This window comes from Toxorhynchites rutilus, chromosome 1 (assembly GCF_029784135.1).
Source record: "Toxorhynchites rutilus septentrionalis strain SRP chromosome 1, ASM2978413v1, whole genome shotgun sequence".
In the NCBI taxonomy this organism is placed as follows: Eukaryota; Metazoa; Arthropoda; class Insecta; order Diptera; family Culicidae; genus Toxorhynchites; species Toxorhynchites rutilus.
In genome coordinates, this window is record NC_073744.1 from 138886622 (window position 1) to 138958710 (window position 72089).

Here is a 72089-nt window from a genome sequence, read left to right on the forward strand (position 1 = left end):
GATCCCCGTTGACGTCGTATGGACTTTTTTTGGCACAATCCCAAATGAAATGAGAAAAGAAAACGGAAAGAGATGTCTGCTCGCATACATACAAACCATTTATAAACTTTCAAAACAACTCTTTATTTGCGCATTTGACACCAGCACACGAAATGGCATCATTTCTGCCAAAGATGAAATGTTTTCAGCCAACACTAGTTTGTGTGTAGCTGTTCTTCTGTCAAAATTGTAGATAAAAACATAAAATAGATCTGCAAAGAACAGTTCAATGTAAATTTCCGTGTTGAGAAAATAAGGTTCTTATTGTTTTTCTTTTTTTTGTATTTTTAGTTACGTGTGTGTTTTACCATCACTTTCCTGAGTACATCATCTTGAATTTCAAAATACATATTATTTTTCAGTGTGTGTCCATTTTCCCGACTTTCTCTCATTTTTTCCAAAGATGCCGGACACATTAATTTTCCAAATTTACTGCCCCCAAAACAATTTTTATTAAAAAAAAAAAAAGACTTAGACTAGCGATTCAGGGTGATATAGCAACATATTTTTTATGAAATTCAATAAAAAAATCAACTTTCCCTTACGGAGTCCATCCTTACCGTCCTTCCTCTACACCAAACTAGCGAATTGGGACAAACGTGATAAAATTCTACACTTTATTCTAGAGCGGAAACTATAATGACCGCTAAAATCGTATATGAGGGGCTCAGAAGGAAAGGGGTGTAAGTGACTTGATCGATTTCTCTTCATCAACTTTTTCTTTCGCGAATAACTCGGCACACAAAACCGTTCCAATTCGATTTTGCTATAGACACCGATAATTGAGGTTCTGACATATCGTCCACATTGTCAAATAAGCTAGGAATGTGTTTGCAGTTAAGTTATGATCAAAAGAGAAATCGATCAAGTCACTTACACCCCTTGCACTCTAAGCCCCTCATATAATGACTAACAAGCAAGCCGCAAGATTTATGTAATGCTTAGATAATCTAGTACAGACATAACAGCCAGGGTCTTCGGACGATGAGTAATAAACTATAAAGTTAGGAAGAACAAATGTGGAAAAAAAACTACTGAACAGTGCACATCACCCTTTTATTTTCTCGAGGAATAAATTCGCGTGGATAAAGAATCTACTTAGCAGGGATTAAACTTATGTTTTTGAAGGAGAATGATGAAATAAGCCAAAAACTCAACAACAACCGACATGCCAACAGGATGTTAACGACCATAGTACTGGAGGGATCACCGACATGCCACATTTTCTGAAAGTCTGTTTCCGTAGAACAGTGCGTTTATTAAATATCTGCTTTTTCATCTATCCAAGTTTCTGACAGTAATAAGTTCCTAACGCATTACTAATTTCGCTTGCGAAATTCCATCGTCAACTCGAATCGCTTGAAGCTATACAGAATACCGCTCGAATGAATCGAATGAACTTTCGGCTGCGGTTCTGAACTATACATTTAAAAAACCCTCGGAACTCACCGTCATAAGAAAAAATATCTATTTCCAGCAGCCTATAATTATAATCCATTTAGGCGAGGCACTAAAAACAAAGGCTATGTTTTGGCAAAAATGGCATTTTCAATTCATTATTTCTGTTTGATATCTCACAAACATATTCCCCACATTTCCAGGGTGCATTAATATATGCACCACGACTTTTGGTTAGGCTCATTTACACGCCCGGGAACGTACTCGATCGCCAGAATAAGCCAGAGCTGAATTTCCCTGGAAACGCATAAAATAAATCAGATCGAGATCCGGCGCAGGATAAGAAATCAGCGCAGAAATAAAAATGCACCGCGCGTTTGGGCAGTGAAACGAAGAAACCAAGACATCGGAAAGTGCAAGATAGGAATCGTCCGAATGGCCCACGGCTATTTAGATTGAATAGCCGCCACCACACAGACTCCCAGTGGCCGGAGCAGATTCGGAGCGCAGTTCAGCTCCTCCAATGCCGATCCCAAAGCTGGACCATATTTTACCGCGGACTGTTGCAAGTGAGCGGCGAACGCGCGCTCGAATCTGTGCGGTATAATTTTCACATTCGAAACAATTGACAACCGGTGATCAGCGGCCGCTCGAGAACAATAATTTTCAGCCTTCCGAGCCTCCGAGTTCCCTATGCTCCCATGAGGCCACAAATGGTCGATAACTTCTGGTTTTAAAATTTATTGAGTTATATTTGTGTGTTAGCTTGCGCGAGAAGAAAGAAACGCCGAACGGGACGAATCATCGATTTTAAATAGGTTATGTTCGGCTGCTTCCCCTCTGGTAGACGGCTCCCGGGATGCACACTTTGATTGACAGGTCGTTCGGAGCAGGCAACTTACCAACTAATCGAGCAACTGACTAACTAACCAACGGGATCCTCCGCTGAGACCCAATATGGGGACTGAAGCGTACCAAAATTACAGATCGAGAGTGAAATCACTGCTAATCACTATAATCTTGCAAGTGTTTAAGCAAAACATGGTGGAATTTATGCGAATTTTTACACGCGTTGCCCGCGAGAAGTGAAGCGTATGGATCCGAGCGTCGGCTCGATGATCTTTTTGGTTTTAGGTTATGTTTCATCAAGATGCAATGATTTATGCAGCCAGGTGTTTCAGCGACGGATTTTCTAACGATGGACAGGGTAGAACTCTGTTTCAGTAGCTCACAAACTTTGTCTCAACATGCACAAAAGCATACACACACACGCACACACGCACAAACGTTAATCGACGACATTGATGATGACTCCCCAACTGGGAACAAACGCTCAACGATGATTATCTAAATGCATCCCATGATTATGATATTTAGAAGAAGGAGTAATTATTAATTACAAAACAAACTGCGCCATGACTAAGTACCTATCAGTGGGCTCACTGACAGCCCCTATGCAACCAGCTGAGTTATTGTGGGTTGCATATTACATGTGCATCTGGATCGTTGGTTGGGCGGAGGAAAGGGGATGGGGGGAATCGAGGGTGGAATAGACAACCGTGTGCATCATGGGACATGACTTGCGGTTATTATAAACTTTAGCGAAGGGAGAGCAAACACAGAGAGAGAGAGAGATTACATACTTGTCCTGGCGGTAATTTATGACTCCAAATGGAAGAAAAACTACGTCTTACAAACTGACTTCGTCGGTGGTAAGAGGGAGATGGCATACTCTAGGTAATACAAACCATTGCAATTGAGTTTTTTTGCGGTTGAGTTGCACAATCCAAATACCTTAATCGAAAATAATAGGCGCAACAACGTGTCAACATAACTCAAAGTGTGATATTTAGTTTTTATGCCACTTTACAGAGCATGCATCCCACGATGAATTGCATCTGTACGATCTAGTAAGTTTGAGGATCAGAACATGTAAGCAGAAATTGATACTTTATCGCACTTTGATGCAAGACGAATTTCATGCCAACTCGTCTTAGAAGTTGGCAGCACCATCTCAGAAAATAGTGAAACGTTGTGGGTGTAAAGATATGGGTCATTTAAGCAAATTTGCATACTTGAAATATTTGAAAAACAATTAGACTACTTTTTGGAAAAAGTCAAATTTCAAAAAGGCAGACTTATCTCACTTCTTAACTAGGCGAACCTAGCCAGAATTTTCACCTGCCCCCGGGCTTCTGAATGCCAAAGGGGGACTAGGCTCTGCGGAATGCACGTATCTGCATGCTCGTGCTGTTTTAGTCCTGACCGAGGAATTGTCGGACAATCGCGCAGGTGCTAAGGATGACCGACTTTTGGATGCCGGCCGATTTCTTCTCGATGTTCCTTTAGCACCTTTACACCTTTAGCGCTTCCAGAAGTGTTTTCGGGATAATTCCAGTTCCAGAGAGAACGACTGGAACAATTCTTGGGACCTCCCTTAGCCCCCACCGTTCCTTGAGCTCCACGGCCAATGGTCGGTACTTGCAGATTTTGCGACCGTGGGTCTCCTCCAGATTCTGGTTCAGTGGAATAGCGGCATCGATGATGGTGACTTTGCGGTCGCTCTTGTCGTGAACCATTATATCTGGGCGGTTGTGGTGGATCGAGAGGTCGGTCAGAACAGTGCGATCCCAGTACAGCTTGAAACGGTCATTTTCCAGGACAGGTGCAGGCAGGTACCGGTAGTTTGGTACGTTGTCTTCCAGTAGAGCACATTGGAGCGCCAGTTGTCGATGAACAATACGGGCCACGTTGTTGTGGCGCTCGGTGTAGGCTGCGTTGGCCAAAACGGGACAGCCTCCCATAATGTGCTCTATGTTTTCACCTGGTTGATGGCACATCCGGCAAATGTCATCAACGTCTTGATGCCAGACGTACCGCCTGCTGTTTCTCGTCGGCATTATCCTGTCCTGGATGGCTATCATGTCGGCTTCTACTACTGAAGAGAGTTCACCACGCGTTAGCCACAGATTAGATGCGGCCTTGTCGACGTGTGGCCGGTCCAGTTGATGGGGGTGGGCACCATGTACTGCCTTCTGCTTCCAAGCTGCAATCTTCTCCTCCACTGTCTGCAGATTGCAGTTGAGTTGGTACTCCGCTTGCACCAAGTGCAGAGCGCTGTATCCTCTGTCGGCGGCGCAGACAGCCCGGTATAGCGCGTTTTGGTTGGCGCGTTCTGCGAAGTACTCGCGCAGTTGTCGTACCTGGGCAACACACAGTGCAGATATGTCGACTATTCCAAGTCCCCCTTCTTTGCGTGGCAGTGAAACTCTCTCCAGTGCCGATTGAGGATGGTGCATTCCGGCCTCTTTAAATGCTTTCCTCATCCTCCTCTCAAGGTCCTCTAGGTCAGTTTTGTTCCATTTGACTACACCAAAACTGAAGGTCAGCAGGGGAACCGCGAATGTGTTGATCGCGCGTACCTTGTTCCCCGCGTTGAGGAAAGTCCTCAGGACACAGTTCACTCGACTCAAGAACTTGTCTCGCAGCTCCGTCTTGATGTCGGAGTGGCGAATCCCGGTGAGCTGTCGGAATCCAAGATATTTATAGGATTCGCCACGAACCATGTCTCTTATAAACTCGCCGTCATAGACCTCGTAGCCTCCGGATTCGGTAAGTTGTCCTTTCAGCAGGTGGACTCAGCGACACTTGTCGAGGCCGAACTCCATACAGATGTCCCTGCTTATTTCTTCGACAACCCGGATAGCTACACCTAGACGCTGACGTGAATCAGCGTAGACCTTGAGATCGTCCATGTAAAAGGTATGGGTCACTTCTTCGTGGGCGCCGTCGCCATACCTTATTTTATAGCCATGACCGTTTCTATTGAGCGTCCTACTGAGGGGGTTCAGTGCCAGACAAAACCAAAGCGGGCTGAAAGAGTCGCCTTGGAATATCCCCCTCTTTATCTGCAGCGTTCTAGACTGCAACACATTTTCCCCATCACTGAGGTGCAGAGACGTGCTCCACTGCCTCATCGCATGCTGCAGGAACCTAACGACGACGGGATCAATTTTGTAGAGCTCCAATACCCGGTCGAGAAACGAGTGAGGTATGGAGTCATAAGCCTTCCTGTAATCGATATAGGCCATGCTTAGGTTCCGCTGGTTATAAACCGCCTGGCCGACTATGGCTGCGTCGATGATGGCCTGGTCTTTGCAGCCATGCGTATTTTTTCTGCATCCTTTCTGCTCTTCTGCGATGATATGGTGTTGTTCGCAGTGGGCAGAAACTTTGGCGGTTATGATGCTGCTTAATATCTTGTACAGACTCGATAGGCACGTTATCGGCCTGTACTTTGATGGGTTCAATGTGTTGCTGTCTTTCGGGAGGAGGAATGTGACGCCACGGGTGGCGAATTCAGGGAGGTTGTGTGGGTCACGTAGCACCTTGTTGAAGCACTCAGCTATCTTTTGATGTGCGACGGTCAGCTTCTTGTGCCAGAAGTTCTGAACACCATCGGGGCCCGGTGCTGCCCAGTTCCTCAGGTACCGCGAGGCTTCGCGGACATCGTTCTCTTCGACGATGATAGCTGGCATCTCTCCAATTTCACCACAACTCTCCTCTTCCCGTCTTAACCACATTTGCCCTTCGCGATGTTCTACTGGGGTTTCCCAAATACCAGCCCAGAAGTTCGTCACATCGCTAATATCTGGCAAACCTTCGCGGTAGTCGGGCTTCTCGTCGCTAATGTGGTCGTAGAACGCTTTTTCGTTATCTCTGAACATCCCATTTTGTTCCTGGCGCTTTGCAGAGTCAGAGTAACGTTTCAGCCGTTTAGTTAGGACGCTCAATTGCTGTACCAGTGTGTCGAGTTTTTCCGTCAGCTGGTGAGCTCCCAGCTGGCGAAGTTCAGTAGGCCGCACGATCACAGCAACTTGGCGACATAATTTCGCCGATCTGCTGCCTCTTTTGTACGCCATCAGTCTTCCAATTGCGGCACGCTTGTTTAGGATCGCCACAGTAGCACAGTAAACTTTCAGTTGCAGCTCCTCCATGTTCTCAGCATCAACCAAGTGCAGCGGAAGAACGTGCTCGTTCATGAGCTTTACTGCACTTGTCAGCCTGCGGGAATGCTGCAACTTCGGGATCCTGGGGCGCGACAATGGGTCTGTGTCGCGGAACTGTGAGATCGCCTCGTCGTAGTGGAAGACCAGATCGCGTAGTAGTTGTTGATCTGGCTGTGGGTCTTCCGGCTCAATTTACTCAGTACTCGAGTTTAGGAGGGTGACATATTTTTAGGAGAAGGATGGGACATAAGGAAATTGTAACAATGTTGATGAACACTCATTTCATAAATCTATTCGTATATCTATAGTGTATTTACATTTCAACTTATTCTACTATTTATAGCAAGGGGACGAAAAATTTTGTTTCTTAACTTTTTAACAAAAATTTATAACTTAAAAACTATGATACCTACAAAATTGTCAAAGGATGTTCGCGACCAACAGCACGAATGTTGAGCAAGTAACCCTATTTCCAAATTCAAATTTCCATCCCTTCCCTATTTCCCATCCAACCATCCCTCTCCTTACCGAAATGCAGTATGTGGTGCATAACTCAACCACGAAAATAGCATCTCCCGAAGCCGAACAGGAGCCGAACACATACGAACAAATATGTAAGAGCGTACAAATCGATCCATATTCCAAATTCAACCATCAAATGTAAAAGATCGTAAACAAATCCATTGTTAAGTGTTTGAATCCAAAGTGTATTTTTCCACTCTCCATACAAGTTTACATCCAAACGGTTTGGTCTTCCACAAGACCAAAGTGTCAAATTTCTGTAAATTTGAGCTATCATCATCCTGGCCTCCTTCAGCCGAAGGAATCGCCATTAACCTCAATGATGTGATCCACCAAAGGATGAAATGTACGAAATTGTTTGAATTTTCAAAGAACATTACCTAAAAAATTTTGGAAAAAAATTTCGCTGACAAAAAAATATTTTAAAAATTATTGGTTCTCAAATGGGGATCAACACTAGGGTAGGAGCCTACCTGTTGGTCTCAAATGTTCCTATCTCACGCCTCCACGAAGATCATATGACGACATTTTTAGATCGGGCGTGAACTGGAAACACACACCTGGTCTTGGCTCCGAGAACGGGTGTCGAAAGTGGCTAAGTGAGGGGGTGCGAGCGAGTCAGAGCGCTATATCTCTCCCGGGGAAGGCCTCCCGGGTCATGGAGGCCTTGCCAACCCGCTGTCTCCCGGGCAAAGGAGATACACCCAGACAATGGAGCTAAGGTCAAGACGAATACTACGAATGCGATCACCCGAGGAGGGTCCCCGAACTGGAGCTGGTCCTGGAACGGGCGTAAGAGCGAGCGGCCAGCGGCTGGAGGGCGATGTGCAAGAGCGGGCCACCAGCCGGGTTCAACCCGAAGAGCTACCGCCACACGGAAACAGCAGCCATCGACATCACCAACGAAACGCTGCGCCTACGAGGCGTGTTGCGACTGTCAGACGACAGTCGTCCACACTTGTGGGTACTACTAGGCGACGGATCATGTGGACACACGAAATGAACGAATTCGTGATCCGCGCCTATTACATCTGCACTGCTTTGGAGACGGACATGAGCGGTCGCCCTCGAATACTCGCAATGTTCGAGGAAGCGTATCCAGAGTTCGTCGGGAGGCTTGACCAAAACGCGATGAACGCGAGGCGTAGAGCGATTGTACGCAACAATATGCTCTCCCAAACGCAAGTCGACGAGATCAAGCAGCAGGTGCAGAGAGTACTAAGCTCCAGAACAAGCAGAGCAAGCGATGTGTCGAGACGAAGTTCAGTACGGCTGAGCAATTCATTCGCGAGTGGGGCACGCGAATCAGCACCAGTGGAGGCCACAGTACAACAACCCTCTGAGCCGGAAGATCCACAACCAGATCAACAACTACTACGCGATCTGGTCTTCCATTACGACGAGGCGATCTCACAGTTCCGCGACACGGACCCTTTGTCGCGCCCCAGGATCCCGAAGTTGCAGCATTCCCGCAGGCTGACAAGTGCAGTAAAGCTCATGAACGAGCACGTTCTTCCGCTGCACTTGGTTGATGCTGAGAACATGGAGGAGCTGCAACTGAAAGTTTACTGTGCTGCTGTGGCGACCGCCAAAAGTTTAGGATACCGTATTAGGCCAAGAGGCGGACTGCTCCAACATCTCCGTGAAAGGCGTGAGCCTCCATGGCGAAGGAGATTGGAGCAACGGATCCTAAACAAGCGCGCCGCAATTGGAAGACTGATGGCGTACAAAAGAGGCAGCAGATCGGTGAAATTATGTCGCCAAGTTGCTGTGATCGTGCGGCCTACTGAACTTCGCCAGCTGGGAGCTCACCAGCTGACGGAAAAACTCGACACACTGGTACAGCAATTGAGCGTCCTAACTAAACGGCTGAAACGTTACTCTGACTCTGCAAAGCGCCAGGAACAAAATGGGATGTTCAGAGATAACGAGAAAGCGTTCTACGACCACATTAGCGACGAGAAGCCCGACTACCGCGAAGGTTTGCCAGATATTAGCGATGTGACGAACTTCTGGGCTGGTATTTGGGAGACCCCAGTAGAACATCGCGACGGGCAAATGTGGTTAAGACGGGAGGAGGAGAGTTGTGGTGAAATTGGAGAGATGCCAGCTATCATCGTCGGAGAGAACGATGTCCGCGAAGCCTCGTGGTACCTGAGGAACTGGGCAGCACCGGGCCCCGATGGTGTCCAGAACTTTTGGCACAAGAAGCTGACCGTCGCACATCCAAAGATAGCTGAGTGCTTCAACAAGGTGCTACGTGACCCACACAACCTTCCTGAATTCGCCACCCGTGGCGTCACCTTCCTCCTCCCGAAAGACAGCAACACATTGAACCCATCAAAGTACAGACCGATAACGTGCCTATCGAGTCTGTACAAAATACTGAGCAGCATAATTACCGCCAAAGTTTCTGCTCACTGCGAACAGCATCACATCATCGCAGAAGAGCAGAAAGGATGCAGGAAAAATACGCATGGCTGCAAAGACCAGGCCATCATCGACGCAGCCATAGTCGGCCAGGCGGTATATAACCAGCGGAACCTAAGTATGGCCTACATCGATTACAGGAAGGCTTATGACTCCATACCTCACTCGTTTCTCGTCCGGGTATTGGAGCTCTACAAAATTGATCCCGTCGTCGTTAGGTTCCTGCAGCATGCGATGAGGCAGTGGAGTACGTCTCTGCACCTCAGTGATGGGGAAAATGTGTTGCAGTCTAGAACGCTGCAGATAAAGAGGGGGATATTCCAAGGCGACTCTTTCAGCCCGCTTTGGTTTTGTCTGGCACTGAACCCCCTCAGTAGGACGCTCAATAGAAACGGTCATGGCTATAAAATAAGGTATGGCGACGGCGCCCACGAAGAAGTAACCCATACCTTCTACATGGATGATCTCAAGGTCTACGCTGATTCACGTCAGCGTCTAGGTGTAGCTATCCGGGTTGCCGAAGACATAAGCAGGGACATCTGCATGGAGTTCGGCATTGACAAGTGCCGCTGTGTCCATATGCTGAAAGGGCAGCTTACCGAATCCGGAGGTTACGAGGTCTATGACGGCGAGTTCATAAGAGACATGGTTCGTGGCGAATCCTATAAATATCTTGGATTCCGACAGCTCACCGGGATTCGCCACTCCGACATCAAGACGGAGCTGCGAGACAAGTTCTTGAGTCGAGTGAACTGTGTCCTGAGGACTTTCCTCAACGCGGGGAACAAGGTACGCGCGATCAACACATTCGCGGTTCCCCTGCTGACCTTCAGTTTTGGTGTAGTCAAATGGAGCAAAACTGACCTAGAGGACCTTGAGAGGAGGATGAGGAAAGCATTCAAAGAGGCCGGAATGCACCATCCTCAATCGGCACTGGAGAGAGTTTCACTGCCACGCAAAGAAGGGGGACTTGGAATAGTCGACATATCTGCACTGTGTGTTGCCCAGGTACGACAACTGCGCGAGTACTTCGCAGAACGCGCCAACCAAAACGCGCTATACCGGGCTGTCTGCGCCGCCGACAGAGGATACAGCGCTCTGCACTTGGCGCAAGCGGAGTACCAACTCAACTGCAATCTGCAGACAGTGGAGGAGAAGATTGCAGCTTGGAAGCAGAAGGCAGTGCATGGTGCCCACCCCCATCAACTGGACCGGCCACACGTCGACAAGGCCGCATCTAATCTGTGGCTAACGCGTGGTGAACTCTCTTCAGTAGTAGAAGCCGACATGATAGCCATCCAGGACAGGATAATGCCGACGAGAAACAGCAGGCGGTACGTCTGGCATCAAGACGTTGATGACATTTGCCGGATGTGCCATCAACCAGGTGAAAACATAGAGCACATTATGGGAGGCTGTCCCGTTTTGGCCAACGCAGCCTACACCGAGCGCCACAACAACGTGGCCCGTATTGTTCATCGACAACTGGCGCTCCAATGTGCTCTACTGGAAGACAACGTACCAAACTACCGGTACCTGCCTGCACCTGTCCTGGAAAATGACCGTTTCAAGCTGTACTGGGATCGCACTGTTCTGACCGACCTCTCGATCCACCACAACCGGCCAGATATAATGGTTTACGACAAGAGCGACCGCAAAGTCACCATCATCGATGTCGCTATTCCACTGAACCAGAATCTGGAGGAGACCCACGGTCGCAAAATCTGCAAGTACCGACCATTGGCCGTGGAGCTCAAGGAACTGTGGGGGCTAAGGGAGGTCCCAAGAATTGTTCCAGTCGTTCTCTCTGGAACTGGAATTGTCCCGAAGACACTTCTGGAAGCGCTAAAGGTGTTGAATATGGAGAAGGAATTGGCCGGCATCCAAAAGTCGGTCATCCTTAGCACCTGCGCGATTGTCCGACAATTTCTCGGTCAGGACTGAAACAGCACGAGCATGCAGATACGTGCATTCCGCAGAGCCTAGTCCCCCTTTGGCATTCAGAAGCCCGGGGGCAGGTGAAAATTCTGGCTAGGTTCGCCTAGTTAAGAAGTGAGATAAGTCTGCCAAAAAAAAAAACTCATTTTTCTCAAAAACGTATTTTTTTTAAATTCCGTCGTCAACTTTCTAGTTGTAAAGTTTTTTGGAATATAAGTCATTTTTGTATGAAGACTCCAGAAAAAAAAAATGTTCGTAACATTCGTAACAGTTCGTAAAGTTCGTAACATTTTTATGTGTAAATTCTCACGTTTGATATGTTCTTGACATGTTTCTGAATAGAGAAAAGTTAGCAGAGCATGTAAATTGCGATAATTTATACATAAAAATATTACGAATTTCAACATTAACACTTTGACGTCCGCACGATTCGTAAAAAAATCTTCGCTTGGCGCCGGCAACGCTAATTGGGATTACTTGGTTTGTCGCCGCCCGTTCTTGACATTATTATCAAATTATAAATTGTTAAGTTGTACTACTTTCATGACAATTCGATGATTTTACTTATGTATATATTACAAACCTGTCGATATTCCCCCCACTATATGTCTATGCGGGTAATCATCGAAAAAAAGTTCTTCTTTTCGGTCTGTTTTTATTCTAGTGAAAACATTGAAAAACATTCGGCCGATTAATTCGAAAAACAGGATATTGAAATGCAAGAAACTGCATTTAAGTTTGGAGAAACATAAGTTTTCAAAGATATAATTGAAGCTCTTCCTTATACTTCCGTATTTCCCCACCTCCCCTATTTATAAAAATATAAAACTATAACACCTACAAAAAGATGGTCAGAGAATGAAATGTAGGAAATTACTTAGGTTTTCATTAAAAATAATCAAAGATTTTTTTGGAAGAAAATTTCATTGAAAAAAAAATATTTGGAATATAAAAATTAATTTTTCTCGAAAACATATGCTTTTAAAATTCTGAAAAAATTGATACAAATAGCCCTTAAAATTGCCATCAAGTTTTCCATACATCGGACGATGGTCACATTTACATAAAAAAAGTTTTTCGAGCAAAAACTTTTTCATTTTTTTCTTTGAAAAAAAAACTATTAATGTTTAATTCGCAACATTTTTATGTATGAATTATCGCAATTTACCTGCTCTGCTGATTTTTCTCTATTTAGAAACATGTCAAGAACATGTCAAACGTGAGAATTTACACACAAATGTGTTACGAACAAAACATTATTTTTTTCAGGAGTCTTCATACAAAAATGACTTATATTCCAAAAACTATACAACTAGGAAGTAGGCGACGGAATTTTAAAAAAATACGTTTTTGAGAAAAAAGAATTTTGATTTTCAAAATATCTTTTTTGCCAGCGAAATTTTTTTCCAAAAATAATCTCCTACATTTCATCCTTTGACATGAATTTTGTAGGTATCATAGTTTTTATGTTATAAATGTTTTATAAAAATTTAAGAAGAAAAAATGGGTATAAAAATAAAAGTTGTCTAATTATTTTTCGAATATTCCAAGTATGCAAAGTTAAATGGTTAAATGACCCATGTTTTTACAAGCACAACGTTTCACTGTTATCTGAGATGGTGCTGCCACCGGCCAGTGGAGTTGGCATGAAATTCGTCACAAGCAATACAAAATCTACTGTTTGATTGAAAATTTTTTTTCTGTGGGTAACCCAAGTTTTTTTTGACTTTTGAGTTGACTTGAAAATTTAAATCATTGTATTTTTTTTGTTACTGAACTTTGTTACTTTGTTGTTGGAGTTTCGATTTTCGTTGGATTTTGATGAGTTTTTATTTTATTTCTATTTTAATGTTTAATGTTCTTCTTACTTCCTTTTGTCTTCTTCTGCTTTTCTTCTTGGTGTGTTCTGTTGACGCTCTGTATTGAACGTTCATTCACCGGGAATATTTTAGTGATGATGGTTAAGGAGTGTATCGGAAAGTAGTCTTAAACATTTAACACGTTATTAGACACGAACGGGTGAACTCGTACAATCAGGGCACGCTTTGTTTACATGTCAAAAATCGAAATACGAGTCATTTAGTCGCTGTCATAAAGTTGTTTTCGAAATGTCGCGGATTGATTTGGAAACTAAAAAGAAAAGGGCGTTACATACCACAAAATAGCAAAAATATTCAAAGTTTGTCCAGAAAGTGTTAAACGAGTCGTCGCAAAGATCAGTAATGAGTGTTTCAAGGATCTCGGCAGAAGTGGACGAAAACCCGGACCAAGTAATCCCGAATTGGACCGAAAAGTTCTAAATTATATTCAGAAGAACAGGTTTGCATCTATTCGTGATATGGCCAAGAAGTTCAAAACCAGTTCAGCGGATTAAACAGAGACATGGTTCAAAGACCTATAGGAAGCGAAAAGTGACCAAAGAAACACCGGAGCAGCAGCGGATCGCTCTAAAACACGAGCTCAAAAGCTATATGAGCGTCAATGTCAAATAAGATTCCAGAACGCTGCCGGGACCTCATTTATACCGAATCGATTGGAGAGAGTGTACCCTTAGCGGATACGATTGTGGAAAAATTCGATGGAAAATTTCGGCCAAAAGGTGCTCGTTTGGCAAGCCATTTACACGTGTGGCATGCGATCGTCAACTTTTTTCATAAAACGCTCAAATTTATGTGGTTCGGTTTCTAAGGTTCGATCAATTTTTAGTAATCAACAATAAGCAATCCGATGCAATCCGACATGCGAAGAATCGACTCTCAAATCAGAAGAGAGAAACAGCAAACATAGTCCATAGCATAGTACCTTATTCTGTTCAACAAGCACATATGTATACCCCTCGAAACATCCCGAGAATGACCGTTTATGAAAAATCGTTTTCGACTCTCGGTCAAAACCGTCAACAAAGCTAGGAGCTTGTTGCAGAGCCGATGCGCACGAGAGCAAATATGAATGGCAACTGAAAGTATCGAAAGCGCGCTGTTCACAAGTACAGGAAATGAACAAGTTCTAAGTTTCGCGCAACGGAAACAAGCAACACACAAAGCCTAACACTGATGGTTAGAAGCAACCTGCAACCATTACCACCTTTTTTTTCGCCTGCTTTACCATGGTTCGGATGGTTGTGTTAATTGCAATGCCAGATGCACTTCAAGTGAAATATTTGCTAGCGTTCATTGCTAGCGGAGCTTACTTCGTAAATATTCTCTTTTCGCTACCCCCCTTCGTTGTTTATATTCTTGCGGCTGCATAAGTTGCTCGTTATTGACAGTTCTGTTCGGGAAAGCACACAAATGAACAGAACAAATGTATGGGGAAATGGGAATGCTTCCAATTTTCATCAATTTAAACCATATACAGACTATGGGATCGTAATGATCGGAAATTTTCTAAGATTTGTTTGATATGCTATAAGCAAATCTTAGAAAATTTCCGATTCGATTGGTATACAAATCGTTAAAATCCGTTCGCAGCAAAAATAGTTATTAACATTAACTTGATTCCATAGAAACGTGACCTGTTCTCTGATATGGCACCCTTAATGTAAGACGTAGTCCTAATTAAAAATGAAAAACAAATTTAAAAAATAAATTGCACGTATTTTACTGTCACAGTATCGTCACCATAAATACAATTCACAATTTCAGCGACATGGCTTGCATTTTCGCGTTTATAAAAGAAAAAAGTGTAAAATGTGCTGAATTTTGTCTTTGTTGACCTCCATTGTTAACACAATGTAACTCACAACTGAATAGAACAAACAAACAAAAAATGGGTGGGTTATATCTATGATATAACCGCAAGGTTGACGTGGGATCGTTGTCTTAGTAAGCATTTGTATTGTATTGATTAAATTATCGATCAAATGAAACAATTTTCGAATTCAATTGAATTCAACATATTTGCTTTGTAAGTAAAATGTTTGAACAGTTGCTAGGACTACCAAAATATGTGAATGGAAAAATTGTCGAACGACCGTTGTATTTTTCGTTTCCCTCTGATATTATTGCATATTTCATGTTTACGTAGTTCTCGAACCGCGAAAGTTCTTTCACCTCTAGCATCTGAAATGACAATTTTCCCATACTTCAGTTCAGGAGTAAGTTTCAGGGAAACATACCGACCCCAGGGAAACCGACGCCAATATAGCACTCGATTTTCTCAATCAACGGCTTATTGAACTGTATGATTCATATGTACCTTTCAAAGTGTTCAAACCAAAGAAAAATCCTTGGTTTAATAATGAGATTCAAATTGCCATGATTGAACGAAATGTTGCTTATGGATTATGGATTTCTACCAGAAATCCTTCAAATTACAATCAATATTAACGTTTGCGTAATAAAGTAACTCAGTTGATCAACACTGCTAAGGCGAATTACTTGTCTTCTCAAATAAACGCCTCGAACTCAAGTAAAGAGCTTTGGGATAAACTAAAACATTTGAATGTTGTAAAATCTGCTTCTAATAATGAACAGTTGGGATACTCAAGTGATGAAATCAATGATTACTTTGGATCATACTTCATTACAGATGATGATCGCATTCATGTGACTTCTGCTAATGAAAATGGATTAAAATTTTAATAGCTCAATTAAATCTAATTCGATTGATATAGATGGAATTGCTCTTCGTTACTTTAAACTTATTTTGCCGCTAGTTGCTTCGAAAATTAGTTTTGTTTTTAATTTATGCGTGAGATCTTCTAAGTTTCCACGTGCATGGAAAGCTGCTAAGGCATTTGATCGTGTATCACACTGTAAATTGTTACAAAAATTGTCAGTTTTTGTTCTCTAACTGTTGGAAATGAATGGAAATGAAATAGGATCTGGTTGTGGTAAATTAAAAGGTTTCACCTTACTCTACAACAATTACCATAAATAAATAAATAAATAAATAAATATTCCGGTCTGGACAAAGTACGCGCAGCATGTATATATTTGAAAAGCGGATTCTCTCAGGCATCAACATTTATTGCCCCCTAAAACCTCCATATACCGAATTTGGTTCCATTTGCTTGATAGTTCTTGAGTTGTCAGAAATTTCTGTTTCATTTGTATGACAGCCCAGTCTTAGAGAGGGGAAGGAGTGTCGGTTCACCATTGAAACCTTTCGTGCTCCCCAAAACCTCCACATGCCAAATTTGGCTCCAACTAACAATTCCTTATTAGTGTGACGTTTTTATGACAGTTTCGTTCAGCTCTACGCTTATTAATGACTGAGCTATTTATCATCAAAACCTCTATTCAATACTTGTTCACGCAAATTAGGAGAAATTAATGAGCTAGAGCCAATATTATTCGTTAAATGCTGTTTAAAGTCAAAGACTTACTATTCATATTTATTATTGCAATCGACCAGTGGCGAGGTACATTATCTCGAGGAAACAAGAGTAGGGGAAATCAGGGTAAAACCGATACCCTAAGGATTTTCACATATTTCCAAGATCTACCATGTGTCTTCGACTTCAAAACGTTACAGAACCTCTCTTTAACTGTTCATGAATCATTCTACAGTATCTGATGATCATTTTTTGATTATTACTCGGATTTTGATAGAATACAAAAAATGATGTTTCCAGGTGAAATAAATGGGAGTGCGGGTGAGATCGACACCCTGTCGGGTAAAACCGACACCTTTGAAAAAACGAATGTACACTTGTTACAATAATTTCAAAGTATTAAGTAATTGTCTATATACTATGTGTACACTTTAAGATCCCAGCTCAGGTGAGCATCCACGTGAAATGTGCCGATGGGCGTTGAACGAAGGGATACCATGAGCTCTGGCAGGTTTTTTTGTTGACATGCCCGATTTAACGTTGGTTTTGACTGTTTTATTAGTTCAGCTCTGCCGTTTTGTCTTTTTTATAAACACGAGGCATCTACAAAAAGTAAGAACGCATTTTTCCTGTCTATGAAAAACAAAACAGATGTCGGTTTTACCCTGGCTGAAGGTGTCGATGTTACCCCGAATGAACTCGAAATTTCAAAACAATGTTTTCGAGAATTGATAAGCAACAACACCACCTACCGTCTCACAAACTAAATTGAACAATGATCCACGATGAATTAAGCTCATAAAAGTACCGAATATTCCACAATTTTCCAGTCCAGTTCAGTCCACGAGCGAAATATTACATGGACTGTCTCATGTTTGCTGGCCGGTTCTGTTTTGTTGTTTGTTTGACAGCAAAGCGACTTCCGCAGATATGAGGTACCTCGGAACGTAAAAAATGACAAGTGTGTACAGGGGACATCGGAAATTTTTCAAAAAATTGCTTCTAATCAGAAAAATTAGAGGGTACCGGTTTCACCCACAGTGTAGGTTTTTCCCTGATTTCCCCTGTATCATTTTAAATTTTTACTATTCAATTTTCAATCGCACCAACAACACCATATTATTCCTGTTCTTATGCCTTGAGGCAATTAAGAAATGTAATACTCCAGAGTAGTGCGGGGCAATAGTGCGCACCTAACTGTTGTCGTTCAATAACTTCAAAAAAGGCAAATCAGTATGTGTGTATTGATTACGCAATCTAGTATATATATTGTATTCATATACAGCCATTCCATGCCAAATCGATTTAGTGGTTCTCAGATTTTCGTGGGAAGTGGAAATTTTGTTCTTTGTCGCAAACCATTTTTTTTTTTGTTAGGGTGATTTCCATTTTAGGGTTGTCCGAAAAATCAAATTTATCCACTTTTTTCAAAAAATTACTTTTTCATAACTTTTTACCCACTGAGCCGATTTGCATGATCGACATATCAAATTAAAACCAATTAGCTGGTCTTTTTTTGGAAAAATACTACAGTTGCACAATAGTTTGAATTATGTTTTCATTATTATTGATTTTATTTGTTTTCTATAGTTTTCATGGTCTCGGGACCAAAGGCGCTATATTTTTTATATTTTTTCTGGAAAGTTGAGAATTTTTCACATAACATATCCCGAAACCAGGGAGGCTTTTTTTCCTTTTTAAAGTTATGATTTTTCAAAATTACCCGATGGTCCAAAAAATCATTTTTCCCTTTTTTCCCAAAAATGACTTTTTTCAAAAATTTATTACTTTTGAACTATTGGACCGATGATCGACATATCAAATTAAAGCCTACTAGCTAGCCTTTTTTGAATCCTTTGCCAATTAATTGGATTATAGTCACATACATCCAGTCTAGTGGCATAGAAATATTGAACGAAAACTGAGAACATGCTAACTTTGAAAAATCATAACTTAAAAACGAAAAATAACACCTCTCTGGTATTCCGATATATTTTATGAAAAAACCTCAGCTTTTAGGAAAAAATATAAAAAAGTATGGCGCCTTTGTTCCCGAAACGATGTAAGCTATAAAATACAAATATAATCAATAATTATGAAAACAAATTAATTTTCATTCAGAGTGTAATATTTTTCTCAAACAAGACTAGCTCATTGGCTTTGATTTGATATGTCGATCATCTGAATCGGTTCAGTAGAGTTAGGATTTTTTGTAGTGGAAGTAAAACTGATGTTTCGGACCACCGGTTAACTTTGAAAAATCATAACTCAAAAACGAAAAAAACGACTCCCTGGTTTCGAGATATGTTATGTGAAAAATCCTCAGCTTTCCAGAAAAAATATAAAAATATATAGTGTATTTGGTCCCGAGACCATGAAAACTATAAAAAACAAATACAATCAATAATATTGAAAACATAATTCAAATTTTCTGCAACTGTAGTATTTTTCCAAAAAATACCAGCTAATTGGCTTTAATTTAATATGTCGAACATCTGAATTGGTCCAGTGGTTCGAAAGTTATGAAGTTTAAGAAATAGTCATTTTTGGCAAAAATGCGAAAAAAGGATTTTTCGGACCACCCTAAAAAGAAAATGGTCACCCTAACAAAAAATCGAAACGATTATCCGGGATTCGTAATCCGGAATTTTAGATTCGATTATCCGGAGTATTTTATTTTTGATTTTCGGAAACTCTGAATAATTTGTATAATAATTCTTTATTGAATAGCTAATATGGGTATCAAAAGAAAGGACTTGATTAGTGGAATGCAGTTATTTATGAAAAATGCAAATCCAAGATGGCGGCCACTACAAAATGGCGGATTACACATTTTTTCAGAACCCCATCAATATGAGTATCAAACGAAAGGGCTTGACTAGTAGAACACAGTTATTTATGAAAAATGCAAATCCAAGATGGCGGCCACTACAAAATGGCGGATTGCATATTTTCTCAGAACTCCATCAATATGGGCATCAAATGAAAGAGCTTGACTAGTAGAACACAGTTATTTATGAAAAATACAAATCCAAGATGGCGGCCACTACAAAATGGCGGATTTCATATTTTATCACAAACCCCATCAATATGGGTATGAAATGAAAGGGCTTGACTAGTAGAACACAGTTATTTATGAAAAATGCAAATCCAAATTGACCGCCACCGCAAGATGGCGCCATATATATTTTTTTCACAACCCCATCAATATGGGTATCAAATGAAAGGATTGACTAGTAGGATACAGTTATTTATAAAAAAATGCAAATCCAAGATGGCGGCCACTACAAAATGGCGGACTATATATTTTCTCAAAACCTTATGAATATGGGTATCAAATGAAAGGGCTTGCCTAGTAGAATACAGTTATTTATGAAAAATGCAAATCTAAGATGGCGGCCACTACAAAATGGCGGATTACCTATTTTCTCAGAACCCCATCAATATGGGTATCAAATGAAAAGGCTTGACTAGTAGAACACAGTTATTTATGAAAAATGCCCAAAAATGTATCAAAAGAAAGTTTTCAACTAGTAGAACATAGCAGATAATGAAAAATCCAATTTCAAGATGGCCGCAGTCCTCAAGCAACTAATTACTTTTTTAATGGTTTCATTCAGCTTGACCTGTTTCTATGTATGTTTGAATGTTTTTTTGGGTTGTCCCACAAATTGACCCCGTTCCTGTTGAATGATTGATCTGAAATTTGGAACATACATTTAATTCTACTGTCATTATAAAACTACGCATTCCATGATCTTGAAAAATTCAATTCGGCCGCCGCAAAAAAATGGCTGAATGGCTTGATTTGGAGAATACGCTACACTATGAACAACATAAATTCGAAAAGGTCGCCGCCACAAAATGGTCAAAGAACAAATTGTGGAGCGGTTAAAGAACTTCATTTTAATAGATAGAAACAATCTAGTTTCATATAAATTTTTTAGGATAAAATTAAAAATAACACATTGAAAATTGTTAACTTTTAAGTGTTTCACTTCTAAAATAATATTAAAATTCACTAATTTAGTTGTTCCACTACTATATCCTGTATTAAAATTTCTCACCTTTCAAATGAAAGCATCAGAATCATCTTCCGTAGCGTACTTTTTAATGTAGAGCCAGTTTGAAGCAACAGAGTCCGAAACAGAAAAAAAGTTCTGTAACACTGTCATTGTTGAAATTCGAACATATGAGTAGGAGGATTTTTTTTTTTTTTCATAAAATATGATCGTCTATCACCTCCTGAGAGAATCTGAATAAATTATGTTATTTCATGTGAGAAAGGTGTTTTATGACTTTAAGGGGATGAATCAAAAATCAAATTCCTCTTTTATTTTCAAAAAACCAAAAATACATGCAAAAAAAACAAATAAAGAAAAAAAATTGTTTTGACTCGATTATCCGGAAGATTCGATTATACGGAGTGGAAAAAAATCAATACTCCGGATAATCGAGTCCGACCTGTACTAGCAATTGTTGCAGTTCCTGATGTTTTTTGAATTGTGTTTTCTCTTCATAACATGCTACGGTAAAACGCGGTTCCTCTGTTCCACCTAAAGCAAATCATTCACCCAATTCGAACCACTTTCTCACCATCATCATCTTCGTCATGATCATCATCACCGCAAATCGGTCGGGTCAGCGTTACCGAATAAAGAGCAACCACTTGGCGCCACTTGTTCGGTTCATCTATTCTTCTCTCCCCTCGCTTCCCCTGCGTAAAGCCATCGCACCCCACCCTCTTTCACCCAACACTCGGCGCGAGACCCGAGAGCTAAGTCCCGAGAAATTATTGGATCAACAAACAGTATCGAAAAGTCATTATCACGCTTTTAAATACAACAGCAGATTCATCCCGAGGCCGCAGTCCGCGCAGGCCATTGCACACAAGGGAAGCAATCGGAAAGTCAGCACCCTTAATGGGCATTGGCCGCATTAGTTCAGGCCTGGATAAGGAGAGATGACCGAACCGCGATATTGGGACGCCATCGGTTCTTTTCCTTTCATTTCATTTGCCTCTCTACCTCCCTCCCCCCCGGTGCCCCATCTCACCTGCATCGAGATGGTTACAAAACAGGACCATTGGACAAGGTTCATTTCACCTCATAGAGCCGGTGATTGAAGGTTTTTGTCTCGGTTATTCTTCATCTCAAGTAGGTTTACGCTCGGTTTGTTATTAGTTTATTGATTTCAATCGCTTCGATCGGCTGCATGCAGACCGGACCTGATTATAGTGATGAGCAGAGATTGGGAATCAATTTGCCACTTGAGTTTTGTGGCGCTCCTTAGCCCCGCGTGTGAACGCTTTGACCTGGCCGGGGATGGCGATGGGCCGGCTCGGTTTCTGGCGAAGAAGTTGCTGCGAAGCTGCTAATCATAAATTGAGTAATTTTTGTTGCCTATAACTGGAGGTCTTTTTCCGCTAACGGGTTCGGGTATTAGCGGTGTGGTTTTTTTGCGCTTAACTTAAAATAGCGCAATTTTTGCGATGCATTCTATTCTATTCTTTGTTTTTGAGAGTCTTCAAACTTTGCAGTTCATTCGCTTCTAATGTGATGCAGGAATAGATTCAGGCGCACCTTACTTTATTGACCGCAACTGTTTTTTTTTCCAATACCTAGGCCTACGACTATTGTGGCTCGTGAGAAAATCTTGCAAATACACCCTCTGTCATTAGTGTTGTGTTGCAATTGCTGACGATTTCCTCCCTACCAAACTCCACTGTTTGTTGCTACAATTCGAAGAACGATCGACTGTTTGCATTCGAGCGCGAATGAAAGGATGATTGATGGTTCGATTTGCAAATGTTTGTCGAGTTAATTATTTAATTATTATTTCTTTTTTCTAAAATAAAATGACTGCTCAGTGGATTGAAATGAACGTGACATTGTGATATGAGTTTCAGACTATATATTGTCTGAAACTAAACAAACCCTTTTATACGCGGAATTGAATGTAAGATGAAAGGATCTGTAAGGGCGTGTACTCCGGTGGTCTGATTATGTGAAAGCTATGACCAAACGAGCCTATCACTCACTGACAAATTTCTGGAAGCCCTATAGATCTACTAAGATCTCTGCTGTATTTCGATTCAGTATTATTTCACATGAACAAATGGGAGTTCCACGACGGATCGATGTTTCAGATAGACATAAGTTTCAACGAGTACATTTCATTCGCGACATTCGAAGATGCTTTGAAGTACAATACTTTACTGGTGTTGAGAATCGAGGAAGTAATCGTGAGCAGGACACTGATTTCTGACAGCTTTATTTTTGATGAGCTTCAAAACTATAATTTAACATTGTATGATACTAATGTTCTTTAAAATTAAGTACTGCTAATAACTTACAATTCAGTGGATATAGTAGATATGCTCCGAATTACTCCTCTCTTATTAGCATCTATCGAATGCCGGTTGTGGTTCTAACAATTATCAAAAGTGTTTCGCATGTCTTTTCTCAGCATACCGTTTGAAAGATTGCTCTCGGAGTTGACGTGCTTTTGCGAAATTTGTGTCGGCCTCCTCTGATCGAAAAGGATCTTTCGTCAAGGTTATTGTTTTCTCGGCTGCTGTGGCAACATTCTCCCCCCGGTGGATTTGTATTCGGTTCCATCTACATCTGTCACATCTAGGAGCGCTAGCTTGGAGATAGGAGCATCTAACACATCGTTGGTGGTTTGAACAATCGCTTGGTCGATCGATCCTTTTGATCATTGGCTGTCAACAATTCTAATACGCGTTCATCCGTTACGTCTTGAGTCTTCAACAATTAGAACAACATCTCCATTTTCCAGGTTTTTACTGGTTGACTTGGTTGTCTTCGTTATAGTGAGTAAGTATTGTCAAACCCATCGTTTTCAAAATGCGGTAAGACGAGCCTGTATTCCTGATTCTGAGCCTGATAATCTTTAATTTTTCGTTAGATGTTCTCTCTCAATGTTAGGTCCTTCGCCAGACGTCTCTCCAAACATTGCAGCCGTTTATATGCCATCGGGTAACTTTCAGGAAACTTGAATTTGTCAAACTTCCACAATAGGCCCGATTCGTACCAATCCTTCACGCGTGCAGTTGTCTGTTTCATGATGCACAAAACCCGTTTATACACTTCTGACGCTAGGCTGGTAACTGATTTGACGCCAGTTTCTTTGTATGAAAAATATTTCTTGATTGCCTTGGTGAACTCCGACTCTCTTCCTTATTCGCAAACGTGGTAATTTCGTGGTTAATATTCTGTGCTTCCTTGACCGTCCTATATACACCAGCCTAGCCGTGTTTTTGTCGCAGTCGGACTTCCTTCTGCTCCTTCCTAAACCTTGAGTGGAACGATCAGCCGCAAGTTGTCTACTCCTATTAAAAGCTACCGAATAGCGTTCCGATAACTTCTAATCATCAGGCCCTTTAGATGCTTGTGACACTTGATCAGTTTTCTATCGATGCTTCCTGCATTGGCAAAATCAACGATTCAATGATACCAACTTTTCTCATCTTGAACAGTTTACTCTTTTCTGCGTCGAAGATTTCGAATTTAACACATTCGGAGCTCGGTTCTTCATGGGTGACATTACTAATCTACTTCAGACACAGGGGTTAAACACATCCTGTAATTCCCGATTCAGCCGTCAAACTTTTCGAAGCCTTCGTCTAATAAAAACTCAAAACTTCAACAGGCTTCCACAATGTAGGGTTACAGGAAAATGCGGAAAAATAGGAAAAGTATAATGGATTTGGGGATGTGGTGTTGCACGTTGTTAGGCTTTCCAAGCATTGTTGTCTCTCTAGTTCGTAAATGAATGGAGAAGACGATGATGGCGTGCTTGACACCCATCAACTTCGCACCATTGAATATTACGGCATGCTCGACGGCCATGTCGGGAAAGACATGTTCGGCACAATTTTAGATCTTGAAGCTTTTTCCATCGTTCGGCAACTGAAAGTGTTAGAAAAACTTTGCAATCTCTTACACGGTGACCTTCCCTTTGGCATATAGCACATTTGGTTGGTTTCGTCGTTTCGTCTTCTGAAGTAGCAGAACTGCACTCGTTTACCGGGTCATTTCCTGCAATCTCGGAATGCACTAGGTGCCTATCATGCATTTTCAAACGGTCTAACTTAGTGGCTGGCTCGTGAATTTGCACTGATGAGACACTACAAGCATCGTGTACAATCTCCTCCATGAAATCGCCAAACGTTCTCAAGTTCACAACATCCTGATGTCTGCGGTAACTCGCCCACAGCATTTTGTAATCAGTCGGAAGCTTAGTGACTAAGTCTTTTAACAATGTTGGATTCGCCAAATGTTCCGGAAGTTCTGCAGCTATGATATGATCGCAGAGAGCTTGGACCATCATTCCAAATTCGATTAACGTTTCCAGCCGGTCAGATCGTGGCGATGGTGCTGACTTGGTTTTATCGATAAGAGATTCGATTAGCAATTCCGCACGGCCATAACGCATTCTCAGTGCTTCGATTACTTGTGGAACTGACGCTGGTAAAATCAATCTGCTCCGCACTGACTCCCATGCAGCACCCTTTAGGCAACGCTGAAGGCGAATCATGTTTTCGCCGTCACTGTAACCACATGCTTCGATAGTGTACTTGTAGTTACTGATGAATACTGGCCAATCCGCTGGATTCCCGGAAAATGTAGGCAATTCACGTGGAAGAGCTTGTCTAGCTGCCAATTGTTGTGGTGTTGGTTCTCGAATCAATATACCTCCTGAAGCTGGCGGTTGTACTGGACTCGGAATTCTTCGAATTTTTTCGCCATCAGATTCATGGTGATGGACTTCGAGTGGTTGACGAGATGTCTTTCCATGCGTACCTTGCGAGGCTTCGATTGGAACTTCCACAGAGGGTGGAAATATTCGTTGAATTTCTCTTGCGTGACACTTCTGCGGGAATTCCGATTCAAGAGGGGACTCCCCCCACTTTCGAAGATGATCACGTTCACATACTGTAGTCAGAACGTTTAGTGGCTGAAGTGATACAATTTCCGGCGGGAGGTTCTGCTTCTGCCGAGTGGCGTAGTTTTCCAGCTGCTTAAATGCGCGATTGTTTCGTCGATTAAGTGTGGTATTCTTCTGCGGCCTCGGTGCGCTGTATTTCGCGTCAGTTCTGCATTGTTGTTGCAATAACGGATTGATGGAAAAGTTCCTCTCTAAGTTCAAAGGAATGTTCTTTAGAGACGGTGGGTTTCCTGTCCCATTCCGTATTGTTTCGGTTTTAGAATTAGCACCCTTGGAATGGTATGGATTACTTTCCGACTTAACACCTGGTGATGGTGACCCTAACTGCGTAGCGATTTGTAATCTGCATAATTCCACTAGATTTTGTAATTCAGATATTTGCTTGAAAATGGTCCGTGATCCCAGCTGGTTTTCTCGGAGCTGATTTAGAAGTTCCTCCATGTTCACCGATTCACAGAAACAATCCTTTTTCATATACTTCCTCGGATGAGTTTTGGGTGGCGAGTATACTCCTTGCACTCTTTTTCCCCATACTGCACCTCCATCACCTTGATCACTGACAACATCGGAAACAGCTTTGATTTCTGTTGTCGTCCCTTGCGGAGCTACCTCTTCCAATTGTGTATCGATTTGGGACCTATATGCTCCTTTCTGCACTCGTTCCACCGACTCGTTGCTGCTAGTTCGCGTTCGGATACTGCGAAGTTCATCTTCCTCTTCAAGAAAAGATTGCTCCAGTAACTGGTATTTGGCTGCCAAATATTGCTTTTCCAATTCCAGAGCCTTTCTATCTAGCTCGTGCTGCTCCGTAAGTAGCTGTAATTGGAGCTCGACTCTAGCCTTGCGGGTGGATGAGGTGGTTGACACTGAGACCGATTCCGTGGGAATGTGGAGGCATTTCGCGCACGCCCAATCGCGGTTCTCTACTAAACTGCTTACACCTGCACATGAGATGTGCCATATCCTGTTACACTTAGAGCAGCATACAAAATCATTGGCCGAAACCTGACGATCACAGCACACGCAGGAATGGGAGATTTTGTAGTTCATTCCTTTGGAGGACTGCGAACGCTTATCCATGTTGAATTTTTTGAAGAATGTTGAGAATCGAGGAAGTAATCGTGAGCAGGACACTGATTTCTGACAGCTTTATTTTTGATGAGCTTCAAAACTGTAATTTAACATTGTATGATACTAATGTTCTTTAAAGTTAAGTACTGCTAATAACTTACAATTCAGTGGATATAGTAGATATGCTCCGAGTTACTCCTCTCTTATTGGCATCTATCGAATGCCGGTTATGGTTCTAACAATTATCAAAAGTGTTTCGCAAGTCTTTTCTCAGCATACCGTTTGAAAGATTGCTCTCGGAGTTGACGTGCTTTTGCGAAATTTGTGTCGGCCTCCTCTGATCGAAAAGGATCTTTCGTCAAGGTTATTGTTTTCTCGGCTGCTGTGGCAACAACTGGTGAAAGCCTTTTCAAAGGGTTCGTCGTATTCAATTTGCTCGAACAGATCGTGGATTTTATTGCAATAATACACAGCAAAGAATATAGTAGGTTTTTAAACTGGTCATGGAATCAAAGGACTCAAAGCTGTAGAGACACTATCCGATTTTTACATGTAAAAGGTTATCAAGTTTCGTCGTTCGGAAAGAAAAGTTATAAAATACATAGATATTTTAGATTTAGATGTTTTTTTGTTCTTCTATTGTTTAAATGATACCATCATTCAAATATTCATAACGTAACAAATTGCTTGTTGACATTTAGCTGCTTGACGATTGATCACGTAAACCCAATCTGTCACATGTTCAGTGGCCAATGAATATTCAGTGAATTGAATAATTTCCTAGAATGGCTCTAATTCCTAATATAACTCAATCTCACACAATAGCACGAAACAATCCTGTATATTTTGCAAAAATCGATTTCTAAGTTCTTTCTTAGGATGTCTATTGAGGTCGAATTTGCACCACGAAGACGTCGCCCTGAAATTATTGTTGTCCCCCAAGGAATTTCAAGTCGCGGGATGTCCATAGAAAGTGAATGAAAATTCAGACGCCACCATGATATCTATAGTTTGTATTGAGGGAACTCTATATTCTATGAGAAACTTATCATTATGAAGAAGGTAAGTACATCAAAAAAATTTGAACAGAGGCGTTCAAAACAAGACCGAATTATTAACATTTGGCTACGGAATTATTTTCCTCAATTCGCCTTTTTATCACTTCGGATATTATTTTAGAAAAACACGAAATTTATTACAAAGCAGCTGAATAGAATTTTTTTCGTGTCCCTGAAAAGATCCGATGGTTTGCCTGATCTTTTCGCTCCAAAAAATATAAATTTAAAAATAAGCAATAACAATTGATGTTGGCTGCTCGTTGCAGCTGCGATTCAGGAATAGAAACAAACACATTCAGGGTACACCGGAGGGCCCTTTTTTGGATCTCAAAGGGCTTGCCAAATCAATGTAGAAATGAGCCGAACAGTTCAGTGCCTTGCATTCAATTTAACATACCGGGTCATTTAAACGATTCAATAGCTCTTTTTAAGAGCCATCATCCTGGGCCAATCGATCACCGAGGCGAGTTGATCAAACGTACTAAAGGGTGTGTCACATCAAATTGCATCACGGAAAAAACGCTGTAGAAATTTAATTTTTAGGAATTATATCTTCAGCTTTCGCTTATAATCAGATAAGAGTGTATAGATCACGTTGGCCATGCTTCACTGTCAATTTTTCGTAAATTTGGAAAAATGTCGTCGAACGAAAAAGAGCGTCGTGAATTAATCCTGTACACTCATTTCGAGAATCCGGAGTTGTCACATCGGGACATCGGTAAGATGCTGGGAATCGTCCAATCCACGGTCAGCAGAGTACTAAAACGATACTTCGAGAACCTAACCATCGACCGGAAGGTGAAGAACGGCAAAAATGGATGCTCCGTCAGTGAAAAAGATCACAAGCGCGTAGTTAAGCAGTTTAGACGTGATCCGAGAAGTTCGGTCCGGGATTTCACCAATAAGCTGAATTTGTCAAGTTCATTCGTCCAGCGGACCAAGCAGCGGGAGGGCCTGCGTACATACAAGGTTCAGAAGGCTCCTAACCGCGACGAAAGGCAAAACATGGTGGGGAAGACGCGAGCCCGGAAGCTGTACACCGAAATGCTGACGAAGCCGCATTGCCTGGTAATGGACGACGAAACCTACGTCGAAGCGGACTTTCGTCAGCTGCCGGGCCTGTTGTTCTTCTCCGCAGTGGACAAAGTCAGCGTTCCGGAGGAGATTCGCAAGCAGAAACTATCCAAGTTTGCCAAAAAGTACATGGTGTGGCAAGCGCTCTGCTCTTGCGGAAAGCGGAGCGCCCCCTTCGTGATGACCGGCACGGTAAACGGGCAGGTTTACCTTAAGGAGTGCCTACAGAAGCGCTTACTACCACTATTGAAGCAGCACGAGGGCCCGACCATCTTCTGGCCGGATCTCGCTTCGTGCCACTATTCAAAGGACGTGTTGGAGTGGTACGAAGCCAACGGGGTCACCTTCGTGCCAAAGGAAATGAACCCGCCCAACGCGCCGGAGCTTCGTCCAATAGAGAAATATTGGGCGATTATGAAGCAGGCCCTCCGGAAGAACCCAAAAGTTGTCAAATACGTGGCGGACTTCAAGAGAAAATGGATTTCTGTTCAAAAAAACTACAACCTGACGTTGTACAGAACCTTATGGACGGGGTAAAGAGAAAGGTGCGAGCATACGGGCTTGGGCTCGAAGTATGAATAAAAAGAAAATGCCAAAAGTTGTTTAATAGTTTTTATTTTACTGTCTAAAATTTTCAAAAGGATCGGTCTACTGGGCGAATTTCTACAGCGTTTTTTCCGTGATGCAATTTGATGTGACACACCCTTTAATGAAAATAAACTGAAAATTATGAAGATTTTATTCAATGGCCTGGCTGGGTAGGGAAGTAAATAGTGCCCCAAACCAAATCACCGGCTCTATGGAGTTTTGAAGAATCATTACTCAAGAACAAAAAAAAACACCCCTTTGATTGCTTTGATTGGTTTGGGATATGTTAAAGGGGAAAATTTTTTTTTCGGACCACTCTAAAATGAAAATGGGCACCATAATAAAAAATACGGGTCTAGTATTTTGCGATAAGGAACATAACTACCACAATTCACGAAAATCTGAGAACCACTATATCAATTTAGCATGGAATGACTGTTAAAATTCTGAAAAAATCGCATCTATATATATAAAAATGGATTTCTGTCTGTCTGTCTGTCTGTCTGTCTGATTCTTATGGACTCGGAAACTACTGAACATGAAAATTGGTATGTAGGAGTTTTTGGGGCCGGGCAAGGTTTTCGTGATAATTTGAGACCCCTCCCCCCTCTCTAAGGGGGGGCTGCCATACAAATAAAACACAAATTTCTACGTTACTCACGAATTAATCACGCAAATGCAACCAAATTTGGCATGTGGAGGTTTTAGGGTGCAATAAATGTTTCTATGGTGGTTAGACACTCCACCCCCTCTCTAGGGGGGGCTGCCATACAAACGAAAATCAAATATCTACGTTACTCGCGAATTTATCACGCAAATACTACCAAATTTGGCATCTGGAGATTTTAGGGCGCAATAAATGTTTCTATGGTGGTAAGACACACCACCCCCTCTCTAAGGGGGGACTGCCATACAAATGAGACTCAAATTTCTGCATTATTCGAGAATTAATCAAGCAAATGCAACCAAATTAGGCATCTGGAGATTTTAGGGCGCAATAAATGTTTCTATTGCGGTTCGACACTCCTCCCCCCTCTCTTAGGGTGGGCTGTCATACAAATGAAAAAATTTCTGCATAACTCGAAAAATAATCAAGCAAATGGAGCCAAATTTGGCATGTGCATATTCTGGGGGCACGAAACGTTTCTATGGTGAATAGACACTTCTCCCCCCCTCTATAAGGGGAGAAGGGGGGAGGGGTCTGTCTTTATTCTATCATATTTTCTGTATCAAACATTTATTCCATGTAACGGAGAAACATGTTATTTGCAAGTGGTTGAAAAATCTTGAACGAGAATTGTGTCTGAAAATAATCTGATATTATAATGATGAGTTTTGGTAGAAGTATTAGGCATTTTTTTGTAAAAGGTAAATTCAACGGGGTCGATTAGGAGATCAATCAATGAACAGTTCTGCGATTGGACTCATGAACTTGCGCTTAGTAAGAAAACGTGAATGTTTGAAGGTATTGATAACAAAAAACAAAATGGCTGAATGACTTGGCATGGAGAACACGAAACATAATAAACAACATAGATTCAAAAAGGTCGCCGCCACTAAATGATCGACTATGTATTTTTTGCAATTCTCTCAATATCGAAATCAAATGAAATGATTTGACTTATAGAATATAGTACATTATGAAAATATTCCGAAGAAAATTAGGTAAGAAATAAACGTTGCATTTCCATTATCCACAGTTAGTTCTTACATCATATACTTTTTCATCATATTTTAGTCTCATTATTGCCCTATATTAATGAAGGAACGGATGTGATAACTACTAGCTACTTGCCAATTTATTTTTTAGCTCTTAGTACATTGAACCGTTCAACTTGATAAGTTTTTTGTACTTATTTTATTTTCTAGTTTTTAGTAAATTATATGTATCATTAGTATACTTCTCTACATTAGAACCATTCAAAAAATTAATGTTTTTTTAATTTTTGTATCTTACCTAACTTTCTTTGGAATATTTCGATGATGTATTGTATTCTATTAATCAAATCATTTCATTTGATATCAATATTAAGGGAATTGCAAAAAATACATAGTGACCATTTTATGGCGGCGACCTTTTCGAATTTATGTTGTTCATAAGATAAGTCAAGCCATTCAGCTATTTTTTAGCGGTGGCCAAATTGAATTTTTCAAGATCATGGAATACACAGTTTTATAATGACAGTAGAATTAGAAGTATGTTCCAAATTTCAGATCAATCAGTCAACAGGAACAGGATCAATTTTCTATTAATGTGGGACAACTATACAAACATTCAAACATACATACAAACAGGGCAAGCTGAATGAAACCATTAAAAAGTAATTGTTTATTTGGGAACTGTGGTCATCTTGGTTTTTGATTTTTCATGATCTACTATGGACAAAGTGTTCTACCAATCGAGCACTTTCATTTGATACCCATAGTGATGGGACTTTGAAAAAAAATATGGCGCCGTTTTATAATGGGGGCCATTTTGGATTTGCATTTTTGATTTTGCCTGAGTTTTCACCAGGAATCGTCTACCGCTATTGCCACTATTTTTTTTAGTGGCCGCCGTCTTAGGTTTGCATTTTTCATAAATAACTGTATTCTACTAGTCAAGCCCTCTCATTTGCTATTGCATTTGCATTGCTATTCAATATGGAATTATTATACAAATTATTCAAAATTTCCGAAAATCAAAAACAAAATACTCCTGATAATCGAGTCTAAAATTCCGGATAATCGAATCCCAGATAATCGAGTCCGACCTGTACTTAAATTTTCGATAAATTTTTTTTTGAAAATATTTCTCGATACACCATAGTAAGATGCACTTTCAGTATTTTTTTCAAATTTTTATCTCGAAGCTATTGAGAATGGCGTACAAAAAAATTTAAAGTATGTTTTTTACCATAGATCCTATGGTAAATCTTAGTGATTCAAAAAATATTCAAAATTTCTTATTCGGTACCCTATTCAATATTTTCCATAGAGCAGGCGATTTGGTTTGGGGGCACTTTTTGCTTCCTTACCCAGCCAGGTCCTTTGTTTATCCATGTAAAAAAGGTGTTTCTGACTTTAAAGAGATTAATCAAAAATTATTTTTGACGTAGGATTACGTCTTTCGGGAACATATTGGAGTACAAATTGAAAATCGAAAATCGAGTACATCGTGAAAATTGTCCAATTTCAAACGCTTATTGCTCAGTCATTTCATGATGGATTGATGACATTTTTGCGTCAATTGAATTCGGCACTCCATAATAATTTTTTATATTTAATAAAATAATATATATCATTAAACTAACTATCAAACAATTGAAAAATCTCAACCCCTATCCTAACGGAAATACCCACTTCTGATTAGTCGAAATTGACGACACATGCGGCGGTTCCCTAACAGAGACATCAAAACCAAGCTGCCTGGGGGAAATCGGCATTGTAAATACATGAAAGTGGGGGGAGCTTTTGCTCCCGCCGAAATGTGTTCCCTAACAGAGACATCAAAACCAAGCTGCCTGATGGAAATCGGCATTTCAAATACATGAATGTCGGGGGCATTTTCATATTGCAAGTAAGGAGAGTGATATGATTATTTCTAGCAAATAAAATTTAAATTTGGAACTTTAATGTTGGTTGCTTCGTGAAATTCAATATCAATGTCCGATCGTGTATTGTGAAAAATTTCCGTGCAACATCGAATCTCACTCGTGGCGTACTTGCATAACATAGGTCACTAGAACAGAGCAGAGTAATGAAATCAATTGATTCGTGACGTATTAAATAATACGGGAAGGGGTTAAAAATGACTTGATATATGAAACGATTTATTTCAATTTTCATAAATATAAACCAAGGTGTGTTTCCGCTCGAGAACGGGTCGTTTGGCTTAAGCTGTCTGTTATGTTGTGTTCATTTTCACCCAAGGAAAGTTTAACGGCGAGAAAAATTGGAAAAGTGAAGAAATAGTGATTTCGCATATGCTCTACATATAGTATTAGGTGTTGTTAGTCCAATTGAAATTCGCATTGGGTTGAATAAACAATCAGAAAGTAAAAATTATAAAAGAAAATTACCTTTCCCATTTCAAATATATTTTCGCTATATTAAAGTAACATGTTTTTACTGATGAGAAAAATTGATAATTGTGTTCGGCTTTAATAATTATCTTATATTACATTGGTGATTTTTTTTTCTTTATTTCATCCATACCTATCACAAGAGGCATCTCGTCTAGGATCACAGAGGGCGGTTCTCATCATACCTCGTTCCACTTCGGTATCCTTTATCTGATACGCACCATCCAACGACTGTTTATCATCCTTCTGTCATCATCACCAGTTAAACACTGGTGGAATGAACAAACAATACCCAACAACCAAACAAAACGGCCCTTTTCAGGTCCACCAAATCATTATCAAAGAGTTTAACGATGTAATTCTTCAAACATATCCAAAATCAACAGATAATCCAACGGAATCCTACGTCAATTATGCGTTCGTGTCTCGAACACAACCCTCCTGTGACTTTTTTCTTTTTTATTCAAAGAACAAAAAATATATGCATAAAAACAAGTAAAACAAGAAGTTATATATCTGTGATATAACCGCAAGGTAGACGTAGGACTACCATTGGCTCGGCAATCATTTATTTGAAATTGGATCTGAATCAATTTTTAATGCATGAATGAATGAATATTTTGAAAGATTGCGGAAAGTTTTTCTTGTTAGTATGTGGATGGATGAGTATAAGTATAGAATTGTTACTAACATAAAATTCAACTCTTTCGAACTTGTTGATGGTCCCGAAACGAACCGATGGAATTTAAGTGGCCTTGTAAAAGCAACTGAAGATGTTTGATACATGATTCATTTTTGTTTTCGTGAGAATGACACGAGATTTTTCATGATCACTCCATACGCAGAATAGAAACTGAGGGCGCCATTTCACGGTGAAAGCGAAATAAAGTCTATCAGTCCTATTCTGTATTCCGATGGATTTCCATTTCGTTTGAAACTGTTATTCCGTTCGAGTTATGATTTCGCGTTCCCTATCCCGAACGTTTTGCCCATATAAAGTTCAAAGAGAAACAGATCAAACGAAATGCAAAAATAACTCGAACGGAATACAGAATGGTATTTTATCAAGTCGTTCGAAATATTTCGAATCGATCGAAATACAGATCGGTGGCAATTTTTCATGACTGTTCCACGCGAAAGTAGAACATAAACTGATGCTACTTGATTGCATCAAGGGAACACCAAGCCGAATGCGTGAATGGGTGCGAATATTCCTTCGCTCGGACGCATTCACACGCAAACAATTTTTCATGACTGTTCCATGCGAAAGCAGAACAGAAACTGATGCGAGTGGAAGTACTCACACCTTGCGTGTGTCCGCTATGGTTTCCCAAACACTAATGCAAGCGAGCAAAACAAATCACAGCTCGCATGTATTCGATATGACGGTTTCTCCAGGTGCCTAGATTTTGCGTCCGTGTTCGGGAACACATTGCGATCACCGATCATCATCAATGAGCTAGATTGTTATGATTTCAATAGCTTGCTTTCAAAACAATTTTTAAGCTATTGAAACGATTTATTGGACCAATAAGTGATAATCATATAATTCGTTCACATTTTATCTTTCGGATGAAGTGATTATTATACCACTCCATTCAGCCGGTAAAGAAGTATTAACGTTCAAAACCTTGCAGTCCAGCATCACTCTTTCGTTTTCGAAACTTTGAACTTACACTCCGGTACAGAAATGAAAGACGTAGTCCTACGTTGAAAAAAGTTTTTTTCACTCGATTATATACAGTGAAAAGAAATTGTAGACTTTATATAATCGAAAAAAATTGGAATAAATGAAAGTGTAGGAGACTAATTATAATCGTTTAAAATTTGGCAATCATAAATGTAAGATCGAAAACAGAGAACAGAGAAACCAGCCGAACAACACACTCTCGTAAATAAACTCGCACGATGCATTGTTTTGATACTCACATCTTAGCGAATCTACCTCTTCAGCTCGATCCCATCCCTGTTAATCAATGCTTCCAGCAGAGCACACAACTTTGCATACGTCTAAATTTATTATTCATGAGAAGCAATTCGAAACCCAATCTGACGCCGCGCCAGATTTAGACGACTCCTTCAACCCATCGATTGCTGCGTCTCTGACCGGCCCGCCAAGAAGTCGCCGAAAGCAGCGTCGAGCATGTGTATATGTATACATATAAAACTTAATTAAATTAAGTAGCCGAAAAAAGGTGGACGTTTGGAGACGCCCAGGCTCTCCCCATCGGTCTCCACTCATTTGAAGACTCCATTTGGGCAGCGTATTGTTGCCGTGGCATCGCTTCTGTATTTGTAAAATGTCATACTCGCGGTCTAGAATTTCGAAAACTCATCTCCAGCGATATGTTGCTTAATGGAATTTTCGACTTTTGTACAGCCGGTCTGTAGCCACTACGTCATCCATCCATGCTGCCCCCATCGCGACTCGACTGACGCCAGCAAAACGATTGCCGCTGCCGCGAAAGCTGATGAAATTAAACCGAAAATTGAAAGAGTTGCCGGTGCCGCATCCATCAAATCCGGTCAGGTCGGTCAGGCCGGTCGGGTCCGTGTAAATGGTTTTCCAAAAACGCACTTAAGCGAAATGTGCAAAACGTCTCGCACCGCCCCAAGCCCTACCGATTTCATCGACTCTCCGAGTCTCCCTCTCACCTTCTCTATATGTCACGGAACCCTTCAGGAAGAAAGCTCTCTGGCCGAAGAAAGATCAATCAATCGATCGCTTTGCTCGCTCCTGAGACTTCCTGACCGTCGTGATCGCATCGCATCGACTTCAAACGAGAGGGGCATCAAAGCGAAACTGAAAAGAGGGCCGTAATTAAAAAAAACAGGGTTTCGCTAGGCTTAGGCAAATATGAAAAATCATGCTTTCCCTGTGTATTACGACCCCGCGCGGTTCATAGATTCGGACCTTTTCAACATAATGAGAAGGAAAATGAGATTGATCTTTTCGGGAAACAGAGTGATCGAATCTAGTGAAGCGGGCGCGCGCAAATTGATAAATAATTACACACTTTTATGTGGTTTGTAGTTCGATAACCCTCGGACGAATTTATACCTTCTTAGTTCTCGGTTAATGGCCTGTCCTGTGTACCTGTTTGTTTAAATTGCACAGCCGAATGATGTTTTGATTCACGGCGCACAAGGACCAGTGTTTGGTGGTACGTAGGAGTGCGAAAAGGAACAGCTCGGGAGATCAACCGAGAAGAATCGTTAGAATGACCTGAATTATTTTTGTTTTCTTCCCTCCGGTAAATGTCATTTTAATAGTTCTTCAATCCAACAACTCCAGGTCGAGAATTGGTGCGTTCCACAGCCACTCGGGATCTAATATCAATTAAATCAAATGAGGTTTTAATTTCCACCCTCCAGCGATGTCTATACCGAGCATTCGTCCGTGTTCGTTTGGTTTTATTTTCCACCGGTCTCCTCGAATTTGGAGCGCTGCGCAGCTTCCATCAATCCATCAAGCCATTCGCTCGGTAATCTTACCGAAATGTTATCAAATGTTGCCTTTCCGGCAAGAAGAGCACCCCGCAGCAACCGGAGAGGAATCACGAACGAACGAACGAATGGGTAATTCCATCTCAGTCCAGCGTGAGGCGCCCACATGAGCCCACGATGATAGTAATTTTGCCGCACATTAAACAACTCATTAGAATGGACGCTACCGGTGGTGGGAGCCCGGGAATACGTAGGGAATGGGGCGAACGACGCGGTTCGCGCGGAGAGGCTTTAAGGTCTGCTATCGTTGGGGAAGGATCACGCGCACTGGTAATCCTTCCGCGATGATGAGATTTTAAGTGCTAATAGAGGCTCTAGCGAATCGGCTAAATATTGTTTGGATTAGCTGCAATGTTCTTTACACGCCTATATGATATTAATGGAACTATCATGGTACTAATGCATTGTTGTTCAATTGCATGAAAAATGTCAACGAAAATAGGTTGCAATACTGATGTTCTCTCGACCATCGATAAGCAATATTCTTTCAACATTGACAATGTAAATATGAGCACAACAAGATACTTTGAACAATTTTGCAACCTGGTCTTTCGATTGGTCTAGGGATTGAGTTCTCCACGGAGAAAACAGAACTGGTCGTCTTTTCTAGGAAGCCTAGACCAGCAAAACAAAAGCTTCAACTTTAGGGTAAACCGATCACTCATGCTATGTCATCCAAGTATTAAGGGGTCTGGTTCGACTAGAAATGTACTTGGGACCCATATAAAGTATCTGTGTAAAAATGATAACAAAGAATAAACTTTCTCCGAACAATTACTGGCACTTGGTAGGGAGCACATCCCGAAGATCTTATAGAGTAATGCGGGGTAAAGGAGCGCACCTAACTGTTGTCGTCCAATAATTCTTGAAATAAAAGAAAATAAAATTCCGTTTGCTTACCAAATTGTATCTATATATATTACCATCGAAACGTAGTACAAGCATTTCTCGAGTTGTGTTTGTAATTGGACAAATATCTATTTTGATAGAAAAAGACAAATGCGCACCTTTGCCCCATAGGATGCAATAAATGGTTCTGTCTAAATGGTGGTGGTTAGTCTTTTCACCACACGCCCCCACCCCCCCCTTTCTAAGTGGGAGCTGCCATACAAATGAAACACAGATTTCTGCATTACTCGAGAATTAATCAAGCAAATGAAACCACATTTGGCATGTGGAGGTTTTAGGGTGCAATAAATGTTTTTATGGTACCTAGATACTCATCCCCCCTCTCTAAGAGGGGGGTTGCCATACAAATGAAACACAAATTTCTGCATTACACGAGAATCAATCAAGCAATGAAACCAAATTTGTCACATTGAGGTATTAGGGTGCAATAAATGTTTCTATGATGGTTAGACTCTCCACCCCTCCTCTCTAAGGGGGCTGCAATACAAATGAAACTCAAATTCTTGCATTACTCGAGAATTAATTAAGCAAATGAAACCAAATTAGGCATATGGAGGTTTTAGGGTGCAATGAATGTTTCTATGGTAGTTAGACTCTCCAACCTTCTCTCTAAGGGGGGAAGGGGGGGGGGGTGTCATTAAAATGAAACACAAAATTTCTGCATTACTCGAGAATTAATCAAGCAAATGAAACCAAATTTGGCATGTGAAGGTTTTAGGGTGCAATAAATGTTTCTATGGTGGTTAGACACTCCTCCCCCTCTCTAAGGGGGAGCTGCCATATAAATGAAAGACAAATTTCTACATAGTCGAAAACTAATCAAGCAAATGGGATCAAATTTGTCATGCGAATGTTTTAGGAGACTCGAACCGTTTCCATGGTGAATAGACACTCCTCCCATCTCTTTGAGGGAGGGGGGGGGGAGGTGTCTGCCATAACAAATGAAACACAAATTTCTGCATAATTCAAAAACACATCTAGCAAACTGAACCAAATTTGGCATATGGAAGTTTTAGGGGACAAGAAACAATTGAACCTAATTTGACATATCAAGGTTTTAGGGTACAATAAATGTTTCTATGATAATTAAACACTCCACCCACCTCTCTAAGACCCCCCCCCCCTTAGTGTAATGTTATGAATCCATTGGTGATCGGAAATTTTGAGCAGCTGATAGAGCTAAATTTTAGTTCTAGAATCATGAGCTTATATCATGAATTTATTTCCATGCAGGTTGATCCTTCTTCGTATATTCCTAACCGTGTTTGTTTTCCTGACTATATTGATTCCTCTGCACATTTAGATCTGTCCATGAAGCTGGATATCCATGGAATTCTAGATTATCATCAATCGGAGATTGATGCAAAGTATGGGCGTATCAATCGTGTTCATATGTGTTTTACTATGAACGAGTCCATGCACTACCCTTCCGTTTCAATCTTGTCAGCAGCAATCTCTGCGTTTGTGGCCATGGTTACCACGACATCGAACACGTTGTTTGGTCGTGGAAGGCAGCCAGAGAAAGGCAGCCCAATGTGCCGGTGAGAGATGTGTTGGCTCGGTTAGACCTTGGTTACATGTCCCAAATATATGTTTTCCTTAAAGCTATCGATCTTCGAGTGTGATTGTTCTTACATCCTTTTCCCCTCCTTTTCGTACTTCGCGAGCTATCGGTTCCCTTCCTACTAACATTAGGATAAGTTAAATTGTAATACATATTAGATGTAAGGGTAGTTTCAAGAATTGAGTGTGAAGTGTGAGTGTGAATGAGAATGTGAATGTGAATGTGAGTATGAGTGTGAACATTGTTACAATCTCCTTACATCACAACCTTTTCCAAATGAAAATTTGTCACCCTTCTAAACTCGAGTCGACCGCGAGTAATCGGTTTCCTATTTTATAAACCATAGAATTAAGGAAACATTGTAACATGCGGCTAGCTCAGAGGTGGAAGTTAACCTCAGGGTCGGCATTCAACCAAGAACGAAGCGGACTCACGATTAATACGGTAGAAGATAGAACCATAAAATTTCCCGGATTTAACTTTTAATAAGAAGAGAATGGTAAGTATATTTTATTAATTTTAATTTTCTTTATTTTTCAGGTTAGCGGATAGTCGATGCGGCCGAGCAGGAATCCAAGTAAGTGTTTACAGGTAAGTTTTAGACCTCAGGTAAGTTGGAGAGAGAGGTTGGTTTTTTTTTTACTCACGCACGATGCCCGCACACAGGGGTCGGTCTCATCGGTCCAGATACGATGAGCGGGGGCCAGGCTCTACCAGACCTCATTGTACTGGCCTCCAAAACGTTCAACCGACTCACCTGTGTGCGTGTGGAGCAGCGATAACGGTGGGTGCTCGCTCTCCACCGGCTCATCTTTTAGGTACCTGCTCCGTCGGTATTCCAGCGAGGAGGGTGGATGTCGCCCGACTTGGACGGTTCCCGGGAGCAGCAACTTTCCGTCCCCAATTATCTCTCGCACTTCACTTTTAGAATTTCTTTTCTCGAATCTGCCACGATTCGATTCCTTCGACGGTCCGTGCGCTCAGAAGGAGTCGAATCTCTTCCACCTCCCTTTACGGCTCAAACCTTTTATTTCGCTTTCTCCTCTCTCTCTCTCTCTCTCTCTCTCTCTCTCTCTCTCTCTCTCTCTCTTTCTTTCTCTCGTAGTTTTTTCTTTCCTTCTTTTTTTTTCTTTCTGCAGTCATTTGGAGACCGGAAATATCCCAACCGGTCCAAGGTTTTTGCTGTTTAATTTGACAACTATTTGTTTTCTTTTCTTTGACAGCATGCGTTGTAGCAGTTGAGTTAGTTTTGGTTAGTTGTTGGTTGGTTTTTCATCTTTTTGTTTCATTCGGTTCTTATTGAGTTTCAATAATTTAATTTTGTTCTGGTTTCATTTTTAAACCGTAACAACACGTCAATATATTTTAGTTAAAATATAGTTAAGAGTTTGGCTCCTTTAAACTTATGTAACTGAGCCTGTGAAAATAAACGGATTAATAAAAAAAGGATGAAACAACTATCTGTGGTTAACGATTTTAGGTTAGCCTCATCAATACCCTAGATTAATGAAAGAAGTGGTGTGATAACCACTTACTGCTACTACCTAAATATTTCTTAGTTTTTAGTACATTATCTGTATTATTATTACTTTTAACCACGATGAAACCGTTTAACTTAAAAAATTATAGGAGGTTGTGTCCAAGACACGACCGCATTGTTGACGTAGAACTACGCTGTTATTTCATTCAAGTGGCTTGTTTATAACTTCGGATATTATTTTATAATGCAGCGAAATCTTCCGCTCCCTCCCTTTTTGTTTATATTTATAATCGCGGCTGCATAATTTGCACCACCAAACAAAACAAGGGAGAAAAAGCGATGTTCATTGCTTTAAAGGGAATTGTGATATATAGCATAGCAAACAAATCTTAGAGAATTTCCGGTTTGTTTGGTATTTAAATCGTCAAAATCCGTTCGCGGTAAAAACAGTGGTTACCGTTAACTTTATTTCATAAAAACGTGACCTGTTTTCTGATTTGGCACCCTTAATGAAAGACGTAGTTCTACGTAAAAAAAAATGTTTTTTTATTTTCTAGTTTTTAGAACATTATTTGTATCATTAGTATATTTCACTACAATGCAACCGTTCAACAATTTTTTTTTAAATGTTCAATTCTTGCTTCATTTTTTAAATGTTTTCATGTACTGGGCGGACTCGATTATATACAGTCTTCGATTTCTTTAACTGTATATAAGCGAGTGAAACAAACAATTGCTTTTTTATTACACATATTTTTTGTTTTTACGTAGGACTACGTCTTTCATTTCTATACCGGGGTGTAAAAAGTTTCGAAAACGAAAGCGTTACGCCGAAGACCGAGATTTTGAGTGTTAATAGCTCCTAAACAACTGAACGAAATGGTATGTTAAACACTTCATTCGAAAGATAAAATGTCTACGCGTTCTATACTTGTTACTTTCTGATCCAAAAACTTGTTTCAATAGTCTTAAATTTGCTTTCAAAATAGGCTATTGAAATCACCAATCGGTATATAAGCGAGCGCCGCTCGGAAATCCACTCAGTTCTAATTGAACAGCGATTGGAGCATGTTGTCGCTGTTGTGGTGAAGCTCTTCATTTATCATGAAAGCGCGGATGAACGGTGTCACCAAGAGCCTGTTTGTGCACCTTAGGCCAGAAGGGAATCCATCAGGAGGAGAGTGATGCTACAAACGGTTCCCCGGGAAGATCTCGAAGCAGCCGCTACACACACACACATACACGCACGGAATTCTTTCCGTTTGGATCGAGAAAGATCCGGAAAATAATCTGCCAGTTCCTCTAGGAATTTAGAAATACATTCATGTGAAAGAGTTTATTTGAATGTTTTCTATCCATGTAACACTGTGACCAAATATGTTTCAATCAAGTGCTATTAACATATGGTTATCGAGTTAGCATTAACCACTGGTGGGCTTCCAGTATCGAGGAAAATGTGGAAATATCTAATCGTTACTGAAAATAATCTGCCAGTTCCTCTGGGAATTTAAAATTACATTCATATGAATGAGTTTATTTTATTGTTTTCTATCCATGTAACACTGTGACCAAATACATTAGGTTTTGTGATTTTTCAATCAATCGCAATCAACAGGATAGCTTCTGAAGATTATTCTTCCCCATCAGTAGGATATTTCCGTATCCAATATTGGATGCATAAAACCTTGTGCCTCCAACGTAACGCTCTCGTTTTCGAAGTTCTCCAGTTCTCATTCAGAATGAATTCAGATTCAACTTCATACAAATGATCTCTAAATCAACGATAGTCCTACGTCACCCTTGCGGTTATACCATAGATATAACCCACTTCCTGTTTTTTGAATAAAAAGAAGAATTTAATTTTTGATTCATCCCCTTAAAGTCAGAAATCACCTTTCTGGCATGTAAAAAAAATAAATTTATCCAGAATATCTCAGAAAGTGATGGATCATATTACGTGAAAAAAAGCCTTCTACGCATATGGTTGAATTTCAACAATGAGCAACAATGGGTTGTTGAGCTTCTTTATTGTTCCGGAAATTGCTTTTCTTAAACTGGCTCTACTTCAATAAGAACATTAAGTAGGACAATTCTGTTACTTCCATTTGAAAGATGGGAAGATTTAGTACAGTATATAGCTTCCGAACATCTAAATAAGTGGCTTTTCATAACATTTTGGGAGTGAAAAACTTAAAGATAGTGGTTTTGAAGGTTTTATTATTTATTTTATCCCAAAAAATCATAATGAACTTGATGATTTCTATCAACCAAATTAAAGCTCTTAAACCGCTCTACAATTTGTTCTTAGGCAGCCAACTTCTCTCTTTCTTGATTTCCGCGAAAACGAGTTCCATAGTAATTCGATTGGGCTTTCCGAAATTTGTCAGTGGAGGGTATTTTTGTTATTTATTTGTAACATCTCGAATGTTAGAAAACGTTTCCACAGACTGATCTTAACCTAATAATCCTTAATCCTATTTTTAAATACATTTTCAGACATGTCAAATTCAAACACTGCACGAACACTATTGAACAAACGAAGACAAACATCCAACGGATTATTGAGACCATAACAGGTTCTATGTCGTCTAATGAACAGTAAGTCACGCTCACGAAGCTCACGAAGTTGACGGGAAGGTGCATGAAACGAAACATTGGACACCAATGATGGACAATCGTTGTTTCCCGAAATCAAATCAAAGACAAAACCCCGCTGTAGATTGGATCGTCTGGCAAGCGTTTCGAGAGCGATAAGTCTACAACGGCTTTCATAATCGGGCATGTTCGTTGGGTCAGACCACGGAAATGAGCGAAGGGCGTAACGAATGAAGCTGCGTTGCACTCTCTCCATTCGGATTGTTTGGGTTGTGTGAAATGGAGCCCACACGCATACCGCATACTCCAAGATACTACGAAGTAATGAGCAGTATTGTGGTTTCACCAAGCAGTGGACTGTATAAGCTACGCGATCCTGTTTGTGCGTGTTTGATTGCAAACTTTCCAGGGCTGACACGCAAGGTCAACGAATCTGCAAATCTCAACAAAAGTAGCAGTTATGCTACTTAGGAGAGAGTGCGTTACCACGGAATGATTCCGAGCGGCCCAGTGCCGCGTGCGATGCGAGGTATGGAAAATCGGTTAATAACAAATTAAACACTTAATACTTTCTACACATTTTTTATTTATACAACAATTTACAAAATATAAACGCTTTCTTTTTAGCTTCTTGCTTCCTAAACTCTTAGCACGCGAAAAAAAACCTCTTTGCTTAACGGCAATGCACTCTCCTCAGGGTGGGGTGTATGTTGGTGTGTGTATCCTCGCAATCGTCCTTTCGTTGTCTTCCTTCCACCACCTTCCTGTGGTTACGTTGATGTGTTCGTTGAATCGAAGCTTGTTGTCGATGGTCACACCGAGATCGCGGATGGAAAGAACACACTCCAGGGGTACGGACCCGATTGAATACATGAATTCGATTCGTGATTGTCGGCGAGAAAATGCGATAGACTTAGACTTTTTCACATTTAGCTCCATACCGATCTCAACGCACCATTTTTGCAATTCATTAATATCGGCCTGAAGTGCACAGCAATCGAGGTGAGATGCGACGGATCTGTAAATCTTCAGGTCGTCGGCGTAAAGCAGCTTTCGTGATTTCAATCAGAAGCACAGATCGTTCACGAACAGCACGAAAATGAGTGACCCCAGCACGCTGCCCTAGGGCACACCGGATGTGATTGGGAACACACGAGAATGCGAACCGTTGATATTGACGAACGCCTTCCACTCAGTCAGATTGGAACGCAACCACTCTGTGATCCAGTGAGGGAAACCCAGGTGACGAAGTTTAGTAATGGCGAGGTCGTGAGGTACTTTGTCGGACGCTTTCGAGAAATCGAAATAAATGGCGTCTACTTGTTGCTTTTTCTTAATTTCAGATGATATAAAGCTGGTGAACGCCATGAGGTTTGTTGTGGTTGACCGCTTCTTTACGAATCCATGTTGAAATTCGGAGATAGTTGTTCGAGATGCTGAATAGAGAACGTTGTGCACTAATTCCTCTAACACTTTCGCCAGGCAACACAAAATGGAGATACCACGGTAATTTTCCACGAGATGATTCGAATCTGTTTTAATTATCGGGCAGATAGAAACTGTCTTCCATAGCATCGGGAAAACACTGTGGCGAAGCGACATATTGAAAATCGTTGACCCTGGCTTTTTCAGAGACTCCGCACATTCCTTCAGAAACAATGGTGGGAGATTGTCGCCTCCGGGTCCCTTGGAAGCGTCGAGTTTATTCAAAATAGTCCAAATTTCGAATTTCGTTATGTTGAAAAGTGGTAGATTCAATTCAACTCACATTCATTCAACGTAGGGCAGTCTCTGATGCTGACAGGTGAAAAAGCTGGTGAGCTAGTGCTTTACACACTTTCGAAAAAATCAGCGAACAAATAAGCTACACCGTTCGGAGAATCAGCAGTCTGGTCTCTTAACGTCATCTCAGCGGGGAATTGCTTTCACCGTTTACTATTGCGAACATGCATCCAGAAAGCAGAGATATTTTGCTTCGCGGTCATCTCCAAGTGGGCAATGTAGTTACGAAACGATGCAGTCTGGCATTCGTTGTTCAAGGTTTCAATTGGACGAAGATGATTGCGATTATCATCTGTCCTTGCTCGGAAAAGGCGTTTTCGCGTGCACACGACCTCAAATATGTATAGTTTAAAGATTACTGTATTGATAAAACATAGTTTTCATGCTGAAATATCTTTATTGGGTGTGTGCATCTCATTTTTAAACCTTTGTCGTGTTATCCGCGATTTTCGTTTTTCGCGCCGGTTATTCGCGGATAATCGAGGTTCTACTGTAATACATCAGTTGAGGAAAGTCCTAGGCTTGGTTCATCAGACAACCGATTGGAATTCTGATCTGGTGATTTACTAGCCCACTTTTCATAAATAATTCTCACATTATCTATAAAAGCAAATGTTGTGGTATCCCAAGAAGGCGGAGCAATCTTTCTAAAGAAGATTTGAACAGCCGATTAATCGGCTTGAGTTCCTAATGGTATTGTGATATGCTTGATTACTAATTGATTTCCCTTACGATCATCTTTCAGTCGAATAATTTATGTTTCTCACAAAAAAAAATATTTTTACAGGAAAAAATATATTAGCAATACTTCTAAACCTCAAACCGAACCGCACTCGGCAATCGGTACTAGTGTCGGTCTGCCCAAAGCTTTTATCCACCCATCCGCGCGTCCATCGTGTCGTGGCCCAAAATCCGAAAGTCGTCCATTCGGTTTTGTTTATGCTCGATGCCTTTTTCGACGCGCCGCTCCTTTTTTCCTTCTTTTGTTTTAGTCATAGCCTCTCGGTCGGCTTGGCTTGGTGATCAATCGGAACTACAATACCACCACCACCAGCAGCAACAGCAGCCAGCATCACTAAGTGAAGTAGAGCCACATGAGGCAGCCTTACAGCGGAAAGATGCGATGGAGAATATGAGCCTTTTTGATTAATGGCCAGTTTTCGGCGAGCAGAAAAGCCATCAAACGGAAAGTGCTTTTCTACCCCGGGAGAGAGAGAGAGAGAGAGAGAGAGAGAGAGAGAGAGACAGAGAGTGAGTGAGAGACAGACGCTGACCCTTCCGGGCGGTGGCCAGGAGCTTGAACCGAGCGCGGGGCAGGCAAGGGTCATTTATTAAAGTGGATTGATGATGAGATTTGTTTTAATGTCTTGTGAACGATCTAATTTAGACGCTTTCGGACGTCGCCATCTCGCGCGGATCTTAGCTCTTGTTTCATCCATCCCCCGGCGGAAATCGATTTTATTCGGTTGTTTTTGTTTCTCGGTTTGGGCCATTGTTGATGCCAATTAGCTTAGCGACATGAACTGCGCTCCCCCCAGCTTCGTGGAAACGATCATTGTTTCTAATTGCTGGATCTAATAGGAATCCGCTCCCGCGCGCGGTACCTTCAGACGGTGTTTGCTTTGGACTTTTTCGTGAATTAAAATATACATTCAGTAAGATGAGATAATGTTTGCCCTGCCATGATGATATTCGATACGATGCAAAATTTCTTCGACCATTGCGAGCGTCAGATCTCACTGCCAACTGGTGCACAAATAAACTAGCGGTAATCGATTTGGCCGCAAGAGTTCCACCTTCAACGCCGGCGGGTGATTATCTAGTCGTTTGGGTGGTTCAGATTCCTTCCGATGCACTGCACAATGCCAACGCAACTTTTCCCCACCGCATAAGCCTCTCCGATTGGAAATAGCATCGATTCAACGATTTCGAAGGTAACTCGCTATTTTCCCTTTGGTAGATCCATCCTACGACGGTATTCACAGCAGTGAGACCTACTCCCCAATGCTCAATCACGAGTGCTGCTGCTGAATCAGGAAGACCTAAACGCCCAGCATGCCGCCTGCTCCCGTTAGCGTTTACTTCCCGTTGCAGAATAATGCAGTTGCGGTTGCACTCAGCTTCCGAGCTGCGCTCCGCCGAGTGCCGACTGGATATTCTCCGGACGCGCGGAGGCTCCAAACAGTGGTGGGTACACTTTATCTGCCGCTGATAATAGTGATTTGCACGTCACTACTACTATTTTCGCTTCGACCCTATCGCCCTTCTCGTCGTCGTCGTCGTCGTCGGCGCTTGTGAAATGTTTGCTCGCTGAACTGAACCCCAAGCGGCGGATCAACTGAAACCGCACCGCAGCTTCCAAACCGTTTGCGAGTCGATCAATGGATGGATGGATGGACAGCATGAACGGGATGAAAATTATATCCACAAACTATGGAGATTTAAACAGCTGATGATCGCAATTGGAATAAAAGGATCCCGAAGCGGTTTTGTGCTATCCGTCGGTGCATTTCACTGAGTTCCTGAGTTCGGTGAGACCAATTTGCATCACAAAACGGGGCAGCGGAAGAATAGTGTTGGACAGTGCTTTGTAGGGCTGGTCATCGTTTTACAAGTGGTCTGCCTCTATATCCACTAGCAATAGGATAATATGATATACTAGGCTGGTTGAAATGTTCGCGGAGTGGGAATGCAAAAAATAAACTCAGTCGATTGCTTGAAAATTACATTTTCTTCAGTATTATTTGAATCCACTTCTCCCAATGATTGTTCTATTTATGTAATTCAATATAGAGTGTTTTTATGGAAGACTTTCAAAATGCACGTCTACCAATTCTTAATTTGATACAAAAGCTTTCCAAATAGAAATTTTCCAGCGTTGGAATAAAAGATGAGAGTCGGAGGGAACCAGACCTGGCGATTTGGGTGCACGTTCCAAGCGTTTGTACTGGCCTTTACTGGTTCTGGTTCGTTTGACCTTCGTTGGTATGTAATTGTGCATCGTAATTGAGAAAAAAGTTTTTTACTCTGTTGCAAAGAGGGTTTTGTTCTGATTGTTTTGACGTGGGACTATGTCTAACCGGAGTATATCGGGGGTAAAATGAAAACCAAAACACAGAACAGGCAGGAAAAAAAGAAAGATTCCGAATGCTTATAACTCGAACATTTCTTATTGGATCGGAAAGATGTTTGCATCAGTTGATAGGGAATATTTCTACGCTTCTATCGCAATTAATAATAGTTATTTCTCATTAGATAAGCAATTGAATAACTGTAGAATGTTAAGCGTTATCTAAACGCCCTAACTGCCCCATTTTGATTGGTCCGATCTACGGTTTCCCTAACACAGCCACCAAAACTAAGCAGCCTTGGGGAAATCGGCATTGCAAATACATTGCAAAGTCGGGGGTATTTTTGTTCCGACTGAAATGTGTTTCCCTAACACAGACTTTTAATCAAAGGAGCGTGGGCAAACGGCATTGCAAATACACAAATACATGAAAGTCGGGAAAATTTTTGTTCCGACTGAAATGTGTTTCCCCAACACAGACTTCTGAACCAAGGTGTCTGAGGAAATTGGCATTGTAAATTCATGCAATTCATTTTTGTTCCGACTGAAATGTGTTTGCCTAACACAGACTTCAAAACCAAGATATCTGGGAAAATCGGCTCTGCAAATAAATGCAAACTTCGAGTACTTTTGTACTCGCTTGCCTTTGTGCAAACTAGAATATGTTTCATTAACACGGTCTCCTAAACTTAGGAACCTGGGAAAATCGACAAACACTAGAGACGAATGAACTTTCAAATTTAAATCCTTTATAGTATAAAAATTAGAAGTAAAAGCTTCTGATTCATGTAAGCCGGGGGTACTTCTGCACCCGCATTTTTTTTGCCCTCCGTGAAGTGTTTTCCTAGCACGGATAACACTTGTGGGTACGAACACAACGCTTTGGCTCGGTTATTCATTATTGCATTGAAGGATATGCCTTCATGTCTTCTGCTCACTGAATTTCCACGCATACCATTTGATGATTAGGCAAAATGTTGTTAACCATTTGCTGCGATAACGCCCAGCGTTTCTCGAGTTGTGTTTGTAGTTGGACAAATACCTATTTTAATACAAAAAGAAAAATGCGCATCTATTTCCCAAAGTAGGGGCAAAGGTGCGCACTTTTTGAATTGAACTTCTGCGATAACTTATAACAAAAATAATTGTTTTATCATCAGAAGCGGGAGAAGCATCGTTATTAGAGAGTGTGGGCACCGTCTAGTAGGCAGGAGGGAGTATTCTATGCTTTTAATGGGTGGAGAAGAGTGGGGATTATGGTCGAACATACCACGTGGAAATTTTTGGGAGGAAGGAGACTGACAATATAAGATATCCGAAAATGTACACGATTTGAAACAGAATTAGTTTTTATCAACAAACTAGCTGACCCAGCGAACTTCGTCCCACTCACAATTGATATATTGGTAAAAATCATTTCGAATACTCAGATTCCCACAAAAATTATTTTTGTGTACGTAATCTATACTCGCAGTATATAATTTCGTTTTTGACATATAAACCTGATGCAGACTAAGACGCATCAATCCTGTTACTGACTGTTTAAATATGTGCTCCGTTCTTGAATTAAATCGTGAGGAACGGACACCAAATCATTTTTATTTGTATATCAAGTTTATAAATACATAGTTACCTTCACTTGATTTATTTAAAACTCATTGTTGAAAAAAGCAATATTTATTTGAAGTTCATTGTGAAAACATAAATATAAACGAAACATAACCGTTATTGAACTGAATGCACGGTGAAAATAAAAACATTTTTCATTTGAAATTCATTTCGAATTATTTTTGAGCAATTGTTTATTTTTATTCCTCATCTTGGATTTCGGTTCTGAGGATTCCGACGCTTTGCCTTGGAGCGCTGTTGCTTCGTTGTGCTGTTGTGGGGTTCGAAGAGACGGACGATGGTTCCTCATGAAGCTAGAATCCCAATCTCTTCCTAACAGTTTTGCAACTTGGTTGAATTCGTGCTGGAGGTTGTTGGCTTCCGCAACATCAAACGACAGACATCGTATATCTTTAAGAGTCATACCATAGAAAGCTTTGTCCAGTGCCCTGCAGTGGTCCGTCAGATCCTCAGACTGCTCAGTGTTAAATACCTATCTGAACCGCCCTAGGTGCTCGCTGACACATCCCAGCAGAAGTAGAACGGTCAATAAAAGAAGATTAAGCTAGTGTTAACATTTACCCCATAGCCACTGCGCACCATTGCCCCACAAGCAATTTTTGAACTATTCGAATTTTGAAAAAAAAAAGCTCGAACTTTTTCACAAAAACGAATACGCACTATCATCTACTATATAATGAAGGTTTTCCGTTCACATATTTTAACCTAGGCATCATAACAACCGTAAAAGGGCTGTCATTAAATTTACTTGTAACGAAAAACATAATCTATCACAATGCATGAATTGACCTTACATGGCATTATACAATCTTTTTACTCACAAAAAATACAGCAAATACAGCGCGGACTCGATTATATACAGTTTCTGATTTCTTTTCAGTATATATAATCGAATAAAAAAAACAATTTTTTTATTCGTTTTTTATTTGCATGCATTTTTCTTTTTTTTTTTTTGAATATAAAAGAGGAATTTGATTTTCGATTCATCCCCTTAAAGTCAGAAAATACCTTTTTTACATGAAAAAAAAAAGATCCAGATTCTATCAGAGGGTGATAGACGATCATATATGATGGAAAAAATCCTTCTACGCATATGTTCGAATTTCAACAATGACAGAGTTATAGAACTTTTTTTTTGTTTCGGACTCTTTTGCCTCGAACTGGCTCTACATTACAAAGTACGCTACGGAAGACGATTCTGTTGCTTTCATTTGAAAGATGAGAAAATTTGATACAGGATATAGTAGTGGAACATCTAAATTAACGGATTTTAATAACATTTTGGAAGTGAAAAAGTAACAGGAGGGTTGTGTTCGAGACACGACCGCATAATTGACGTAGGATTCCGTTGGATTATCTGTTGATTTTGGATATGTTTGAAGAATTACATCGTTAAACTCTTTGATAATGATTTGGTGGACCTGAAAAGGGCCGTTTTGTTTGGTTGTTGGGTATTGTTTGTTCATTCCACCAGTGTTTAAATGGTGATGATGACAGAAGGATGATAAACAGTCGTTGGATGGTGCGTATCAGATAAAGTATACCGACGTGGAACGAGATATGATGAGCACCTCTGTGATCCTAGACGAGATGACTCTTGTGATATGTATGGATGAAATAAAGAAAAAAAAAATCACCAATGTAATATAAGATAATTATTAAAGCCGAACACAATTATCAATTTTTCTCATCAGTAAAAACATATTACTTTAATATAGCGAAAATATATTTGAAATGGGAAAGGTAATTTTCTTTTATAATTTTTACTTTCTGATTGTTTATTCAACCCTATGCGAATTTCAATTGGACTAACAACACCTAATACTATATGTAGAGCATATGCGAAATCACTATTTCTTCACTTTTCCAATTTTTCTCGCCGTTAAACTTTCCTTGGGTGAAAATGAACACAACATAACAGACAGCTTAAGCCAAACGACACGTTCTCGAGCGGAAACACACCTTGGTTTATATTTATGAAAATTGAAGTAAATCGTTTCATATATCAAGTCATTTTTAACCCCTTCCCGTATTATTTAATACGTCACAAATCAATTGATTTCACTACTCTGCTCTGTTCTAGAGCCCTGTTATGCAAGTACGCCACGAGTGAGATTCGATGTTGCACGGGAAGGGGTTAACACAACGGCTATCGTATACAGTTTTACACTTACACTTGTGCTAAATTTTTCACAATACACGATCGGACATTGATATTGAATTTCACGAAGCAACCAACATTAAAGTTCCAAATTTAAATTTTATTTGCTAGAAATAATCATATCACTTCCTTACTTGCAATATGAAAATGCCCCCGACATTCATGTATTTGAAATGCCGATTTCCATCAGGCAGCTTGGTTTTGATGTCTCTGTTAGGGAACACATTTCGGCGGGAGCAAAAGCTCCCCCCACTTTCATGTATTTACAATGCCGATTTCCCCCAGGCAGCTTGGTTTTGATGTCTCTGTTAGGGAACCGCCGCATGTGTCGTCAATTTCGACCAATCAGAAGTGGGTATTTTCGTTAGGATAGGGGTTGAGATTTTTCAATTGTTTGATAGTTAGTTTAATGATATATATTATTTTATTCAATATAAAAAATTATTATGGAGTGCCGAATTCAATTGACGCAAAAATGTCATCAATCCATCATGAAATGACTGAGCAATAAGCGTTTGAAATTGGACAATTTTCACGATGTACTCGATTTTCGATTTTCAATTTGTACTCCAATATGTTCCCGAAAGACGTAATCCTACGTCAAAACTTCAAAGTTAGTAATTGTTAATTTATTATTATTAATGTCATCCTGATTTTTTTCATTTCAATCAAATTGAAGCTCTCTAACGATTTATTTTTCTATCTTAATTTGGCTGCAATATCGATATAATTAATTCTTGGTGAAAATTCAAGCAAAATCTTCAAAAATCACGATTTTTACCCCACTGTATATGAATTAGTCATTTAAATTACACCTTAACGTTGAAAGGTTACATTTCTTCTTGAAATAAGTCATATTTGAAACATTAAAAAAATATTTTTTTTCAAACTGTATATAGTCGAGTCCAAAATTGTATATAATCGAATCACATATAATCGAGACTGTATATAATCGAGCACGACCTGTATATTGAATTCAATTGAATTCGGGAATTGTTTCATTGCATCAAAAATTTAATCAATTCAAACAAAGGATTACTAAGCTAAGGTAGTCCCACATGAACCTTGCGGTTATATCATATAACCCACCCATTTTTTCCGTTCAACTGATATATAATTACTCTATAACATTCTGCTGTTATTGTTTCACCAATTTGAGAGTAACCAATAGCTAAATTCCCGTTGCGTCCCAAATCAAAACTGATTCTATAACATTCCTGGCCAATTTCTACCCCTTTTCTCACTCAGAATCGAAGAACCTAATTCAGTCCACTCTGAAGTTTGTTGTCGAAGTTCATCATCCATCATCCGTAATGAAAAAAAAAGGCTGAAGAGCATAGCGAATGGAATAAACCAACTGGATATAAAAAAATTAAGAAGACGAGGAGTTTGAGGTCCTAAAAGAGGACAACGTTGAAAAAGTGCTCAACCCATCAGCTGATATTCACTCTTGCACTTGGAACCATTATGCTGAGGAAATTTATCGAACTTCGGCATCAGTTGATCCTGAAGGTGAAAATCTTAAGGTATCCGACGTATCTGCTTTGAGTTGTGCCGATGTTCTTGTTAGGTACGTTGAGGAGCAAGTTTGGTCTCTAGCGTGCAGTGTGCTTTACGAAAGATCATCCTGGATAACATTGAAGTGGTCTGATAACACCATCATGAAAGGTTATGTTTCCATTTATCATTATTGACGAATTTACGTTAGATTTACAACCAGATGGCGCAGCGGGTAAAATGATGATGTTTTGTTTTTTTTTTGGTATAAAATTCAAATTCAAATTTTCCGGATTCAAGTATTCTTCACAAGCTGGAAAGGTTTGAAAATCATTATTTTACAATGTGGCATGTATATTATGTAGAAAGGCTTGGTATAAGAGTTATAACTTTAATTTTTTTTTCAACTAGATATACGATAAGTAGCATGTGTTGCGCTAAAAAATACTACACAATCAATGATATCAGCCGATTTAATATAATATCGATTTCATCGCCATTATTAGCACTACAGGGAAACTTCGATATAACGTACCCTCGTTATAACGTACCCTCGATATAACGTACATTTTACTTCAATATAACGTACACATCCCCAAAGTGTAAAGGAAAATTTTTTTCAATATTTTTTTTCTGATAGAACAATGAATCACCTGTATTGTGATGCTAAAACAAGTTTTGTACTTTCAATAAATCCCGAAATACAGCTGGTTTTGTGATTCCGGATTCTAAATGAATCAAGCTTTAATCAACAGTACGAAGGAAAACATCATGAGAAAGGCTAGCTTCGTCTTCTGATTGAAATTATTCATTAACATTACTAAAACAGCAACACAATAATGTATTGTAGACTACGTTTGTGAGTACTTTCGATACAACGTACAATTTTGAAAGTGAAATGTATAACGTACGAATCGAAGTTTACCTGTATTCATAACCTGTATGCATTATCAAACTTAAAATTTTCCAAGACTGTCCATGACTTTGGTCAAATCGCGTGTTGAAACCATCGTAAATATACAAAACCCCAACTTCCTTACCATATACTGATGACATTTATTGGTTGAAATGAATCTGAATAGAAATAAAAAGAATATTCACGACCGAATCTTGCTTTTAAGTGCGTAATATAAACAAACATCATAACTTTTGTGGTTCTGAGCTCTAATGTAGGTGTCGCACGAGCTGATTCAGTTTTGCGTAAATTCGACAATTGGTTTGCTTGATGTGAAAAGTTCTCAGAAAAAAATGTCTTACTATTATTGGATTTGATTAATGTTATTGATTTGAAATTGATCTGAAGTTGATCTGAAATTTGGAACTCATCTCTATCTCTGGTGTCATTATAAAACTGCGTATTCCATGATGTTGAAAATTCAAGATGGCTGCCGCTACAAAATGGCGGATTATGTACATATTTTCTCAAAATCCCATCAATAAAGGGTTTCCCCATAACTCCATCAATATGGGTATCGAATGGTTTTTGGTTTTTGCGATTTTTCTGAAAAACTGAATATACAGAAATCCACGTCCATCTGTTGTTATCAAATCATAGAACAAAATTCATTTGTATGTTTTTAAACGGAATTGAAAATACGACATTAATGTTTAAAAGTTGGGAACCCCAAAAAGTCAGGTGTTGTCACGTTACAAAAGTATTTGACAAACGATGATTCTTGTAGGAAATTCGTCCAATTTTACTTTGACATCGTTTACTTTTTGAAAGTCGTTTTGATAACCATCTTACATCTATACGTGCGCCCAGGTGGTGTTTTTCGAGAAGTATTACAGTGCTGCCAGTTTGTTTGCTCCTCCGTAAAATGGAAATCTGCAATAGTTGCGCATCAAACATGACATCTGCTGAAGTTGTCTGTGGTGGTTTCTGTAAAGCGACTTTCCATTTTAAATGCGCCAGAATAACGGATACATTATACACGGAAATCTCTGGAAATCCCGCTATGTTCTGGATGTGTAAAGGATGTCGTGACATCATGGTAAACGCACGCTTTAAGAACACGATAACATCGATGAATGCTGCTACCAAGGAACTGAACGATGTGTACCAAAAGGTTGTCGATGATCTGAAGACGGAGATAAAACACAGCTTGTTTGCCGAGCTGCGAGTGGAGATACAAGGGGGCTTCAATATAATTTCTCCGGCGGTATTATCCCTCCTGCCTCACCGTTTTCAATTTGGCAATCGATCAACACCGAAAGGAGCCCGCGACAAAGATCTCGAACGACCTGAACGGCCAACGAAAATGTTTCGTGGTACAGGTTTGATGGCGAACGGAGCAACTATCGCAGCCATCGAAAGATCAGATAACAGATTTTGGTTGTATCTTTCGAAAATTTCACCCGAAGTTTCTGAAGCGGAGATCCAAAACCGCACCAAGGTATGTCTGCAGACGGATGATGTAGTGGCAAAAACGCTCATTCCCAGGGACCGAACACGTTGACAAACGTGTTACTTAAACGACACAAACACGTTGACGTTTGTGTCGTTTAAGTTGGGAATCAACCAAAACTTGAAGATGAAGACAATGGACCCCTCTACTTGGCCGCAAGGAGATAAATTTCGCAAATTCGTGGACAATGGCACCTTTACACGGCATTTTCGGAAACCTGTGCCAATAACCGACCCGGGAGCAACGTCGACGTAACAATTCTGCCAACCTCAATCAGCACTCGTGATTACTTGACCACTTATTATCAAAACGTTCGTGGTTTACGTACTAAAACGAATGCTTTGCTTCACGCGTTGCTCTCCTGTGATTTCGACGTGGAAACTTTCACCGAAACGTGGCTTCATCCCGACATTGCGAATACAACAACTTAGAGATATGGAAAAGCCTCATGATTCAACTATCGTCGTGGGTGATTATAACCTACCAAATTTAGTGTGGAATTTCGAAGAAGACATCAACGGCCTGTTGCCACTCAATGCATCGTCTGAACAAGAACTTGCTCTTGTCGAGTCCATTTTGTCCGTTGAACTCAAGCAAATTAATGATCTAGTCAATGAGAATGGCAAGTTACTTGACTGGTACTCGTTAGCGATCCAGACGGCATTGAGCTGTTTGATCCACCATCTGCAATTTAAAAAATCGATGATCGTCATAAACGGTTACTTTTAAAATATGACGTCCATTCGCCTGGCCAGATCCGCCCGCCCGGTGTTCCAGCAGCTCGCAGTGAGTATGACTTTGCACGGTGTGATTTTAACGCTGTCAACGAGCGAATCGGCTCGTTGAATTGGACAGAACTTCTTGACCTCTCTGACATTGCACAATGGTCCAGGAGATGCATTTAAGTGAAAATCAGCATTTAGAGCTTGACAGTTATTCTCTAGACAAAAACTGTCTTAGACAAAATAGGGTGACCAAAATTGTCGATGAAATAAAAAATCTAACTTTCTTATCTTTATAGATAGAGGTAAACATAGTTCGACAATGTTGTAGCTCCAATTATTTGAGATATCTTTGTAGAACAAAGTTTTTCTCTATTTCTTGAAATAACCGATATAAAGCCTTTTTTCTAAGTTACGTTAGGGTCACCATGAAAAAACAGTTTTTTTGCTCTAACTTTTATATTTCCAATTTTACATGTAAATTGTCTTCGAAAGACTTACTCTAAAACTTACTAACACAAACATTTTTCGATGCAGAACTTGTCAATATCTCAACTTCACTCAAAGTTATTGATATTTCTTCCTAAAAAACACGCTCTTTTCATTTGTTTGTCATTCTTTCTGGGGCAAACATAAAAAAATGTTTTAATTTGAAAGAACAGATTTCACTCTATATAATATGTGATTTTCAAAACTATGTTATTTTTTGTGTTTGAGTAAATTAAAATTGAAACCATGAGTTTTTGGATGAAAACCCATCAATAACTTTGAGCAGGATTAAGATATTGACATGTTCTGCATCGCAAAATGTTGGTATTGATAAGCTCTGAAAGTCGTATAAAGACCATTTTGATGTAGAATTTTAAATATAAAAATTAGAATAAAAAAACCCGTTTTTTTCCATAGTTATCCTAACGCAACTCGGATAGAAGGCGCTAAAAACAACTTTGTGGGAGATATTTATTGTTTAGACAAAAACTGCCTTAGATAAAGTTGTTACACATGATAGAGCGCTCATTTTTATGTTATCAAAAATAGGGCGACCAAAATTGTCGATGAAATGATAAATCTAACTTTCTTATCTTAATAGATAGAGAAAAATATAGTTCAACAATGTTGTAGCCCCAGTTATTTCAAACAATCTTGTAGAAAAAAGCTTTTTTCTATCTTTTAAAATAATCGATTTTACGCTTTTTTCTTAGTTGCGTTAGGGTGACCATGAAAAAACGTGTTTTTTCTGCTTTAACTTTTATATTTCAAATTCTACATCAAAACTGCCTTCGTACGACTTTTAGTGCTTATCGATATCTTAATCCTACTCAAAGTTATTGATGGTTTTTTACCCAAAAACTCATGATTTCAATTTTAATTTACTCAAACACAAAAAATAACATAGTTTTGAAAATCACACATCATGTAGAATTAAATATGCTCTTTCAAATGCCACCAATAAACTTTGTTTACGTTTGCCCCAGAAAGAATGACAAACAAACGAAAAAAGCATGTTTTCTGGGAAAAAATATCAATAACTTTGAATAAAGCTGAGATATTGACAAGTTCTGCATCGAAGAATGTTTGTATTAGTAAGCTTTAAAAGTCTTTCGAAGATAATTTGCATGTAAAAATTGAAACATAAAAGTTAAAGCAAAAAAACCGTTTTTTAATGGTGACCCTAACGTAACTTAAAAACTTTGTTCTACAAAGATGTCTCAAATAATTGGAGCTACAACATTGTCGAACTATGTTTACCTCTATCTATAAAGATAAGAAAGTTAGATTTTTTATTTCATCGACAATTTTGGTCACCCTATTTTTGATACATAAAAACGAGCGCTCTATCATGAGTAACAACTTTGTCTACGACAGTTTTTGTCTAGAGAATAACTGTATAGCTCTAAATGCCAATTTCCACTTAAATGCATCTCCTGGACCATTGTGCATTGATGCAGCCGTCTCTGCCTTCTACGACAACATATATCGAATAATTCAAGACACCGTTCCTGTTAAAAGATTTAAGCCTTTCCTAAATTTCACACAACCATGGTGGAATTCCGAACTCCATAATCTGCGTAACCGTCTGCGAAAAGCTCGGAAACGATATTGGCTGTACAGTTGGCTGAAGCCGGGTATAGTGGTTTACATGAACTTAGATTTCGGCAGTACGACAATTTGCAGAGTAGTTTCAAGATAAATCCATCATCTTTCTGGAATTTCGTAAATTCCCGAAAAGGATCAGCACGTATTCCTGTGGACGTTACATACTGTAGTCAAAGCTCCTCTGACGCTGCTACCTCTGCTAACCTCTTTGCGGAATTCTTCCGAACCGTTTACGAAGTCGATCAGGCTCCAACTCCGCAGGAATACATCGATAACTTGCTGAGTTTTGATATTCGCCTACAGCAAGTCACTTTCAGCCACGACGATATTCTCAAAGCTCTCTCTTCTGTTGACGCCTCGAAAGGTCCTGGTCCGGATCAAATTCCACCTTCCTTCATTAGGAATTGTGCTGCCTCATTGACCACCCCTATGAAGTTTATTTTAATCGATCACTTCTTGACGGCGTCTTTCCTGTGTCATGGAAGCTAGCATCCATAACCCCGATCTTCAAATCTGGAAACATTCACAGTGTGGTAAACTACCGTCCAATCTCGATACTGGACTGTTTGGCGAAAGTCCTGGAAAAACTGCTACACGATAAACTGTACACGGCAGTCCGATCGTTAATCTCGGAATTTCAGCACGGGTTCATGAAGAAACGCTCCACCATTACCAATCTGATGACCTTCACTAACACTCTGGTTGGTGCCATCGAGAAGCGTCGACAAGTTGATGCCGTGTATATCGACTTCTCCAAGGCGTTCGACAAAGTTCCGCATGGTCTAGCTATCACAAAACTGAGCCGCCGCGGTCTTCCTTCGTGGATTGTTCGCTGGATAGAATCGTACCTTTCGTCCAGGAAAGCTTTCGTGAAGGTTCACGATGTCACATCGAATGCGTTTCACCTACCGTCCGGGGTTCCTCAGGGTAGTCACCTTGGTCCTCTCATCTTTATACTTTTTTTAAACGATGTATGCGACCAGCTAAGCTGCTGCAAGCTCTTGTATGCAGATGACCTGAAACTCTATCGCATTATCAAGACGACGGTTGATTGCCTGGCTCTGCAAGCTGATATTGAACGCCTGTCATCGTGGTGTAAGATGAACGGAATGTTGGCAAACCAAGCCAAATGCAAAATCATCACCTTCAGCCGAAGTCGAACACCGGTCACGTTCGAATATTTGATGAATGAATCACCGCTTGTGAGAGTAGGCTCTAATAGTAGAAATTGAGATTCAACGAGCACATATCGATGACAGTCACTAAAGCAAACTCCATGCTTGGCTTCCTGAGAAGAAATACAGCGCAATTTGACGACGTACATGCCATGAAGTCACTGTACTGTTCTCTGGTTCGCAGCTAGAGTATAGAGTGCAAATCTGGGCCCCGTATCATAGTGTGCACGTAACACGTATCGAAAAAATCCAGAAACGTTTCATAAGAAATGCGTTACGGCGACTCACATGGACAAATCCCGACAATCTACCGCCTTACGAACATTGATGCGCGCTCATCGGACTTCAAACTCTGTCGAGCTGGCGTAGTTTTCTGCAAAGAGTGTTCATCTACGACGCACTAAGCATCAACATCGACTGCGGCAGCATACTGCAAAATATAAATATTCACGTTCCGAACCGCCAACTCCGAAGCACTTCCTTTCTCAGCGTTCAAGGACACCGTACTACATACGAATATAACAATCCGCTAGATAGATGCTGTAGGCTTTTTAACGATGTGCACGATATTTTTGATTTCAACATAAATAGACTAGTTTTTTATAGATAGAATTAAGAATGTCTAATCCAGAGAGTCTGTGTGGTCTGTGATCAAAGATGGTAAATAAATAATAAACGAAAACGAGAAAAAAAAACTGCTGGAATGGATCATATAGCCAGCTTGTTCTCACGAGAACAAGAATCAATCCATTCCAATAAAACATGGCGCTTTCAGATCGAATCTATCACTGAAAAGTTTTTTTTTTCAATACAATTCAATGCAATAGTTCGATGCATTCTAAAGTAATATTCGGAAAAATAAAAAGCAAATACATTTTTATAATTTGTTTCCCGGGGGAGATCTTGTGTGAATTTGGGAATGTTTTTGGGCTCATCAGTGGTTTTGATTTGATTTGATTTGATTCATTAATCCATCTGACTCATAGTCTTAATGAAAATAACTTAACCTAATGATGTGGAGGATGTCTAGAGCGGAGGATTTTCTGTCTAAACACTGTCGAAGACATATCGAAATCAAACAAATGTGACACTTCGTTGAATGCTCTTGTCATAGTGGACATCGGCTCAAAGTAACCGAATAGCGAACGGTGGAATGGAACAGCCAGCATCTGATCCAGAGTTCGTCGTTGAATCCGGGTGGGAGCGTTCAGTGACATTTTTGCAAGTAGGCTGGGACAGTCAGCTTCTCCATTCAAAATCTTCGCTGCAAAGACTGCTTGTTGAACAGAGCGTCGTTGTTCAAGGGTATCCATTCCCAGCAGGCGGCACCGATCAATATAAGGAGGGGGATTAATGCGATCCCTCCAAGGAAGCAAGCGCAGGGCGAAACGAACAAATCGTCGTTGTATGCGTTCAATCCTGTCGATCCAAATAGCTTGATAGGGACTCCAAATCACTGACGAGGATTCAAGGATTGATCGAACCAACGAACAGTAGAGCGTTTTGAGGCAATGCATGTCAGTGAACTCTTTAGTTGTCCGCATGATGAGTCCTAGCAATCTATTGGCACGATCAATAGCTATGGAGCGATGATCATTGAAGGTCAGCCTAGAGTCAAGCCGAACTCCTAAGTCTGTTACTTGATGCATTCGTTCAATAACTATATCATCAATTTTGTACTCCCAGTGGATCGGATTGGCAGAGCGACAAAATGTTATCACGGAGCATTTGTTAATACTGAGCATCATGTTGTTCAGTTTACACCATTCGACAAACAGATTTAACAGGCATTGTAGGTGAACGCAGTCAGCTGGGCTGTCGACTACGTTATAGATTTTGAGGTCATCAGCATACATCAGTCTACAACCAACACCCAATAGAGCTGAGACATCGTTGATGTAGAGTGCAAATAGTAGTGGTCCGAGGTTACTGCCCTGCGGGACGCCGGAATGGTTTTGAAACCATGTTGAACTATATGAGCCAATCTTTACACAAAGCTTCCTGTCGTAAAGGTAGGATTTGAGCCAGTCCACATAAGCAGCCGAGGTACCAAGTTTAGAGAGCTTACATAGCAAAATCCGGTGGTCAATTCTATCGAAGGCGGCTTTCAGATCGGTGTAGATGGCATCAACTTGTTTGCCATTCTCCAGGTGGTTAATACATTCGGAAGTGAATTGGAGCAGATTTGTTGTCACTGACCTACCCGGGTAGAATCCGTGTTGATCCGTGGAGATGTAAGCTTTCGATTGAGAAAATAGATGACTGTACATGATAGTCTCAAACAACTTAGAGCCAGCACATAGAGATGTGATTCCCCTGTAATTGCGCACGTCATGTTTATCGCCTTTCTTATAAACAGCTTTCCGATCGGTCATTCAATTTCCGTGAATTCGTGCATTTTTTTTTTGAGTTAAATGTGGCGTCAAGTGCAACATATTGCAAGCTGGATAGGAAGAAGGAATTTACCAGCAGTGAGAGCTGAGTTCTTAAGTTTGATAACTGCAGGAGAAAATTCATTTCACTGCGATTGCTATAGTTGCCTCCAACAAAATCGATTTCGGATTTTGCGTTCACTTTTTTCGGAAGGTGCTGCATATTATAATTTGTGGATTATTTCTTCGGAAATGATGTTTTTGACAACTTTGAAGATTTTTGCCAAGAGATACAGCAAAACTACTTCAATATTTGATAAGATATTTCAATTGGTAGAAGATGGTGTATTCCTAATTCTCTCCGGTAATGTTACCGACATTACCTACTCGTCTTTTACAGATAAAAATTTACAACATTTCAAAATGGAAAAATAATATCTGTCCAACAAAGTACAACATCGTACTGTTATCCAGTGTCAGAGTTGAACTTTTCAAAAATAATTGACTCTCGTTCCGCTAACGGAAAGAAATTATCTTCTTATGGGAAATGAACACGCTCCAGAGGAAGACACGCAGAAAAACTTAATCAATTTCATTACAATACCACGCCTTTTATCATCATTATATATGCTCATTATCGTTCGAAAGAATTAATAATAATAAAAGTGTATGTTATGTGAATGAAATTGAATCTCGGGGCTCCTGCGTACGAATCGAGGGCAACTTTTAAACTGTTAAAATGTACCCCCCGTCTCCATGATCTGCGGCCACAGGAGGAAATTTTATTCCTCTTTCCCATCTCGAGACGCGCCGGGAAATGATGACTTTTTCCGCCTTCTGTTTGTTGCTGCTGCTGCTCTGTTTTACCATTTTTCTCCGCAGCTCCACCTCCCGATGCGATGATTTTTATGAGTTATTTCTACGGCAATTACTCTGCGCCTCGTTTTATTTTTCTCTGCTGCCCCGCTTTACTTGTAATAATATTTGCTCGACAATGTGGCGGAGAAGTGTAAAAAATAAACCATTCCGTGCCCCCAGCCGTGGTTATGTGGTGGCAGGGCCTAGTGGTGTGTAAATATCCGCAGATTATTTGGTGACCCAGCACGGCCCGGCAAACGCGAGGAGTCCTGAACAAAACTCATCAGCGAATAGATTTATTTGCTGCTGCTCTACATTGTACTAAATTGCGCACTCTCGTTCCGAGGCGACGATTGATGGTGGAAATGAGGATCATCAACTGCCTGGTTCTTCTTCACTTGAACCGTTTCCAAAGTGAATGCATGAGTTTACGAGCTCTGGGAGATGCATTAATAAACTCATTTGGAACCGAGCGAACGCCGGTTGGAAGGGGGCGCGGCAAAGCAATGCATCGCTCGATAAAGATCACACTTTTGCAATTCAAATAAAATGTTAAGCAGATACTGAGTGTTTGCTGATGAAGCCGAGTCATTTGTCCGTAGGTTTCACGCACTGTTCATAATATCCGGAAGCCTATCTCATACTCTCACATAGATCCCGGTAGAATGTTGTTGTTGTACATTTGAACGGAAAGCTGCTTCTTTCCAACAAATTGTTCCAAACAAATTGAAGTTAGCAGACCATATAACCGAAATTGCAAAAAGGTGTTTCCTGCTATTATCTGAAGCAATATGATCGCTGTTGCATTAACGAAAGTATCGAAAACAGATAAAAATATCCTCAACTGGGTAACATAAAATATTGCGCACAACAATTAGAATGCAGTTTAGCGATCTTCTTACGAAACAATTGTTGGCGACCCGATGGAAGCCAATGTGCAATTTTGCCGTTCCTATCAGCTACCGAGCCCTCGCGTCCAGAAGGGGCAGCGCAAATTGCACCTTCCATCGAGCCAGACATGATTGACCCCAGCTTAGCGTAGCCATTCGGCCAGCAATACTCGGCGCAGGAATAATATTCGCGAGATTGGCCTTCTTTAATACTCCATTTTAATTTACTCTGTTTACCTTCACTTATTCCCAACTAATTTGCGTCCCCCACTCAGCCTGCATCCTTTTTGCTCCAATTCCTCGCAGCAGAGCACCGATATGATCCGGGTAGAATAATCGAAGAATCCAGAATACAGCGACGGACCATGCAGCCGTCGCCGTTGGAACGAAACGACCAAATTCTCATCACATTACATCACTCATGGTGCACTTTCATCGCATCATCGTCGTCATCGTCATAAGCCGTTGCGAGAGAGTGAGCATAAAAAGACGAATTACCACCACGTTTGGGGAACCCACCATTAGAGATAATAATTATAATTAAAAAAGATAATAACATTTTGCGAAGAGCCCTTTTCACGCGAACTTTCAGAGAATCCAGAATTTTTTAAAATTCGTATTCAACTCATATTACTTTGACAAAAAAAATGGACTTTATGTGGAATATTTTTGACTCTGCACAACAATATAAATAAAATATTAATAAAATATTAAATATTAAATTTGAATGTTACAATAAAAATATAATTCATCAATTATACAAAAGTGTTCATCTTACCCGCCCTGTTCGCCTCTCCCGACTTTCTCTTAATATTTTATTATAATTTATTATTTTATTTATCATTTTATTATATACTAGCTGACTCGGCAAACCTCGTCTCGCCCAAAATTTATTTTTCGTGATCACATCCACTTCTTCTTCTTCTTCCTTTTGGCTATAAGAGCTTGAGCTTGGGTAGACTGTACAATTCGTAGTTGCTCTCCGTGATTGACCTGAACCAACCAAATTGCACAAAGAACACACAGAATGACGCTTGAGACTAGCAAATCATTCTCGTTGTGCAATTTTCGGTGATTCGAGCTTTAAATGGTCAATAACGACGCCGGCCACGTCCTTACAGTCACCAGAGGAAGGGAAGGAACGTTAGTATGATATTCGCCGCCCGAAGGCCAGAAGGGTCGCCTCTATAGCGTGGTTCCCTAGCGTTTATCATGGAAGGGATAGTTGTTAGTGGGAATGGTTAAGAAAAATCAGGATTCACTGCGGTAAGTGATGTGATTATTTAAAAGTGAAAATTGACCTCTCGACAAAACAAAAATCCGAAAATCTTATGTGTTACAACACGCGGCAGAGATTATCTTTAGGTATCCTGAGAAGGTAAACCTGTAAAATCGATACATTTTATATAAAATATTATAATAATATATTCTAGTATTCATTGCAGGTACTTTTCATCGAAAGTCAATCACGCTGGCGGAGATTCAATTGTGGGAAACCTGAGAAGGTAACCGAGAAAACTCCTCCAAAGCCATCCGATCGTTGGCCTTGGAGGAGTTTGGCGATATGTTCCGTTATTCATCACACCTACTCTGAGCCTGATCACGAACATAACCTCACGGTGAAAACGAGATGAAGTGTATATAACCTTGCATACAAATCATATCGCCCTCACCTCGCAGCGACGCTCGTAATGAGACTCTCTATATCACACTTCGATCGCGACGACGGAAAGTTATTTTTGGGAAACCTGAGAAGGTCACCGTATAAACCAAAATGCAAAATTGAAGCACCAAATCTCAAGTCTAAAAAGAGAAAAAACAAGAATCCAGCTTTCAACTCTCAATACGAGACCGCATGCTGTCACCGGAGAACGAATCCAACAGTAACATCCATCACCCCAGCTCCCACTCTGCATGCAAAATCCGAATTCAGAATCCAACTCCGGAACGAAAGATGACGCACCATATAAAAATCAAGCTGCAACAGGAAAAAACTGAAGAAAAAAAAACACATACATATACATGAGAACACCTTTCCCCACTTCGAATCTACCATCGAACAAAACTGCAAATCGAACGACACATGTTAGAGAGATGAAGAAAACATAATACTTAGCTCACGTATCCGCTCGCCCAGCAAGCCATGACAGTAATTCTCTCACCACCACTACGATGCAGGAGTTTCGGACTTATCAAAATTAAATTCGTTTAAAAGCACGAGAAAAATATTCATTAGCAACTCTGAATCGGTCAGACGAAGCTAGGGGAAATGTAAATAACAAACACAAGCGTTGAGAAGAGATTTAGCACAATATGAAATCGAACGCGCGACGATTAGGAACGAGCCGAAACGATCTAACCGAACTCTCACTAACACACCCGAAGCGAAAAAAAAATAAAAAAAAAATGGCTTCGCCCAATTTTTAAGAGCACCAAACTACGCATCTTTTAGTTTGTCTAGAGTATATGCAGGTATATTTATACATCACGATAAGAATTTGAAACTAACTACTAAACAACAATCCAAATAACAGCATTTCATTCTAAAGGCAGATTATTATTGTTATCACTCGTCGAATTGCACTAAAATCGGTAACAACACCTGTAAGAAACAAAAACTCAAAACGACCGAAGTACGACTTCGTATTGTTTTGACTCATTCTTCTTCCTTTTGGCTTTAAGAGGGTTTAAACTTTTCAGTTCATTCGCCTCTACATCATCATCACATCCACGTTTTCTTACTAAGCGCACGTTCACGGGTCCAGCAGCTCCCGTGCCCTTAGAGAACGGGTAGGTGTGTCGAACCACCATAGAAACGTTTCGTGCCCCCTAAAACCTCCACATGCCAAAATGGCACAATTTGCATGATTAGTTCTCGAGTTGTGCATAAATTTGTGTTTCATTTCTATGGCAGCCCCCCTTAGAAAGGTGGAAGGAGTGTTGAACCACCTTAGAAATGTTTCTTGCCCCCTAAACCTCCATATGCCTAATTTGGTTTCATATGCTTAATTAATTCTCGAGTAATGCCAGCTCGCTCTCGTAAAAACGGGGGTGGAGTATCTAACCACCATAGAATCATTTATTGCACCCTAAAACCTCAACATGCCAAATTCCGTTTCATTTGCTTGATAATTGCTCGAGTAATGCAGATATGTATTTTTCATTTGTATGGCAGCCCCCCTTTATAGAGGGTGTGGAGTGTCTAACCACCATAGAAACATTTATTGCACCCTAAAACCTCCATATGCCAAATTTCGTTTCATTTGCTTGATTAATTATCGAGTTATGCATAAATTTGTGTTTCATTTGTATGAGAGTCCCCCTTTAAAGAGGAGCGAGGAGTGTCGAACTACCATAGAAACGTTTATCGATCCCGAAAACCTCAATATGCTAAGTTTGATTCCCCTCCCCCTCCCAGAGAGAGGGAAGGAGTGTCTATTCACCATAGAAACGTTTCGTGTCCCCTAATACCATCGCATGCCAAATTTGGCTCCATTTGTTTAATTAGTTTTCGAGTTATGCAGAAATTTGTCTTTCATTTGTATGGCAGCTCCCCCTTAGAGAGGGGGTTGGAGAGTCTAACCACCATAGAAATATTTATTACTCCCTAAAACGTCCATAAGCCTGATTTGGTTTCATTTGCTTAATTAACTCTCGAGTAATGCAGAAATTTGGGTTTCATTTGTATGTTTAATAACTTTGGGTTTCATTTGTTTGATAAGAATAAAATAAAATCGTGGGGCACGTTGGATTTCCATTATCCACAATTAGCGACTTCATCATATGTCCCACGATTTTATTTTATTCTTATCAATGCCCTAGACTAATGAAGGAGAGGTGTGATAACTGCTAACTGCTACTTACCTAATTATTTTCTAGCTTTTAGTACATTGTTATGTTTAATCACAATTAAACCGTTTAACTTAAAAAGTTTTTTTACTTATTTTTATATATTAGGCTGTCAAAAAAGTCCTGCGGTATTTTTTTTGAATTTTCATTTGTTCATAAAATTAGTTACAATCATCTGTTTTAAGTCAAATATGCGCCGTTTTGTTCGATGACTTGTTCCCAACAAGATGTCAACTTCATAATACACCTGTTATAGAAGCTCGCTTCCTTATTGGCAAATAACTCGGATAGCCAATTTTCACAGGTCTCTTTTGTGGCTAACTTCTGACTACCTAGCTCGTTCGTCATGGACAAAAACAGGTGGTAGTCACTTGGTGCAAGGTCCGGACTATACGGCGGATGCAAAAGAACCTCCCATCCGAGCTCTCGGAGCTTCTGGCGCGTCACCAAAGAAGTGTGTGGCCTGGCGATGTCCTGATGGAAGACAATGCGGCCTCTGTTTATCAAAGATGGCCTCTTCTTCATGAGCGCTACCTTCAAGCGGTCCAGTTGTTAGCAGTACAGGTCCGAATTGAGCGTTTGGCCATAGGGAAGCAGCTCATAATAGATTATTCCTTGACAATCCCACCAAACACACAGCAGAACCTTCCTGGCCGTTAATGAGGGCTTGGCCACCGTCTGAGTCGCTTCAGCGGGCTTCGACCACGACCGTTTGCGCTTCACGTTGTCGTAAGTGACCCACTTTTCATCGCCAGTCACCATCCGCTTCAGAAACGGGTCGATTTTGTTACGATTCAGCAGCGATTCACATGCGTCGATACGGTCAAAGATGTTTTTTTGCGTCAACGTGTGTGACACACATACATCGAGCTTGTTTGTGAATCCAAGCTTCTTCAAATGGTTAATAACGGTTTGATGACTAATCCCCAGCTCTTGGCCGATGCTACGGCTGCTACTATGCCGGTCTTTCTCGGCTAATTCAGCGATTTTTCGCAATTTTCGACGACAGGCCTTCCGGAGCGTGGCGCATCTTCGACGACCTCAGAACGAAAACGTTGAAACCATCGTTGTGCGGTGGAAATGGAAACTGTATCAGGTCCATAAACTGCACAAATTTTATTGGCAGCTTGAGATGCATTTTTGCCTTTGTCATAGTAGTACTGTAAAATATGTCGGATTTTCTCTTTATTTTGCTCCATATTTGCGACACTATAACTCACGAACGACTTAACCAAACAAAACAATGTCAAGGACTATATTATAGCAAAAATACCTTTCCAACAAGCTATAGTATGACTCGATACAATGAATATAACTAGAACTACGCGCTTACAACGACACCTCGCGGAAATACCGCAGGACTTTTTTGACAGCCTAATATATAGATTATATACAAACTTCTAATACAGTATATCAATACCTTTGACACTTACTGTGTACACCTAGCTGGTTTTGTGTCAAATTTGTGAATAAAAACATAAAAGTGATCGCTGTAAATTGTCGTCTGCAGAACATAAGGTTCTCATTGTTAACAAATATTTTTTAGGTATTTTTCGTTACGTGATTTTTTTACCATCACTTCCCTTCCATTTTATCGAAAAGAAGGTAATTTTTGACGTATGATTACGTCTGTCAGGAACATATTGGGTACAAATTGAAAATCTAAAATCGAGCACATCGTGAAAATTTACCAATTTCAAACGCTCATTGCTCAGTCATTTCAGGATGGATTGATGAAATTTTTGCGTCAATCGATTTCGGTGCTCCATAACAATGTTTTATATTGAAGAAAATAGTCATGAAACTAACTATCGAACAACTGAAAAATCTCTATCTCTAATCTCTACATCAAAACCAAGTTGCCCGGGGGAAATCGTCATTGCAAATACATTTAAGTAGGAGGAGCTTTTGTTCCTCCCGAAATGCATTCCCTAACAGAGATATCAAAACCAAGGTGCCCGGGGGAAATCGTCATTTCAAATATATGCAAGTCGGGGGCATTTCGATATTGCAAGTAAGGTGAGTGATACGATTAATTTTAGCAAATAAAATTTTACATTTGGAACTTCAATGTTGGTTGCTTCGTGAAATTTCATATCAATGACCGATCGTGTATTGTAAAAGATTTAGCACAAGTGTAAGTGTAAAATTGTATATGGTAGCAGTTGTGTTAAAAATGACTTGATATATGAAACGATTTATTTCAATTTTCAGAAAAAAAAAACGAGTCATGTTTCAGCTCGAGAACGGATCGATTGGTTTAAGCTGTCTGTTTTGGTGTGGTGCATATCAAAAAATTTTAGAGAACTTCCGATTCGACTGGTATGCAAATCATGAGAATTCGTTCACAGTGAAAATAGTTATTAACGTTAACTTCATTTCATAAAAACGTGACCTGTTTTCTGATTTGACACCCTCTCCTGAAAGATGTAGTTCTACGTCAATAAGTTCAACGGCTTCATTTCATTAAGCGGCTATCATATGAGGAAGCACGCAAAACTGTGAATAGTGGTAACATCACCTACGCAGGAGTAGTGCAACAAATATTCACACAAAGAAAAGTTGAAATGAAATTTTAAAAAAATGAAGAACAATAGAATAAAGAGATGATCTTAAGATGCAGATAATCAACCTGAGCAAAAAGCTCGATACGATTTTTTGTCACGAATCTATTACAGAATTGGACACAGGAAGTGAACAAGAAAACTTAAATCCCAATCGACGTTTAAAGACCTTCCTAGAGTCTAGTAAAAAGTTTCTTAGAAAATGAACCTTCAAAACCAACAACACCAAGTCTTCGTGAAAAGTCCAAGAAAGTAGAATTCCTCAAGTTATATCACCAACCTTTTTCATGATTATTATGCAATCCCTTTTTGCAGAAATCCCAGATAATAGAAAAATCCAACAAAGAAAAGACTTCAGAAAGCAATTAATTCCGTTCTAAACTGGGTCCAAAATATCGGTTTCGAAATATCCCCGGAAAATCAAAACCTTTTCATATATGTAATCCCAAAGCTCACTTCAAAGTTTCCAACCTCAACATTTTCGAAACCCAAATCCCCCCGATCAAAACTCTCAAAATAATTGAAGTAATTTTTGGCAAGAAACTGAGTTGTATATCCCATGTCAAAAAAGATGCCCACGATAGATAAAATCTATTGAAGGCAATTTTTGGTATCCTAGCTTTTGGATGTATGAAATCCCTATTACTGATAGTAAACACTTTGTTATTTCCAATTTTTTTTATGAGTAAGCGTCTTCAGCCGAGTGAGCGAAAAACCGCCAAAAACGATTGAACCGATATATAATAAGGCAATAAAGACAGCCATCGGTGACAGTGTTACAGTTCCTACCCGCGCTGTTATGGCAGAGAGTGGACAATTATCATTTGATCGTCTCGTTAGGACGATTGTAAACAATAAGGCTATCCGTTACCTTTCACTCCCGGACCGCGACCACGATATCCCATTAATATTTCGGGAAAAGGACCGATTCAAAGAACACACTAATCAGGAATATATGTGAATATTCGACGGTCATGGAAAGGAATTGGAGTGTCGAACCGCCGGATGTCAACCTTGATTTACTCGAGGAGCTTCGTGCAGGAGGTCTCCAACCTAAAGTTAAAGTTTTCACTGATGTTTCAGTAAGCATCGATTGCGAAATTTTCGAAAATCGATGTACAGTAAAACCTGTTTTTGTGCGGTTTTTTTTGTGCGAATTTTTTTTTTGTGCCATTTTTGTTTTGTGCGATTTTCTGTTCTTGTGCGGTTTTTTTTGTGTGAGTTTTTTTTGTGCGGTGTATGAAAAGAAGCATATTTGACGAAGTTATGGTCCCTTTAGTTTTTTTCGATGGTTTATATGCATTTCAGTGCGAAAAAAGCATATTTGCGTATCAATTATCCTCTTCTGAAATCATTCCTCTCCTCTCATCAAACGCTCTAAGTTTTTCTAAGTTTTTGCATGACATGATTTCTAACAGCAACACGTTTCGACATGCAACTAAAAGCACGCGCAACCGAAAAGGCAAAGTGTCCCATCGCAAAGCAGGGAAACAAGAGGAAATTGAACGGTGAATGGCG